Source organism: Elaeis guineensis, chromosome 3 (genome assembly GCF_000442705.2).
Source record: "Elaeis guineensis isolate ETL-2024a chromosome 3, EG11, whole genome shotgun sequence".
NCBI lineage: Eukaryota > Viridiplantae > Streptophyta > Magnoliopsida > Arecales > Arecaceae > Elaeis > Elaeis guineensis.
The window spans coordinates 11,234,685-11,301,978 of NC_025995.2; the positions used below are offsets into that span (position 1 = coordinate 11,234,685).

The following is a 67,294-nucleotide window of genomic DNA, read 5'->3' on the forward strand; positions in this document are numbered from 1 at the left end:
GTATAATACTATTCCATCACTCGAAAAGTTATCCATGTTAATTACTTTTCGGCTCTCCCTAAGGTTGGTCCTATGTTTCTAAAGAAATCAAACAAAAATCAACAAAGAAAAAATAAGGAACCACCTCTTTTTTTTTTTCCCATACAACAAAAACTCATCAAAAGAAACAAAAGAATCATTAATTATCAAAAAAAACAATTCAAAGAAATACTTAATGATAAAAAATAAATTAAAATGATGAAGCAAATCTAAGATATTTGTATAATATAAGCAAACAACCTCACTACACTTGATTTAAGATCAAATTCGATCAAAAAAACTAAAAAAAAAAAAATTTTTTGCAACTATAGACATTAGATCCAACTAAACCAAAGGAAAATTATATAATATATTACAAAGAAATCTTGAGAAGATCTAATCAAAGGAAAAAACTGAATAAAAGAAGTTAAAAAACTATAACAAAAAATCCTCGGTATCCAGTACAATCAAGCATTTTTATCAAATAAAAATATAAAATTTTAGTGAACTGAGTCCTTATTGAGATAGGAAACAAATAACAAATTTATCTTCTTCTGATAAATTTAAGAATTTTCAAACTTCTAATATCCAAGTTAATTATTAATAGTAATTGTTCCTCAACGAAGACATTCCATATGGGTGAAAAAATTTTAAGCACACACTTACACGGTCTGTTATATGCCTTGTCTTTCTGCTGAAGATAGGAATATCCTGATGAAAGTTACGGCAGATGACTTAGAAAACATAACTTTAAAAAATATAACCTTTTTATGTCTAAAAATTGGCATGGATTTAAAATATATATAAAATAAATAGAATAGAATAGTTAAATAAAATAAAATATTTTTTGAATATTATATATTTTTTAATATTTTTAAATATTTATATTTTTATTTAGAACATTTGATATCATTTATGATATTTTTTATATTATATTAAATTTTAATTTATAAAAATATTATTTTAAAAAAAAATAAATACATACCGTGCATTGCATGGGTTCTAAGCTAGTGGTGACAATTAAGACTGACTCAGATTAATTCGGCCAGCTGAACATCAACTTATGACTGCGCACATAATGGGTCACATTGAGCTAAGGGTTTGCACAGAGCTTGGAGCAAACCTTCTATCAAAGACTCAAGGAGATAATTACTTCATGTATTTAGATGAAGGTTATTACTTCCACACGCAGCCGGACAGCAATTTTTGTGTACATCTTGTGCCAAAGGAACCTTAATTGGGACTACGGCAGTTTGCACATTACATGTTGGTCAGACGTACGTGGTTGCTTTTCCATGAATAAATTTGCCAACTATTTTGAAGTATTAAGTGCTTCGTTCTTCCATTTCTATCATACATTATTTGTAATGAAATCAAAGCAGCAGAATCTTTGAATATTTTAGATCCATTGATCACATCTTTTGCAAGGACGAGCAAGTTCATGTCTGCTATAAGCATAGAGGGGCAAAAATTGAAGTATTGGCCTTTTTTTATCATATGAAAGACCCGGAAAGAAGGGTATACGGTGTCCAACCGGGCCGTGCAATTATATGGACATGCCACCGGTATCTAAAATCCAAAAGAGATAAAAATAATAGCTACTTCTACCATTTTGAGCTTCAAGGACTTTCATTGCTGAGGTACTCCCTTCTTAAAGGAGGTAGCTGGAGCTATAGATATATACTACAAACTATAGATTAAAGACAAACTAAGATAAAACAAGATAAAAAAAGATAAAAATAAAGAAAAAATAAACAGACTTTTTTATAGAATTTATTCAACCATTTTTAAATGATCAAAAAACCAGCTGCTTGTACTGTTGACATCTATCTGGCCTGATCTCCATTTCCTTCCAGTATTTTCAATAGCTAGAGCCAAAATAACTCCCACTTTGCACATTGCGATAAATGCTCCTGTTTGTACACTAGGACACAACTCCTCCATTGGCCCAAAGGTTCTAATTGGTACACTTTTGATTCTTTACCTATAATATATGCATGTAGGTCTTCACAGTAACAGCTGGTACTTGAATTTAACAATGCTTCGAATTTCTATAATATTATAAAATGAATATTGCCATGCATGCTTAGTTGTATGCTTAAAATGAGCACTATAGCCGTCAGGAAAATGACTTGGCTTCAGCTGCTAAACTTGAGTTGGAAGAAGGGATGTAGTGGTCTTCGGAGAGCTAATTGGACCCTTGAAAAGCATGCAAATCAGATTTTGGTTCTCGAGTGATTTCATAAATCGGATCTTACAAAACCACCAAAGATGAAAAAAATCCTCACATCGGAAAGAGGACTTAGACCCTCTGATGCCTAAGGCAGTCTCTCACGGAAGCAAACAAAAGAGGTTTGAACCTTCAAAATGAATTTAGCGAAAGACGGAGTCGAGTATGAGAAAGAAAAGAGTGCGGATAGAAAGGTGGAGCATAGAAATCTGGCAAACCCCGAGCGGTACATGGGGTGTTTTGATGGATTCCAAGATATACTCAGAGTTTGATGGGAGAGATGAATACAGTTCATGTGGAGTCCGTCTCCGAGAGATGGCATGCAAAGAAAATATTTATGCACCTGGAGTGTCCCAGAAAATTTGAAATTTATAGATGAAAGCAAATATCTATCACCTAAAGGATGCACACCATTTTTCCACCTAAGAGCTACAAAGACTCATCTAGGTTGTCCGAGGATAACGGCTTGCACATCCTGAGTTTGTTGTAGTTATATAGTGAAGGAGCGGTGATGGCAATTTATCACTTAGAGGATAGAAGACTCCAAAATACCTTTGGTGTGGTTATGGAAGTCCACATGGTAGTGGCTTATTGGCTATTCTAGCACCTCTCAACAAGGACAAGCAAGAGGCCATTACTAGGGTGCCAGTGCCATGGTGGATGGAGTACTCTAGATGTATCAGTTGTCCCCCATTCTTGAGGTTGAGACATCCTCTGGCTCAGATGAAGGGAGTAGATGGTGTTTTCCAAGCCCACTATGACGTTGGCAACCAATGCTTCCGATGAGACTTTCTTGTTCTCTGAGGCCGACGAGGGTTGGATCTTTTGGATGATGCTGTGTCAGATCGAGCCTCGAGTGTCCCGTCAGATGAAGTAAGGAGTTTCGATATCTCATGTCATCTAGGAAGTTGATTGGACACGTGCATTTGTGATGGACATGTGCTCGTTCCTTCTTTCAAGAGAGAGATCGTTATAGCATATGGATTATTTGGTGCAGCAATTATTTCTGCGATATCGATACATGCGATGCTTTGGCGTCTAGTGGAGCACTGACACAGACGCCGATCAAGCCATCCATCCAAATCACTGTCTCTGGACGTGCCATAAGAGGCACAGAGGGGGCAGATGCTACCTACTTAATCCTTGCTTGCAGAGTTGGGAGTAGAAGAAAGAAAGGAACCGTAGCTATTATCTTCTTCTCGTTCTTAGGTCATTAGTGGGTTGGCCTCTCCTTCCAACTTTCTTTCTGTTCCTATTTGTTTCCATGGCTTCTTCCCCAGAAAGACCAAAAGAATAGGGATCCGTAAACTTAGAATCACTTGTTCACATTTCTGAGGGTTCTGTCATAGAGGCAATCGGGGTTCCTTAGGCTCTAGATACAGTTGGATCTGTTCTGAAGGGTGAGGATCTTGAGCAAATCCAAAAGAAACACGGGATTCTAGAGGGGGCATAACTCTTGAAGTGTCCAATCTTTCTGATAGGATTACTTTGCTCAAGAAGGTAGAATAGCTTTGTACGAAGAGGCCTTCAGGACTGGCCTCAGGCTTTCGATTCCTGAAGTCCTCACAAACTGCTAAGGTGGTATCAATTTTATCCTGCTCAACTCCTCCCCAATGCTTGGTAGACGATAATTGAGTTCTTTTACGTTCTTCTGCACCAAGCATACTGCTTCAAATGAAGTTATTTTGGATACTTTTTCAAGTGAAGATGCACCCTTAGAGCAACAACTGATGGTACACCTCTCCTTGGAAGGGTGTGATCAACTTTCCTTTTGGATCCTCTTCCATTCATGAATAGAAGGGCCAATTTTTCTTTACATCTTCTTCGACTCCGTGGGGGTTTCCAACTACGTGGAGGTCACCAACAAAGTCAACATTGCTTGAGCTTTCAGAGCTATCTGAGAAGGAGATGGTGAAGAGTTTGAAATAGCTTAAGGTGCCACTATATACTAAGCTCCTTCGTGAGGATCTCCTCAAGAGACTATATTCTGATGGGCTAACCCCTGAACGTAAGTGTCAATATCTTGGGTCCTTCGATTGTAGGGTTGATCATGCTAATCTTCATATTGGTGCAGGTGTAACATTTTCTTCTAAGGAGTTGTCTGGCCTCCCACAAAGAAGAAAGAAGAGAAAAAGAAGAAGATTGTCCTGTCCCCTTCTCCTGAAGCCATTGCAGTCGAGATTTCCATTGCCGAGGTTGGGATTCTCGTGGCTGAGACTGTTGAGCCTGAATTAGTGGAGACCATGGATCAATTGAGAGAGAAGCAGTCAAAGAAAGAAAGTGACTCAATCCCTATCGTCCTTTTCGTAAGTGTAGGAGAAAATGCTTCAACTCTTCCAGATATTTCTCCATCCTCGATCGATGATTCTGTTCTATCAGCCAAGACTTATGCAAAGCTATTGAGGGGACTAATGTCCCCAGCCGAAGTGGCAAGACTTTGGGCATGATCTTTTGGGGAGCATCTTCAAGACATTGCTAAGATAAGGTTTTAGTGCATCCCTTCTCTCAATGTATCTACCTCTTAATTTACTATTGGTCTTCCAGGGGACCTTTTTGATGTTGGACTTACTTCAATGGGTCTAGTGTCTAGATGAGGAGGTTCATCAGCTTCACTGTCACTTTCAAGTAGTTGAGACGGAGCGAGATAAGGCTGAAAATGAGCTTTCCATAGAGAAATTTCGAGCCGATGCTGTGGAGACAACCCTAAGGGAGAACAAGGTTTCTCGATAGGAAGTCGAGAGGAATCTCCAAATAATGATGGCTCCACTTCAAGAAAGTAAAGTTGAAGCTGCTCGAGCATGGGACCAAATGGGACAGGCTGAGAAAGCTACTACTCAAGCTAAGGAAGAGGCGATCTAGGTAAGGGCAGCTTAATCTCGATTGGCGAATGAGGCTGTAACCATCAAGCATCACCTCACTAAGGCTGTGGCCAAGGGTGTAAAGGTCTTCAGGCAAAATGAAGCTTTTCGCAAGGAGCTCCTAGTGCTGTATCAGAAAGCTTTCTTTGCTGGTTTCGACCAGCTCAAGAAGAAGATTGAAGTGTAATTTTCGAAGCTTAATCTGAGTCTTGTATCGACTTATTTCTCAAGCAATAGTTCTTCTGATGCTGAGAAGGATGAAAATGTGAGAGGCAATGCTAAGTTGTGTCCTCTATGATTTTTTTTTCTTTTTATTATAGCTTTCAATAGAGTCCATTGTAATCTTAGGACAAACCTTTGAAACTAAAATACTTTTTTGATTCTTCTTTGTGGATGTATCCTTACTCTCATGATTCTCCTATCTTGCACAGAAATAAAGTGTACTATGGAGGAACTACTGGCTGGTATGCTGAAGGTAAAGAAAAGAAAGATTAAACATGCTAAGATGAAACGAGGAATGGAAGGACAAAGTCTAATTGCTCCTACTTCCTCAAGCAATATTTGTTCGATTGAGCCTTCTTTATGTGCCACAGATGGCGGTAGAGATGGGCATCCAACCTGTTAGGGCTAAAGGATCATCAAATGAGAGGATTGCTGCCAATGTTGTTCTAAGCCAAGATGTAGGTTGTCAGGATTTGATTGCTCCCAATGTTCCTGGCGGAAGCACTCCAATTGGATCTTCTCTAGGCATGATCGATGATTCTTTTCTGATTGAGGCAAGGGCTGATGCTCAACTTGCCGAAGTAGTGGGAAGACTATCTGATGTAAAGCCACTTTCGAGTGTATCGGGGATGCAACTTGTTGATGTTGGAGCTCAAGCTAAGGCAATCGGGTCCTTTACCGAGCCAAGGTCGGGCATGCTTGATGTCGAGGCCACTCCTTTGAATGCAGCGAAGGCTGCAATTCAGGGCGTTGTAACCAAGTCTTCACCTATCACTGGAGATAAGGGTCATGGTGGGCACGATGTCTTGAGCTACTGTTGAAATATCAGGCGGCCGACCTATCTAGCCGACTCCCATTACTGTTGTGTATCTGATCGAGGTCAAGAAAGAAGTATGTCGCAGTGGTCAGAACTATAGAAACAACCATGAGTCTACTCCAGCAGGTGGAGAGGGAATCATTCTCTTTGCCTCCGATTGTACCTTCTTCTTAGGTTCTCTCTCCTCCAACTTCTTGGCAGATAGGCGAAGAGGAGGAAGTAGTGAACTTTAGGTACCATCGATCTTAAGAGATAATCGAGAATTTGATACCTTCCCAAGATGAGGGGTATCTTGTTGGCATGATGGATGAAGAGATACTTTTGAGTGCGTATCATAGCATCATGATGGTAAGATTTTTCATATTGCTTGGTGCCTACTTTTGTACCTTTGGACTAACTGATCAACCAACTTTTCAGACAGGCTTAGGGGTCTGAGCTCTAGCAGCTTGACTGACGATTATGCTTGCTCGAGTGAGAGCAATCAAGAGGAGGGCATCGGAGGCCTAGCGTCAAAAAGAGATCATCGTACATGACTGAGCCCGAGCAGAGATGGATCACAGCCCCACCAAAGAAGCCCACGAGCACCTCCAGCGACAGCTTAATAGTTCCATTATTAGGAATGAGAACTTAAAGAGGATTCTAGAGATTGCTCAATGAAAAATTGAGAAGTTGAAGAAGGATGGTCCTTAGTCACTGGAGGTGCCTCGTCCTATCTCTCTTGAACAAGGGGTTCAAATTGATGCACGTGTGGAGTCTACAGGAGCTCCTCATCCAGCTTCTAGCGAATGAAGGAGCCAGACTAATGTAGGTGAGGAGTTACCAAAAGCTTTATTAGATGAGATCATCGAGACGTCTTTAGCTACTTTCATCCAGAGCTTCCAAGACTGCAAAGCACGCTTATAGTGGATGGTTTTGAAGCTGGACCTAAGATGCCTTTGCCCCGATGACAATGGCGAGAGGCTAAGATATCTTTTTCAGATGAAGACTAGTTTTTCTTTCTTCTTTTTCAAATATTAGAGCATATACTGGACACCCACATACCCCAGTCATTCATCGTTAGAGAGGCAACTAAGGTTTGAGAGCGGAGGATAATCTAAGATGTGTTTGCTTATCTTTTCTCAATATAATACCTTTTACAAAATGTAATTTTTTTTTGTCACTATCCCTCTTTGGAGTATCCAGATTTCTAACTTGATCATCTCACAATGGTGGACGGACAGCTATTTAGTGCCTACCTCATGTGGGTTTGGGAGTTGCACTGGAGCATTTCACCTTATTGGCCATGTCTGGCATCATGCTCTGCAATAATTTCAACTTTTCGATGGATTCAGAGCTGATATTATGTTACAAATCTTGAAGCATTTATTACTTTGTCAACTAATAGGTCTTTCCTCCTAAAAGACTATGTAGTCATTTAATGCTGTAGTCCCCGAAATGGCAGTTTGTTGAAAGGGATGCCAAGAGCATCTTTTTTTCTAAAGGGTGCAGTCCCTCAGAGTCGTCGAATGCGTGCCGCTTGATTCTTGGATTGGAAGTCGAATGATCACTGTTCTTCCTAGACTTTCTATAAATAGGGGAGAAAAGTCTAAGCTTGCTAGCTAAAATGACTTCCATCCTAAGTAAAGATCTTGAAAGGAAGGTTATTGGTGCGGTTTCCGTAGGTGAGATGGTGCTCAGTGGTGCTTATTGTGGTATAGTGGGGTTCTCTCTTACTCTTCGACGGTCTATGGAGTCTCTTCGATTGGGCATAAGAGACGTTGATGGACGTCGCTATTCCGGTTGTGAGATCACAATCGAGGTAGACTATTAAGGTTCTAACTATTCTAACATCGAGCTACTAACATTCTAATCATTCTAATATAGGATGGGAATGATTAACAACAAAGCAACTTATGTTAGCCATCAGTTGTGGTAAGAGGCTCACGGTGGGTCAAAAGGCCGTCTCCACCCTGGGTTCTTCTGTAAGACTATGAGCCTTTCAGTCGAGACTGCACACCTTTCGGGCTATCTTCTTCGAGCTTTCCATAAAAGAAGGTTCTGGAGATGGATATATCTAGTCACATCTCGTTCCATCCCCAATATCCTTAGGTTTGCTCGAGAGGAATATCTCTTCAAAGTTAAGGGGGTTCGATCTCCCAACATCCTTGTACTTCAAGTCCATGCATTCTGTACTTGAGTCTTTGAGTCTGAGTCTTATAATTTTGAGCTTCAAAGAAATAAAAGAAATCTTACTCCGACTTCTTTTGCTTTATTGTGGATGAATGGTTCTGAAGCATTGTGATTCGAGGGGTTGTTTCCCTCTGACTTCTACTCTTTTGCTTTAGTAGGTTTCTTCCAGAGACTCAACCTCCTTAGATCAATAAGAAGAAGATTTGTCAGAGGCTCAATCATCTTTGACTTCAAACTTTGAGAGACATTTGTATTGTAGTCTTCAAGGCTCGAATGAGATAGGTATGATGGCCCAGCCTGGGGTGTCTACTCCCCAGGACTTTCTCAAGATTTTTCGGCCGACGTAGGCTTACTCTTTTCTAAGGCTTGGAGCCTTCTATTTTTGAGAGTGAGATAGCCGAGACTTTCGGACGTGGTGACCCGGTCTGGAAAGGTTTGATTCAACTCAGGGCTTTTAAGAGGCATTGTGGCCTAACCCTTGGCATGAAGCTCTTTCAGGGCTTTTCTCGAGTTCTTCAGCTAGCATGGGCTTACTATTACTTGAGGCTCAAAGCCTTTTGCTTTTGAGGATGAGACAACCGAGGCTTTTGGGTGTGAGATCCGATCTGAGGAGGTTTAGCTTAACTGAAGGCTTCAACAGGTGTGGTGGCCTAGCCCTTGGTATGAAGCTCTCTTAGAATTTTTCTCGAGTTCTTCAACCAACATGGGCCTACTATTACTTGAGGCTCGATGCCTTCTACTTTTTGAAGGCAAGGTAACGAATGCTTTCAAGCATGGTGACTTGACCTAGGGAAGTTTGGCTCAACCCATGGCTTTTGAGAGGCGTGGTGGCCTAGCCTGACTTGAGACCTTATTGCCCCAATCTACTTCACTCAACAATGTTTCTTCAATCATAAAAAAAAAAATTGAAGTTTTATTGTAGAGTTAGACTTTACAAGATGCTCCGTACTGATAGTAAGGTTGGAGGTTGGCAGAGTTTTAAGATCAAAGATGTTCCATCCAACTGCTCCAGACAATAGGCTCCAATGCATATTGCCTCAGTGATGCAATATATATAGTCCTTCCCAGTTGGATGAGAGCATTCGTTGTTCTATGGGCTGGCTAACCTCAGTCTTCCTAAATACCAGATCTCTAGGTTGGAAGTGCTTTCTCCCCTCTAGCATTGTAGTAGCGGGCGGCACACTGTCGATATGCCACCATCCAGACTTATGCCTTCCTCCAAGAGATTCAGGTTCGCTCGTAAATCTTTCGAGTTCTTCTACGCATCAAAGGTCTCCACCCGATATGTGGGTAGGCCTATCTCTATAGGGATGACTGTCTTGATTTCAAAAGTGAGGTTGAATGGTATTTCGCTTGTTGGAAGCTGATGCATGGTGTGGTAGGGCCAAAGAATGTTGTGTAGTTCGTCCACCCAGAGTTTCTTAGCTTTGTCCAACTAGATCTTTAAACCTTGTAGGATGGTCTGGTTTGTTACTTCAGCTTCTCCATTAGTTTGGAGGTGTCTGAGGAGGTGAAGCAGTGGTTGATGTGGAGCTCTTAACAGAACTCATAGAAAAAAGCATTGTCAAACCATCGATCGTTGTCAGCTATGATGACCCGAGATGGACCGAAGCAATAGATGATGTTCTTTCAAGTAAAGTTGTGAATATTTTTATTGATGATTCGAGCGAGTGGTTAAGCTTCAGCCCACTTGCTAAAATAGTCGTTCACCACTATAAAGAATTTTCTTTGTCTGATGGCCTATGAAAATAGATCGAGATTGTCTATGTCCCACTAAGTGAATAGCCAAGGAGAGATGATTGAAAAAAAGGGGGCCGCTAGTAAGTGCTGAATACTCGAGTAGCATTGGCACCGATCGCAGTACTTCACGAACTCGATAGTATCTTTATGGATGCTCAACTAGTAGTACCCTTATCATAAACCTTGTAAGCTAAGGCCCTACCCCCCATATGGTTGCCACAAACATCTTCATGGACCGCTCTCAAGGTATATTCTGCCTCGAAAAATTGGATGCGATAAGGGAGGGGCGTGGAGTAAGACCATCTGTAGAGTTTTTCCTCAAGCACCATGTATCGTGCTGATTTGACTTGTATCCATCGAGCTTTAGCTCGATCTCCTAGCAGCGATCCTTCTTGCAGGTACTAGATCAGTGGATATATCTAGCTGGGTTCATAGTCTACCTACATCACTTGGGTCGGCTCATCCTCGATGCTAGGTCTCTAGAGGGTCTCCAGATAGATAGGCTTTCGGATGTCGGTGCACTCTGATGTCGCCAGCTTGGACAACAGATTTGTCTAGGCATTTTTCATCCTGGGCATCTGCAAAATCTCAAATTTGATAGAGGGAATGATATCTCATACCTTCTATAGGTATTTTTCTATGGTAGGCACTTTAGCCTCGTACTCTCTACGAACTTGACCAACCATCAGCTGGGAGTCACTGAGTGCTTGGAGATACGAGACTCCGAGCTCCCAAACGAGCCTCAACTCGACCAAGAGAGCTTTCTACTCTGCTTCATTATTCAAGATTTTGAAGTTGAAGTAAAGAGCTTGCTCCACTATTAAGGATCAACCTGGCTTTGCCTCCAGCGTTTGACGATTCGTAGACATGCAGCATCCATGGGACTGCAAGCACTAAGGTAGAAGGTTCTAGTGGGGACTTGATTTCTTTGAGAAGTGTACACTCCACAAGCAAATCGACCAGAACTTGGACCTTAATGCATGGATGGGAGTGAAAGTGAATGTTGAACTCTCCAAGCTTTATGGCCCACTTGGTCAATCTCCCCAAGGCATCAAGCTTCTATAGGACTTACCTCATAGGCTGATCGATTGGTACGGTGATGGAGTGTACCTAAAAGTAGGGTAGGAGTCTTCACACTGAGATAACCAAGGCATATGTGATCTTCTTTACCTTGGGATATCTGGTCTTGGCATCTGCCAGTACTTTGCTTATGTAATAGATAGGCTTTTGCACTCCCTCTTCCTTCCAATCAAGGACCGAGCTGATGGCCGTGGAGGAAATGATAGGATATAAATACAGCATCTCTCTTTCAATAGATCTGATTAAGAGTAGGGTCAAGATGAGGTACTACTGAAACTGATCGAAGGTGGACTAGCATTCCGACGTCCATTGAAAGTTCTTGATTTGCTTTAAGGTCTTGAAGAATAGAAGACACTTCTTTGCTGATCTGGCCATAAATCTGGTTAGTGTAGCTACCTACCTGCAAGACACTACACTTCTTTTCGAGTTTTCAGAGGTGACATTTTCATGATGGTCCAGATTTTCTCCAGATTCACCTCGATCTCATGGTGGGTAATTATGAAATCGAGGAACTTGCCTGAGGCTGCCCCAAAGACGCATTTGCTTGGATTGAGCCTCATATAGTACCTATGGAAGAGTGGCAGATGTGGTTGGTATAGCCTTCTTGTTCCTCATACTCGATCGATAGAAAAAAGAAAACTCAAGACCTCAACTATGGGTCGGACCCATCCTTTAGCACCAATAGATTGCCACCAGGAAGATAATTACTTGACTTAAGCTGTTGAGCTGGAGTCAGAAGAAAGGATGTAGTGGTCTCCAGAGAGCCGGTCGGGCCTTCAAGAAGCATGCAAATTAGATTTCGGTCCTCGAACGATCCCATTAAATTGGACCCTGCAAAACCACAAAAAAATAGAAAAAGTCGTCGCACTGGGGTGTGGGGTTTCCGATGGTGGATCATTCGATGCCTAAATTAGTCTCCCACAGAAGCAAACAGAAAAGATCTAAGCTTTCAAGATAACTTTATAGAAGGACGGAGTCGAGTATGAGATGGAAAGGAGTACGGATGGAAAGGTGAGGTATAGAAGTCCGACGGATCTCGGACGGTCCACAGGTGTTTCGAAGGGTTCTGAGATATGCTCGAAGTTTTATGGAGAAACGAATTTAGTTCGTGTGGAGTCCATCTTTAAGATATGGCATGCAAAGCAAGTATTCTCCAATCTGGAGGGTCTCAAGGAATTTAGAATTTATAAACCAATGTGGGTACCTGTCACCTTGAGGACATGCACCATTTTTCCCTTACGAGCTATGTAGGCACATCTAGGTTATCAGGGGATAACAACTTGCACGTCCTGAATTTGTTGTAGTTGTGTAGTGGAGGAGCAGAGCTGGTAATTTGTCACCTAGTGGATGGAAGACTTTGAAATTTTTTCAGCTTGACCGTGGGAATCTATATGGCAATGGTTTGTTGGCTGTTGTAGCATATCTCAACAGGAACATGCGAGGGGCTATCATTGGGGTGCCAGCACCATGATGGATGGAGTACTCTGAATGTATCAAGCACCCAACTTCGTTATTCATGAGTATTAATTAGAGTATCTTTCACATGGAAAATGAATATTAAGATCCAGTTTGATGCTTAGTTTAGGTATACAACTGCTAGCGTACAGGAAGGACATTACAATAACAAATTTCAAATCAAACCACTATTGATATGTCAAAAATTATTTATTGATACAAAGAATTTTGGCAATCTTCACCATTAAGTCCATGCTATTGGAGTTGGAATTAATAAGTTAAAAGTTAGATTTAATTTTATCTAAACGTCATGTAACTAATTATTGATGGTCACGCAAAGCGTGTTAACTCTAAGAGCATGCATGTAGATAGAAAACGACTGAGGCATGAATTTCCACATGCCAACAATTTTTGCATGCATGAAGTACTGCAGGGATTGTATGCGAGGTCCATGCAAAAGGATGATAGACTTTTTTCGCAACATCACCCATCGGATCTCCTCACAGATCTCAAAGCACTCCAAATATGTCCATTCATCTCTCTGTGCAGATCTCAAAGTAATGATCATGTAATCCACTGGTGGATTCACATAGAGGAAGATGAATCATTCTTTCATTTTTTTTGTTTGCATATAAAAAAACAAAAATTCTGGTAATCCAGTTGTTTGGATTGCTAAAAGTTTGGGGAATTGAAGGATAAATGAATTGCCTTTCCCAGTTCATGAAGAAAAGACACATTTTTTCAAAGCTTCTGACGTGAGCTAAGCCTATAGAAAAGTACATGCAAAGAGGAAAACAAGTCATCCGGTCCCTCTTTCTAAAAAGACTATGCTCAGCTCTAGTAGATATCAAGAATGGTTTCCATCAAGGACTCGAGTTCCAGTGGCATATATCAAGAATGGTTTCCATCAAGGACTCAAGTTCCAGTGGCATGTCGCATGGGACATCAATATATAGGATATCATCCTAACTGTTGGAACAGGTCCATCTTGTCATTGTCCCAATATTCCAATTAGCATGGTTTGAGATATCCTCTATCCTATATATCGGGTGGAGCGGATGGCAGCACATCCTGCACGAAAAAATTGAGATAGCTCCTCCTCATGAAATTTGAAATCTTGGTTCCCATTAGCCATGGATGTTGCCAAATTTTATATATAGGTGACTCAAACCATTAAATGGTTGCATTTAAGAAGCACCATGCAATACAGGTCTCTCAACGTGCACCAACGAAGACTTATGACTAGTGATAGTTAATCAATCAGGTACGTTGAGTAGTTATGCCAAACATTCCAGCAAGTTTCATTTAGCATACGTGGCGTGTGGTTCTAATAACGTAGAGGGCATCAATAGTCTCACATCATTATGAGTTAAGAAGAATCGTGCTTATAAGAAAAATTTTTTTTTCATGTAAGGCACCTTTTAAAATGCAAAATCATGAGTTTATGGACAAATGACAATACCTCATATGACGGACCGATTTTTGTCCGCAACAATGACATTCAAATAGGGTCGAGATCCACCTCAGTTCTTTGAGGTTAAGGTCTGCCTCGACTGACTGTGGGACTCCTCAACTGTACATATCGGAGTCCCCCTTGACTGAGGGCTTTGTTGTGGTTCTAATAATATGGAGGGCATCAATAGTCAACATCGGTTGTGATCAAGAGGGACTCATGCTTATAAGGAGAAAAAAATTTTCCCACGTGAGGTATCTTTTAAAGGATAAAATTGTGAGGCTTATAGACCAGAGCGGATAATACCTCACGTGACGATCGATTTTTGTCCGCAAACATAGTAAAAATTCAAGTGATCAATAAAATAAATCCAACCTATATCTGACTTGGCATCTGCCGAACCAACACATGAAGTTAGCCCATGGATTAATAATGAATTAAAACTTGATCTATAATTATCTCAAATATAGATATCTTACACTTGTATTTTATCTTATTCGACCCATGGACTTCCAAATATCCAAATTATCTTGCCCCACAAAAATTAGATCCAAAGTAGGTTTCAGTCAAGTCCCTCGAATTATGACCCAACCTGAAAGAGAAGAACCATGGGTCAAATTTGGGCAATCTTAGACTCGATTTGATCAACTTCCAACGCTAATCACCAGAAGACCACCTCTCCTTTTTCTTGGATCTAATTTAAAAGGATCAATTATTAAAATAATAATAATACAAAAATTAGGTCCAAAGGTTTCGATCCATTCCCCGTCGTCATTTGAGGTTTATTTTTCTTGGATTTTGCTGAAAGACAATGAGATGCCAACATACATAGTTGCCACATCCTCAGCTCCCCTTGCTTGACGTAGAACCCATCGTCCCGATGGAGAAAGTAACATCAAATCCCATCGTTCAAAATCATCAAATGGTGCATGTTCTTCGACTTGTTTAACCTCTCCAATTATATCGCTTTAGAACGGGACAAGGATGGAATCTTAGAACAGTGTTTAACACATACTAATGATGTTCCATCCCATTTATTTCATAACCATTCATATTATTCCCAAACTCCCAAACTGGAAATGCTCTCTGAACCTCTTTTGTTATCTCTCTCTCTCACTCCCCCACTCTTCTCTATATATATATTAAAACCATACACAAAATTGCAGTTGAAGTAACCTCTCTCTCTCTCTCTCTCTCTCTCTCTCTCTCTCTCATATCTCATATGGCGTGCAGTCTTCTCCTTCCCTATGGAGGCCCTAAAGCTATTCCAAAAATCCACCAGAGACCAGCCCACAAGCTGAAACCACCACCTTTGTTCGTCGCAGTGATGGCCGAGCCTAAGAAGGCGGTCGGCCGAACAACACCGGCGATGGACAAGACGGTGTACAAAGACAATTGGTTCCACCGTCTCGCCATCCACCACCTATCAGAGAGCCTCCAAGCAACAGCAGGTTTGTCATGGATTTTTTGGTTTAATTATTTTGGTGGTCGATGTTACGACTCTCTCAATCTTAAGGATCCTGTCAACAAAACCAAGTTGGCAATATATATATCTCTAAGTGAACATAAACTGAATTATATCTATTCTTATACTTTATATATGCATTTTATATAGTTTTTGGGGCCCTTTCGTTACATTAAGGTTATGACTATGTTACAACGTAAGACAATAATATCACTGTTATTACACTAGTTTTTAAAAGTGATGTAAATTTGTTCTTCAAATGATTTTAAGTCATTATTTTCCTGGGGAGAATAAGGAAACAATGTTCAGTTATTTTAGAGAAAATATTTCTTCTGGTTTTACATTCACTGTTATAAGAACAGTTAATATATATTGGCCAAAATGCATACCAAAATTATAGCAGCTTTAAGTTTCACTAGGAATAATTTTTTATTTTTTATTTTTTTTTTTGGGAAATCATCCGGTTTAAAGTTAACAAAGCTTCATAAAAACTTCATCGATAATAAAAAGTAATATGATAATAGTAGTAGTAGTTTCTCATGTAAATTCATATTATTTGCTTAGAGTGTCTACTAATTAATATTTATGGCTCCCCAGGGATGAGGAACAAGAAAGAAGGGTATGAAAGCATAGTGGAGGCTGCGGGGATGGTTAGGAGGAGGTATGATGCCAAGGGACAGCAGGAATTGGTGATCCAAGCACTCAACATGGCCTTTCCAGGATTCATACTAAAAATGGCAAGTCCTGTCTTTTGCTTGGTCAAGGACCTAATAATGAAGTTGATACTATAACTCTATTTATATCACACACACACACAAGCCAAAAAAGGAAAAAGAAAAAAAAAAGAAAAGAAAAACACAAAAAAGGTTGGAAAATCATGTATTGCACATATCCCCACACAAATCCTATGATCTGTGCTATATATATATATATATTGTTAGTACAGGGGTTCCAAAGAACTAAAGGAAAATACATCCCCAAAAGAAAACCGCAGGCCCAAAACGAATTACAACCCTTTACAAGGTATATAAAAGAAACACCCACAAAATAGAAAGCAAAATATAAAATCCTGAAAGCCTAATGATCTGTGCTATATATTGAATCCAACCTTTTCCCAACCATGTGGCCCTCCATTAGATTAATTTTCATGCCATATCCACTCTCAAGTCTAATGACTTTTTTTTTTTTTGAAGAAATTATGACTTGTTTTTATTGATTTTGAGTATGATATTTGTTACGGTCATGGATCAAGGGTCGAATAGTTCGGATGGTTAGTTCATACCTCCGTACCCGCATATGTGAAGTATTATCCATTTGACCTTTGGCATTATCGCATGGGTCTGACTCACAATTGATGTGGGACTAATCTCTCACAACAATACCAATAACAAAAGATTTTGAGACCTGCATTGAGAGAATAAGGCAAATCTTGTTAGTAGATCCTTGCGAAATATTTGTTGGTAGATCCTCATGAAAGTTGTGACTATGTGCTTGCGTCTCAAAATTTGCCATGCATCAACATCAATAGACCCATTCTCCATGGTTGAATATACTCCAATTTTCAGAAGAATTAGGTGGTGCAGACATTCACCAAATTGTGCAAATTGGTGGGTCCCCATCAATCCATGATGGTCTCAATTTAAATGTATGTTCCAGCATGTGGGGCATATTCACCACTATGGATGGTTGGTGATGGATGTTTGGACCTTCAAGTGTGGTTCCAATTTTAAAAACTGATGGCAGTAAGATGTAGGTGGTAGTTGTTGTGTCTTGGACCCATGGTTTAGGGCTGCTGCCTGCTGAAAACTTCACAATGACGGCTAGGCACACTATCTACAGTTGGTTCCTTGGTGAAATAAAATGATTCAACTGCACCTTATGCTTGATCTATGCCTATATACATTGAACATATGGAGCAGCGCCAAACAAACTCTTTAATTGGTTTATATGTAGCATATGCTTTTTGAAAATTTCTATTAATATGGATGAGATGGAAGGAAGCAGGTAGGTTTCACCCATTCACCCTTTACTCAAGTCATCAACGTGGAAAATATTGATGGGGGATGCATGCGTTCGCACAGCATAAGCGAGGTTTAGATGCAAGATGGAAGATACATCAAGTTCTCATTTTCCACATTTGTACTTTTTATGGGAGGAAAAGAAGGGATCAAAGGTGTGCATGGGTTAGGCCGAGTTAGTTTGGAGATATATTTGAAACCAAACCGATTTAAATTGGTTTTTAAAGCTGGAATCGAAATTCAACTGACCATATATAAAAATTAATCAGAAAAAATTGTCTCAATTTGATTATGTTTTAGGAGTTGATATTCAATGCATTGAGCTAAAAAGGATAGGATAAGTCTGAAAGTAAAAACTCCATTTTATATATAAAAAATATTAAAAATTAAAAAATAAAATAAATATGTGTTTGCATACATACATGGGTCAGTTCGATTTGAATTAGTTTGTTTAAAATATTCAAATCAAAATTGAACCAAATTTTTCAATTTAAGCCTTTCTCAAACCGAAGAGATCAATTTGGATTTACGGTTCAGCCATTTTTTTGCATACCCCTACAAGGCATCAATTAATAACTAGCATATACTCTTTGAATTGAGGGTAACTATAAAGAAACTAAGCTTGAATGAGTTAAGCAAAATCTAATGTGAGCTAGCTATAAATTGAGGCTAACTATGATTGTTCCTGAAGAAATATGGAAACATCAAGATCTTTTTACATTATATGCTTTACGATAATTATTTTAACTAAAATTTAATTTAAAATTAAAATAAATTAATTTATATAAATTATATAATTTTATAAAAATAAATGTAAATTATATTTTGTTCATAAAATAATAATTGAAAAACATGCTATATATATATATATATATATATATATATTATTATATATATATATATATAGACACATATTTCAAGTTTAAATGAATATGGCTCAAGCAAGTCAACGCTAGCTCTAACTAAGCCTACTTGCTGATTGATTGAGCTACACTTGAGTTGAGTTTTAAGCCAGACACAAGCTGGCACGCAAAATCTTGCTCATTTAAAAACCCTAATTACATATACTTATATGCATACATAAGTATATATATAGAGACAGAGAGAGCAAGGTCGCCGGGGGGGGGGGGTGTTGTGGGGTGGGCCATTTTTATTTTGAAAGACCCTTTAATGATTTTCATTAAAAAGTATTTGGAGCTGAATTCAAACCATTAATCATAGTCAATGATATATAAAATGTTTAGAAACCAAAAATTATTTATTTTGGAGTTCTCCTACCTATGCATTTGGCCAACAAAAAAATTATTAATGTAGCTAGTGAGTAAAAATACAATAAGACCATTTGATCTGCAAATTCAAACCATTTATCTTGATCTAAATATTTTAAAATATATATAAATTAAGTGTCAGCTAACATGGATATTTTTGAGTTATAGATCAAATTAAAACATGATATCATACTATCTAAATTGTCAATTTTATTTTCCTTTAATGCATGAGTGACATATCTCAAAAATTATCAATTTTGGTTCTAGCAATTTTATATATTATGGATCATGATGAAAGGTGTTGATTTTATTTTGAGAGACCCTTCATTGATTTTTATTGGAAAAATTTGGAGTTAAATGATCTCAAATCATTTCTACCTGATTCTCCATGTGCCGCGCACGCGTGTATATGTGTGTGTGTGTGTGTTATATTATCAGTCATTTGTCTTGACTTATTTATTTCTCCACATTGACTCATTCCTAGTAGCTTAAATCTTTTGGAAGTCCAAGTGGTTAGTTAACAGTTAGCACACTAACTTTTGTTTTAGTATCAGATTACATATATTATTTTATAAGTTAATATTAGAACCATACAAGTTAAAATAGATTGCAATATATAGCAAATATATAGCAAGTTAAAATATATTGCGAAGGGGAAAGAGAGAGAGAGAGATCACCTCCAAATGGCTGGGTAAGCATAAAATGAAAAAATATAATCAACATATTAGATAGAACATAAATACAAACATGCATGCATGCATATGCACCATATACATGCATTTATATTAAAAGGGAGAGAGATTAAAGTGGAGAAAAATGAAAAGCTCCTTATCCTTGCCTGTTCGATCATAATCTTTTATGTTTTGCGATCACACAAATGTCCCTAATTCTTAACCTATCCAAAGCTAATTCTAATACCACCTTTACAAAGGACTTCACATTAGAAACTTTCTTATTTCTTTCCTTTCAAATTGACTAGCAAACAACTATGGCTACTTGATCCCAGGCTTCTACATGGAACTGGAAAATTTTCCTTTTTGTACTACAACCAAAAGGATGATACTTTTACAAGTTTGCCCTTTATTCCAAGTAAAATTCTCAAGGCCTACTAAATGCTTTTGTCAAAAGTAAAATTGAAAAATTGATATTAATTAGAATACTCAGCCTAGCATGGCAGTTTAATCAAAATAAGTACCTCTAAATCTATTTTTGGTTTTACAAAGTTGTCTGGTTGGAACTAACTCTTGTTCCAAAAACCGTTCACTTAACAAACATAATCCTACACTTTGTGAGTCAAATATTACCTTGTTGAAAACATTATATGATTTATAAATGATCTATTATTGATGTGTGTTTTAGTAGTCAAGTATAAAATTGCTAAAATATCAAAATATCTTCATCATAATGTTTGCTGTTTTATATTGTTTCATGGCAATAAAATTTATCTTCTAATGTATATAATCTACTACAGATAATATATCTCTCATTTTTTTAATCACTTCCATTTTATTTAAGTTCTTCAAGGATAATCAGCGATAATTTCTATAATATTGAGTATAGCCAATAAAGAGTGTGCTCATGTTATATACATAATTGTAAGCAATGTAGTTATGTTAGAATGCCTTATTATTATTAAAATGTTGAAGTTTATTGTGACATAAATTTGGTAATTTGATATGGAATAGTAACATTTCCTTCCATATTGTTAGTAAATATAAATATTAAGTTACCGATTTTTTTTACTTAGAATTTAATATAAAGAGACGAGTGAGACTCCCTTTTTAAAGAGCTAAAATGGACTGTATAATCAAAAAACTTTGATCAATCATTTACAACTATATATCTCAAAATGCAAAATTAATTTTCAATATTGAGAATAAATTTTTAAATTAAGCTTTTTAATCTACCATAAAATAGAATTTTTTTAACCAATTGATGCTATATTGTTTTTGAGAATGATAAATGTACACTTAGAAATAAACTTCAATTACTCATACAAGGTTTCCAAGTTTTCATTAGTCTCCATCCTTGAAACATGATGATTAAAATCCTTGTGTAAAGAAACAAAAAAATACTTATATAGTATTCTACCAGTTAATGATATAATACTGAAAACTTCATATTCTTTTGTATTTCAGATAAAGTTTCTATTACCGCAATCGAAGTTTTCAAGGGAATACTTTGCTAACTTCACTACAATATTTTTCTCTGGCTAGTCGGATATTGTGAGGTACATCAACTCGGTGTTCTTTATATTTTCATATATTGAATTTATGATACTATTATTTAAGAACCAAAGGTTAATGCATTCTCAATTTATTCTTAAAATGGCATTAATGTATAGGCAAATAGTTAGTTAAACTTAGCAATATAATATCATTTGTTCTTAAAATGGCATTAATGTATAGGCAAATATTTAGTTAAACTTAGCAATATAATATTTCTGATAATTTATTGATAGTAATATAGCTAGTTCTGTTATTACTTTTGTGCAAGATTTAGATTATGCCATGAAAGGCCATGGTATAAAATGTCCTAAATTCAGTTATTGTCAAGGATTTCAACCAGCAAAAATCAAAATTATATTTTTCTTTTAGAAGTTATGAGAAAGATATAATAAAAATTACCGAAAGATGAACTGAGATCTAACCATTAAAAGATATCTATGACAATATATAAGGTACATAACTTATGAAATTTTAATAGCATAAATAACATGGTTGATATCAATGAATTTAGCTTCAAACTGTGCCCAATTTTGGACCAATAAGGAAGATTCTAAGATTATGCTTATCTAGAAAGACAAAAATTACCATGATGAAAAAAGAAAAGAAGAAGAAGAAATACATAACTTCACTTAAAAATTGTTGCATGCCTTACCTCTTTGATTTTTGGAGACACCAAAAAATTTTTTTTTTCAGTATCATTAAATTTTTTATTTTTTGGGGAGCAGTATCATTAAATTTGTGTCTCAATATAAACATATAACTGGCCAGAGTTGCACTTAATCGAATGATAACATATTAATATGTTCCTTAGAGGAAATTACAGTTAAACATAGTACACAAACAAATTCTAAACGCACTACACATAGCTTTTCCTGTATTTAGTTTTACCCAAATAATCCTTAATATTTATAGATAATTAGAGAAAAAAGGAACTCATGAGATCAGCATCAATATTTTATGACAATATGGTAAAGATATTCAAGTACATAATTATATATAAGAATAATCCAATTAGATTAACAGAACATTGCAAATATGATGCCAACATTTGCATGCGCTTATATAACTTATATACACGCTTGCACATACATAATATCTTTGATTGTAATATCCAAAACCTGAAATTTCAGAGAGAGAGAGAGAGAGAGAGAGAGATTTACTTTTATTCTATTTATATTTTAAATGGACAAAATTACATGCATATATAAATACACATTTACATGTTTTGATATTTATAGCAGTTGCTTAGATGCTGAAATGAATGGTGATGTCTTGATATAAGGTCAGGGAATCAGAAGTCCAAGGAAAAATGGAGAAGAACGTAGTCTGCATCCCTAAATGCAGGTACTCTTTAATTCCTTTCTATTACTCACAATGTGGAAAGGAATATCATATCATTTATTATTGAGATAAACCTCGTAATCTAGAGGTCTCTATAAAAATAAATACCAAAAATTCTAGGGAAACTATTCGTAACGTAACAATAGTTCGTGTCTCTACCAGCTTTACCAAACAAAACAGCATCTAGATTAGCTTTCCATAGAATATTAGAAAGATAACGACTCAAGAAATGTGCCAATAATCTAACATTTCATAATATGTCTTTTGTTCTTCAGAGTATATTGTTTATCTTTGTAGATATCTCACTATAAAAGGATTTTTGACTCCACATACGTCGTTCTTAAAAAGAATTTAATCTTAACCCATCTCTAACTGCAACTAGTTTAGCAGCGATCATTGGCACCCTATATTGTTTTAAAAAAGACTTGTAAATGATGAGCTACAAATCAGGATGTAGCCCTCTCCTAAATACCTCTAACCCTCCTAGAATCTAGGCAGAATTTGAATCTAAATCTCTAGTCAAATCATCAGATACAGCCATGGAAAGACCTTACCAGCTTAGTAAGCAGACATCTCCACTAACGCTTTAGTTGAATTCATGTAAACTTCTTATCTCTCCTTTAACAGTAAAGATTTTTGTTTATCTTTCCTTTTCACATAAGCTTTCAAGTCGGATACTCTTTACTTTGAGCTGGAACCAGAGAAGTCTAGTCCTCCATTAGTTTTGCAAATTTCAAACTTCACCCCTAATTGAATTGTTTTCAGATCCTGAAATATTTGTGGCAATGGTTATAGGAATTAAGCTCATTTGCTTCACCAATGTTTCTAACCAAAATTGACAACCGCAAATACTTGTTGTGAAGGAAGTAGGCTTCAAGGCTAGGTGGAAATGTAGGTGGAAAAATCCATTGCATAGATTGTCAAAACGTTGAAGGAGACCTAGTAATCTGTTCAACATTTAAACACCAGCTGTTGGAATGAACAGCTGACATGGGTCTTATAACCCTCTGGATCCAAACTAAATGCCCAACCTGATTCACCAAAGAATTTCATTGAATTAGTGTAGATCAGACCAATCAAACCAAGGTAAACTCGATTTGATCTGCTTTGGTTCCTAAATCATGACTCTCGGCCAAAATTGATTGGTGCTGATCATGATTTAATCAAATTTGACCAAAACAAAGATCTATCCTGTAAAAACAAGCAAACCATCTATGAGCAGCTCATGTTTGGCTCTATATGTAGCTCTATGCACGCTCAATTAGTAAACAAGCCAAAGTGGGACTGTGAACCTATAAACCGAACACAAAATTAATGAGCTGCCCTAATGCCTGTGGACCCTCACCTGTTTGGAGGAGACGGGAATGGCAGATTCAAACACACTAAGAGGCCCTCAGGCATTCAGAGATAACAGAAACTATTTACTCTTGCATGTCCTACTTCCACTTCTGTTTTTGTAGGTTTTTGGAGAGCACCAATTGTGTAGGGATGTGCACAAACCTATGCAAGATTCCAACTCAAAGGTTCATCAAAGATTCACTTGGGATGCCCATCAACATGGTTCCAAGTAAGCTTCTGCTCCTGTCACATTAAATTGCCCCCTGATGCTTAAAATGTTCGACATCCATACACCAATTAAGCACTATAGTTGAGAAATCAAATCGATCAAGTCAGAGTGCACTAATCATGTGGTTCCAAGCAAAAATTGCTGCAATGTGAACCAATGGTGCAGCAATGGATGCGGTGGACCAGAACCCACACCAATCATGCCTCACCTGAGCCCACTGGGTCCAATATGGTACCCAGTTTTAGCACCAGTTGGCTGCCCTATTAGATCCAGTCCAATTAATGTTGACCCAATCTGAACAGACCCACCTGATTTCAAACCCGAATACGTCATGAACACCATGGGCCGGAAAAAAAAAAGAAGTCTGGTTGGCTGTGGATGATTCTTGATGTGATGACTTTTGAGAAATGATTCCACATTTGATCATTACATATGACTACTTGAAACTTGCACAAAGAAAGAAATATATAAAGCGACATCAGACAACAAATATCCCCACCAACATTGACCCAAAGAAGACAAGCTGACTACAATCACATAAAGCACTACTAACACAACCAACCAGTGAAATTTAGATCCATACAAAAAATAATCAATAGCAAACACACTGTTCAGGTGGAAAAATAGCCTTATGAACGATGAAGATGGTATGCCAATGGGAAAAGAACAGGTACCAAGGACTGATGTGATCAATTCCCCGAAAAAACATCTACCACAAGGAAGAAAAGAACCACTGAACAAAGAAACAGAACAAAAACATTAGAAAAAAAAATCAAGAGAAGAATTTCAACCATCTCCAATGACAACCTACAACCAGAATGCTCTTCAGTGCTTTGTGATCTTTAATTGTGAGCCAGTCAATTTCCCAAGGCAGCAAGTTGGAAGAAGACAAATTGCAGTGCTTGAAATGACATCTTGAGAAATTTGACCATAACTAGGATTGCATTTCTACAATACATCAGAAAAAGCTAGGCTAACTGGAAAGCATATGCAGCATAATTCATAAATTTGATGAGGCAATTGCTAGGTGAGGGGACCACCAAACAACCACTTGGGGAACAGTAAAGAATGAATTGAGAGCCACACAGGGACTGAAGATACTTCACATCAACTTTTTCATTGACATGCCAAAGCAATGAAAGGTTTTCCTGCCACCAGTCCAAACAAAAAATGTAGGGAATTCACACCAGAAACCATTTTGTTCCACTGATTTCCATTCATTAAATGCTTGACCCTACATTTTTTTTATTAATTCACTTCAATGTGTGTTCCTTGGACAAGACAATATCCCCAAATGTCATCTTCCAATTCTGTCAGATCTCACTCATTACAAGCACTTTCAGGGTATATACCAGATCTGAATGCCATGCATGTATCCAAGCTTATCTATAGATAATAAAGAGCAACTATCTTGTATATAATCAAACTTGCAATACTTAAGATCCAATTCATTGAAATATCAAACAGTAAATGTCATTATTTAACTGTATAATACATACCATACAGGTAAATGCAATTCAATTTAGATAAAAGCATGCCAAATTTTACTAGCTGCAAGCAGTATAAAATTACTTTCATGTTGAGTGAAGAGAGTTACCGTGAATTTGCATTTAGCATAAAGCTTCCATTGCTATTTCATTATCTATATGCATTTTCTCTATTTGCAAGTCATTAACTAAAAGAGAAATTAGTGCAACTAGAGATATGGCATCACTAAATCTTCAAGGAAAATTACAGTTTCCCCTGAATAAAGTCAAATGAACTCTGAGCTATTTTCTAAACAATTATGTAAAATCTCTCAAATGCACATCCACAAGTAATTATCTTTCAAAGATTCTCAACAAATCATATAACTTATGACCCAGAGTTACAATTAAAATTGACCTCCTCCAAACATCTTAATCCATATTTTTTTTTCTAACTTTGATATAAAAATATTACCACTTGTCCAAGTTGCAGAACCACTAAATAGCCCATAAATATATTGAAACAGCAAAACCAATTGATGGATATTTTGAGGCTTAAAGATCACAAATAGTGAATATTTTCAACAGTACTGTTTATATCGCTTATAAATGCTGGCTCCATTTATGTCATTAGCTAAAGATGATTATTAGAATAGCCCACAAATAATGCAGAGTACGTCAAATAAATTATGAGGCTATGCTTGGTAAATTTCAGATTTTGAAGATATGAGCTGTGAGATGATCTTCGGCCAGCACCCTCCAGCAGATGATCCAACATTGAGCAACCTTGCCTCCGGACATCATGTAAAGCCCACTAATTCTAGCATGCATACAAGTATAACAGATTCAATCTTTCATTTCTAGGTGTTTTATGCTTTCCTTGTACTTTGCAGGCATAGCAAAGCAAACACATGGTGTGAACTGCTCCAGTTGACGACAAAGGCTGAAGGGTACAAGCAAGAAAAGTTCCAATCATTTTAAAGGCCAATACAATTGATTTTAATTAATTGTTTTAACTGGCAAATATCCCTGCCAATAATAGTCGTGATGTATAATATTGACTTCTTATTGTCAGCAGAGGGGCTATGAGCATCACTCACAGATTAACTACCTCTGCCACCCAAAGTGAAGTTCCTAAGACTACTAAAACAGTTTTGTGAAGCAGAGGTTGGAATGAAGTTCTTTTGTTGCATTTCAATGCATCCATACACCTCCATAAGCATGATCACAATCTGTGCAGGATAGGAAGAATTATAAGATTCAGAGTGATATCTAAATACAATAAAGAAATCATCTTATAAATCCTGGCCAAATATTCTTTGTGTTACTGCTATCATCCAATTATATACTCCAACGACATGCTATGATGTCAGACACTGTGTAGGTCATTCGACATTGGCCCTGATGGTCCCAATTGTCTAGAGAGGCATAATGAGATCCTCTAAAACAGAGACAGTATGTCAAAAATTGATGATTTTAAATTAAAGACACAGAAATCTTGTCTCCATAATTAGGTAACAGATATGACTCTAGCAGCCGGTGCTGGGAGATTTAAAAGTGGGATGTAAACATGGTCATGTAGCAGAATAATGCTACTTCTAGCATTCTGAGATGACTGATATGCTCCACTTAATCTTCAACAGATTCTATACTTCAATATCAGGATTCAAGTGGAATAGAGGGTCACCTACTCTCCCTCATGTAGTTCCAACGGCTGGCTCCAGTCCCAGGAAAGCTTCAAGCGAACCAGCTAGATACAAGTTTAGTTCTTTCTTCTCAGAGAATCTGCACTTCTTATTAGTAGAGAAGTCAAACCTCAATACTACTTCGATGTCTTAGAATTTTTGAGGTTCTAGGTTATAGCTTGTAGGCTAGAATATCCTAGAGATACGAGAATGAAAGGCTCAGAAGTTGATGTCCTTCATCGAAACTTGTCCTAAACTTGATACAAATCTTAATAACTTGAGGAGGCAGTGTGTCAGCTCTCATGCTTCACGGATGACGAGGGTTGTAAGAACATTCATTGAGCATAGAATTAACATTACCTGAAAACATCCCAAATAATGCAAATTAGTGAACCCAATGCTTATTCCTTTCCTCCTACCAAACCATGATGAAAGATTGCTGACCACAAATACCACTTTACAGGCCTCTCAAGAGCACCAAGAGTGAAGAATAAATTCTGATAACTACGTTCTTGAAAAACAAATAATGATCTTGTTTATGGATGAGTAGTTTTGGTTTGTTATAAAGCTAATCATCCCATAGCTGCAATCTTCGAGGAAATGATAAGAGAATTTTGAACTCGAGGTGAAAAAATTGCATTTTCCATGTTGATGCACACACCTCCCCTAGTGCTCTAAAGGGATAATGTTGGTGAAAGATTTGCTCAACCCAAATTCAAATGCACTGTATAAATTTCCGTTCAATATTTAAGGTCATTTAAAACCATTATATAAATTGGTTAAGTCTGTGAGTTAAGATTTAACAATAAGGTCAAGTTTGGTTCCACATACACTTAGAATCTAACATAACTTTGGTGTTTAGTTTAAGTTGAAGATTAAATATCAAAAGTGTCAATATTATGTCTTCATTTCTTTTTCTTTTTTCCATAGAAGGAGGTGCAAAAAATTTCATTGCTCACTACATAAACTGTTAGAATGACAAATCCTCATTCAACATCTTTTTCTTATGCCATAGTAAAAGTTGAATTACCAAATTTCTAAATGTTTAGCATTATATGTATGATATTGAACTACAACTTACAGTTTAAGATGGTGCAAACTGCAAAATTTTAATAAAGCAACAATGCACTGTAAAAGTACATTGCAATTCATAAACCATGCATCCATTCATATGTAAGTTGGTGAGACTCTGGTAACTTTTGGCTAGGTTCAATAAACCACAAGGTCCATTTACAAACTACCGTCAAGTTAGGCTGAAGTAGGGCCAAGTTATGGGTAATTCAGAGTCTCAGACCAAGTACTAAATAGAAAATTGATCTGGATCTCAACAGGTCCAACCCAAAAAAAAAACAAAAGTTTGGACTCGGTTGCCTTATTACATATGGGTCTATGCCCGATTTAAAAGAACCTGATCCATTTTGCAGATATGCTCTCACTTTTCTGTAGAAAGTTTAATTACTATATCGTGCATAAAATGTGTATCATGGTGCACTATCCCTTTGAACTGTACACAAGGCCCATATCAGTACCTACCCATATTATTTGCCACATCTAGCACATTGTAGTGCTATACTACAACCCAATATGTGTCAAATCATTATTGAACCGCACATAAATATGTTATAGTATATACTTCAAGTCAATTTTATGATTTAGGAGGCTCTTAATTTTCCTCTACTGGCACTCAATCTCTTGTGAGCTTCTTTTCTTACTTATTACTTGCACAATGAATATATATTTTAGTATTTCTTATAATGATCAGGGAAAAATAGGTGGTACTGTACCAAAAAATAGTAGAGTTTCCTTTGGCTGCCAATGCCACCCGTCCTAACTGAAGATGCAGTGGATGCCTTGAAATACCTGCTATATTAAATATTACTGGCATGCATCTTACGGTTCAACGAGCAGCATCACAGCCAGTGGAAAGTCACTAACCTAGCCTCACTAATGGAGACAAGCGCATCCAAAAATCAAGTTGTGGTGCTCAAAAATGTCTATTTCTCACTATGAGGCAACAAAAATAACTTGACAGAAGAAGATTTCATATTGTAGTTTAGTGTGCTTATTATGTATGTTACAGCAGTCTTCCACATCTTTTTGTTTGTGCATGCACAATGTCAGTATGGTAATATAATACGCATACTATGTTTGCCATTGACAGCAGAAGCATGAGAATGTTCATCTAATCTACCGAAAATTCAAAAAGCAGATAGAACAACAAAATGAGGAAGACCAAAGAAAGAGAGGTTCTTGGGCATAGATAAGCTATCCTAGGGATTATGATATCTGTACATTAGTAGCACAGCATCCAGTCCATATTCATCTAATAATTTAGCCTGAAAAAATTCACCCTGATGCAAAGAAAAGGAAAGCATATGAAAACGGGCAGATTTGCAAGGCAGCCTTCTTTTGTTGCATGGAGTTCAACTTGTTTTATATATAAGTCGATGCATATGCATTACACTGTCATGGTACATAGAGTTGACAATGAAAGATGAAAAGAAAATCTTTCCTTTTTATTTCTTCTTTTGAAAAATATGGGGTGCTTGCCACCATCTCAAGTCAATCCAAGATCTCTCCAACCTTACTGAAGAGGGGTACCAACTGGCCAAGATAAATTCAGTTAGTCAAATGCAAAAAACTCACAAGCAGAAACTACATTTTACTTCAATGGCTTAAGTCTGGCTTTGCTTACATTCATCTACTACTGCTTTATTAAAGACACTTGATTAGGTTCTAACCCCAGAACTTAACAATGTCCTGCTTCAGACAAGCCCATACATGAAAGGTTATTAACAGAGCACAATAGCTGGTGAAATGATATTAGACTGAGTTACAGTTATATGTTAAAAATGCAAAATTTTTAACATGGAAAAAGTTAAACCACACTTCATCCCAAGTGGGGCAATCAGGTAAGGAAAAAGCAACCATACATAAAAATAGATTCCAATGCACAAGCAAACTAAAACAACCCACATAAATTACTGAACATCAGTTTTTCTCCATCACTATACTGCATTCAGAAAATCGAACTAGAAAGTTTATATTTGCATTAAAAGAAAACAGACATGCAAAAGAAAACATGTAAATCTATAATATGTATGTATGTATATGTAGAAATAACCATTTGTTCAGTGACCCCCTCAATCAAATGCCTCCACTCTCCATATCAGTGAACAAGGGGTTAGCTTCAAGTTGTTCCACAAATTTCTCAAGGATATTTTTCACCACCTCTTGGAATGAATCTCTTGTCAAATCTCCAGTAACATCATTGATCGCTGAGAAAATTTGTTCATAAAAAAGAAGAACTGCTTCATTAGATTCAGATGGAGGCAGGCCCAACTTAGGTCCTTTTGCCTCAAAAAACCCTTGCAATGTTTCCTTGTTTCCTTCACTAGTGTAATCAATCCAATCCTGGAACAAACCCTCGATCTCGTTGTCAAATAGATCCTTATCAGCCAGAACCTGCAAGTTTTGTTTTCAAAAGAGTAGCAATTATCACATAACGGAATATGTAAGCACATTCATAAACCGAAAATGAAACTTCAAAGACAGAGCTATAAAGAAAACAAAATATTCATCCACCAAACTCAGCAAAAAATCTAAATCTTGAAGTTGATAGCATGGCACATATGGTTGTTAATTCTTCATGTCACCTTTTTGTTCTCATTGACCGCAAGAAAGGTAAGAGATTGCACCAGAGCTAACAGACAAGAAGGATGGTTTTAGATTTCTGGAGATGAAGAGATTAAATAAGAGAACAAGGGAGGCTCAAGCTAATGGAAATGGAAAGGAAGAAAACATGAACTGCACATAATGGTGAAGAATAAAGCCCTGAACAGATGGTATCTCAGCTGAATTCACAAAGCTGGTTCTATATATAGGATGATATGCTGGTATGGTCATGGTCAAGTAGCACGGTCCTGATGGTATTGTTCCGTGTATCATGAAATCGAACAACAGAACTCATATACCACAAATTAAAGATCCTATATGCTGTAAGATAGAAATGTTACTGATGCAGAAAGCAGGCCATGAATCAGAAAACAATGTGTACATCATACACTACACGTTTAACCTTTAAATTCTCAAGATGAATTTACTTTATACAACATTGCTCAGATGAATAAAAGCCATGAATCAGTAAACATGTGTACATCATACACTACACCTCTAATCATCATAATTCTCAAATCAGATGAATTTACTCGACACAAAATTGGTCAGATGTTTCATCTGTATTGTACAACATGGGCATCTTTCACTTCCAGGAAAAAAAGCCTAGTGTTGTAACTTCTAATAACATGTAAAAGAAGAGGTGAACAACTGAGAAGACTTAAATTGATTAAGGATATAGCACTGCAAATAAATTGATGGAAAATTTAATTCATAAAGGTCACACTGAACAGATTCTTTATCTTGATTATGATTATGTTGATGCTATTGGGGAGGTTTGACTAGTAACATTAAATTATAGGCAATAACTGAAAGACTTAAAAAGTCCGAAAGGGAAAAAATATTAATGAAGCAGCATGAAGGTCAAAAATCAGAAAACCTGGCCATCATCAAACATTACAGATGTTACCATTGTGGTCATTATATTTAACAGGCCTATTCCACAAATATTTTTGGTTATCCATTACACCAAGATAGGATAAAATGTGCATGTATGATTTCCAGAAATGGAAGCTTTGTGTTGGATCTTCTCAGAAAGAATGAGGATAGATTACTTGAACTGACAAGAACTTTGTAAGAAAAACATATAGGTACTCTTACATATCAAAAGATATATTTCTGATAACAAAAACAGTTGAATGTAGCAAAATTAAAAATTGATCAACTGTAGCTATAACTACTCGCACAACTAAAGGAAATATGTGAATAGAATAGTCTATTGAATAAGAAAGTGAAAAATACAACATCAAGCACAATTGTTTCCCAAATTGTTGTATAGTATATAAATACACTGAAGACTTCTATTGCATATTATAAAAAAGAAAATTTAAGGTGCCATTTGCCATTGGCCCATTACTTTTTTTTTCAGAAATAAAAAATGAAATTTTATTTCTATTTCCTTTTTAAATTTTTAAAAATATAAACATATTTGGTATAAATTATTATTATAAACAGAAACATAGAAATGATCATGGTGATGGTACCAGCAATGGAGGCAGTTGAGCCATTGGTGGTGTTAATGGCTAGGACGGTAGATGTATGGCAGAGGTGGTGGTGGTGGTGGCGGCATTGGCACCAGTGATGTGGCAAAAGCGACAATGATGGCAGCAATCATATAGTGGAGGTAGTGGCTGCAACGATACCGACTATGTGATGGAGGCAGCAATGGTGGTGGCAAGGGTACCGACTACATGATGGAGGCAGCAATGATGGCAGTGTTGGTGTGGCGACAACGACAGTAATGGTGGCAAAGGTGCCGAGGCAATGATAACAATGGTAGTGTGGTGAAGGTGACGATGGTGGTGAGTGCGATTGTTGCCATAACAACAATGATAGAGAGTCCATGGTTTGCCGAACCAGATCGAACCATCCATTTGGCCATACCGAGCCGAACTGGCACAGAAACGGTCCAGTTCGTCCCTAATTTTCGAATCAAGGGCTGAATCGGCCTAAATGAGCTGAACCACTCGGTTCGGTACCCTTTGGGCCGCACCGACCGGTTCAGCCTGATTCTTTTTTTCTGTTGTGTTATAGTATTTTTTTGCTTTTTACTGTTCCTACAATATCAAGGGGGGGCGGTGGGTTTTAAAAGAAGCTGTAAACTGAAGAGAAGTCAAAGACTTCTCTTCATCGGTTCTTCCTTGTAGAAACATCAATTTCTTTTTCATCTGTAGTGCAAATAACAAGTAAAATGAGGAGAACTCATTCCCTATTTCAAAGTCAGAGCTTCAGCAAAAGATATGAGATAAGTTACAATCCAACACGCATATCATATCTTATGAGATGAGCGCAGAGGATTACAGTGTTGTATGATTAAAGGGATGGGCTGATGTTCCACCAAATTATGTAAATGATCCAGATATTTATGAACAACATCGACGCTCGATGAGATTCTAAATCTTAGTATGTATTGATTATATAATTTTTATATTTTTTTAATTGATTTGAGTATTTTATGATCCAATAATATCTAGTTCTTTAATATTATTTTTCTCTAACATAATATTATGTTAGATTCAAATCCACATCATGCGCTTAATCGTAGGTGTATCAGAGTGATATAAACGTCAAATAAGATCAAAATACAACAATTTGAACTTAAAATCATTCAAAAAATAATAAAATTTAATTAGATATCTTAGAAGTCAAAAAAACAAAAAAAAAGAAAAAAAAGGGGCATGCCTTGCATACTGACACTCAGTACAATACCGAATACCGGCCAACAAACTGTACCGATTCAGCCTTCTTTGGTAGAGACGATGATTGTGGTGTTGTGAAGGTGATGGCAATGGTGGAGATTGTGTTGGTGATGGTGGTGAAACGATGAGTTTCTTATTTTTAAAAATATTGAAAGTAAACATTTTTTAATTTCATTTTTTTCCTAGAATTAATAAAAGTGACTTTTGAAAATAGAAAATAAAAACTATAGCACCAAACATATTTTTTCTCACTTTTTGTGATTTTATTTAAAAAAAAAAAGAAAACAAAAAAAGTGATGCCAAACAAGCCTTAAGCTTTCTACTTCTGAAGCTGAACATGTAGTTGTTAGAAACAAAAATTGAGCATGCTTTTTAAAATGATATATGCAGTGAAAGTGTAAACACGAAAATGTGGATGAAACCATAGAACACATGGCTACAAATTTTATGCCCAATACTCCTTTAATGATTGTAAGGCAGAGGGCTTCTCTAACCAGCATAACAAGATGAAAAGTCATATAAAACTAATAACTCCAAGAGCCATACATAATATCAAGGTTTGGCAACAAATATCCTTTATCACTATAACTTAATGAAACCTAATAAGCTCAAGGTGTAGAGCTTCTAAGTTTAATCTTTAAAATTAGTTTTCAATAAATATGAAGCAAAGGAAGGTCTGGGATATCTAAGTCAAAATTTTCAATTGATGAGCAAAAGCGATTTTTTTTTTGTTCAATATATAGCAGAAATCTCTGCAGAAGTTATCCAGATAATTGAATGAATATCAAAAATGAGTATAAGAATGAAAATAAAAAGTAGAGTTGTAGTACCTTTTTTAACTTTGAACCATTAAAAACCTTAATATTTTGGATAAAAGTTACATTCTTTTTAGCCAAAGCATCAGCAAGATCTTGTAGAATGGCTTGAAGTAATTGTGCAAATTGAGCCTGGCCCAGTTGTTCTCCCCCCTCAGCTCCATGTTTCTTTAAAATGTTCTTAAGAAGATCACTGGATTCTGTTTACATCACAAGTACAAATGTAGTAGAAGTCAACAACCCATTGAATAGTATAAGAATAACAAATTGCCAGCAAATGGTTGAATATAATCAGAATAATAGCACTATGGAAACTTATGAAGTATAAGATGTTGATTTAAATGCCAGACTCAGAGGATCAAAAAATGCAATTGATTTTTGTACAATGGGTGTCTGACCTTCTTTAAAATTTCTCTAGCACTCCTTGTGCCCACCTCTTTAAAATCCATAAAACACTTTGTAGTGCTGCAATGATTCTATACTGACTGCTAGAATTTCTGATGGAATATAGTTGCATCATGTATATACTTCTACGGCACAACTAATATCTTGTATATCATCTATGAGTAATGTTTGTGAAAGCTATTGATAGTTAGAAAGTATGTATTGTGTACTCATTTGTCAAGCATTGCATTATCAATTTAACTTTTTCTTCTGAAAAGGTTTATAAGAAAAAAGCTAAGCATGAGGATATCTTCTAATTAAAAAACTAGAACCAAGCCCCCGTGAATAGGCAGAGAACATCCACACCATTACACCAATCAGGAAACAACATAATTACCACAATCACCACAAATTCTTTAGTTTCAAACTGGCAAGGTAAAGGATGTTGCTGCTCAGGTCTCGGGATCAGGGCATCAATAATAAAATTGGACTCCTACATATTCCATCTCTTAGCTTGTGGTTGAATCAGTGAAAACTGCAGTGCCATGTGGTTTTGAGTGGCCAGTGGGAATAGTAGTTTCCTATACCAGGTAAGAGGTTAATATTAGTTCTTGTGTTAGGTAGTTTGAGTTGGTTATGTTTTTACTCTCAAAACCTTGCATTCTAACACAGCACAAAAAAAGAGTCGTAACAGAATTGCATCATCAATTAGTATAATGGTAGAATAAAGATTGCAACATCATTGTATTTCGGAACATTTATTTAGATAATCTTTATAGTAGACTTCAGAGTCCTGTTTTGAGTAGGACCTGTACACGAAAGCCCTATTTTAGGAGAATTGCATCATCAATTAGTATAATGGTAGAATAAAGATTGCAACATCATTGTATTTCGGAACATTTATTTAGATAATCTTTATAGTAGACTTCAGAGTCCTGTTTTGAGTAGGACCTGTACACGAAAGCCCTATTTTAGGTATATGATGGGTTAATTCACAGAGTTGTATTGTTTGACTTTTTTGTTGTTTTACATGTCTTCCCATATAGGGATATGACAGTTTCCAAATTTTGTATTTAGAAAAGACTTTAGATATAGGTTATTTAGTTTACAAAAATCCTAGTTTACTTGTAAAAAAACCATGAAGAATATATAGAAGGTTTATTAGGGTTGAATAGAAAGTCACTCTATGGAATTTGTTTTGGAGGAAGAAAGGGATTTCTTTAGACCAGGTTCGACCCTTATCCCTTATCTCTCTTTCCCCCTCCTCACTCTTCTTGATCTCTCTTCTCTGATCTTCAACTTTTACTAAATTATCCATCTTTGATCTTATAAACCTCACTCTTGTTTTCTCCACAAAGGTAGAATCTATGACCTGAATTTCTATCATACCAGTACTCCGTAAGTTTTGTTTAGTAACTTGTTGTTTTGGATCTACTCCTCATCTAAAGATTTTAGCATTCTTGAATTTTACATTGCCAAAAGACATAGCTTAAACTCTTGTCTAATCATTTTTTCTTATGTCCACCTCCTTCATAGACCATCCCCTAATGGTCTTTTGTTAAACTTAGTATCAAAGTTAAGTGGTCCTGCATTTTGTTTTCCTTTCTTTAATCTTGTTTAGGCTCTCTTTGTTTCTCTCTCTTTTCATTACATTGTCAAATAAGAGGTACAAGATCAAATTTCTTAATCAACATATTCAATTCAAGAAAAATGTTTGCAATGAGATGCATGATGACAATTACATCTTCAAAAAATAATCTGGCACCAAAGCTACATTGTAAACATATGCCATATCCCTAAGCACGCATACAACAATACATTCACATAGATGACGATTCATCATGGCCATGAAAATGTTGCAACAAAGGACTTATCCATGGAAAATCTTAGAAGCAACAATCCTTCACATCAAGAGATGACAATTGAAAACACCATGTTTGGAGAATCCAACTGAAAATAATGAAGCCTCTGAAAATCTATTTTCAAACTGACTAATGAATGAATGAATCTCGAAATTTCAATGGTCATTGTTGTATTGCAGCACTTTGAAGATCCATAAATTGTTGATTTTGCAATTTCATTAGTGCACAACTCCCAAACAGGCGATCAAATGGTACTGAACAATCAGTTAAAGTTGTGATAACAAGAAGGTCACAGGTTGGTGTCCATGATCAATTCCTAAAGATTCAATGGTCAAGTGCGAGAAAATAGATTATCAAGATCTTTGGGACAAGATCCATGCAGCACAAGTAAATAATTGCAAATAAAGATTAATAGGCCCTAATTTTTATTTTATTTTCAGAAATTTTATTTAGGTAATTCTTGGAGTAACTGATTCAGGCTGAAACTACACCCCTTGCGGTCGCAAGACCCCCGGAGGACCTCTGGACCAGCCTTAGACCAAATAAGAGGTCATAGTTAAATCACAAGTGTTCAGTGAACTCGATATTTTATAAAATGATTACATGTTGTAGTGTTAGGTACAATCTAGCGGACACTAGTCTGAAAGATGAATTCATCCCGATAAGCATAAATTGAATTTGAGCTCAAGCTCAGGCTGGAAGTGGGCTCGGGCCAGCCCGAGGCCCATCGGGTCGAGCCGGCTTCGGATCGGGCTTCGGGCTTGGCCTAAAACCATCCAGGCCGGGCTCAGGCCAATAAAATAGGGCTCATTTTAATTTTGGGAGGTCCGGCCCGAGCTCGGACCCGAAATTGAGCCTGATTAGAGGCCCAATTCCAACCCGAGCTGCGTTTGGTTCAACCCGGTTAAGAGCCAGAGTCCTTTTCCCAGGGGGAGATGAAAAACCGTCAGCAACCCTCCCGCCTCTTCAGACTTCCGCTCTTCCCTCTTCCTCTTCTCTTCTGTCTTCAGTTCTTCCCGTCGAAGTCGTTCGTCGCTGTCGTCAGTCGAAGTCGTCTTCCGTCGAAGTAGATGTTCCGCCCCTGGTCCGTGTTCTGTCCACCGACCGCATCATCGTCTTCCCCCATCGTCACAGATCTTCCGTCTTCCCCATTTGGCGTGTTCTGTCCCTGATCCGTGACATCAGTCCTCCATCTTCCCTCATCGTCATCGTCGTCTTCCTGTCTTTGGCCATCACCATTCGTCATTTTGGGTAAGGATCCTCCGAATCCCTCCGAATCCTGTTCCCTATTTTCTTTTCCTCTCTAGGATTTTAAAGTTTATTGCCACAGAGCGGAGGCTTCAACACTGTGCTACCATGGCCGTCCTGCCGTGCTGGGAGTTGGGCTTCAACACCAGCTGGAGTCAACCCAAGGTCAGACCTCCATCCTTTTAATCCCATTAAACCCTTAAACCAATCCTCTTCGGCTCTTCCTCTTCTCTTCATTCTTCTGTCTCCTGACTTTCTCAGTTTCTCCATCGAAGTCTCGAAATCGAAGAGGCTGAAAAGCCCTAGCTTGGCCCTCCCTGGTCTGTCTTCCGTCCACCGACCGACGACCGCCATCACCATCTCCTAGGTTCACCGTGCTGGGCAGCTGGGAGCCTGGGCTTCAACACCTTGCCGGAGCCAAGGTTAGATCTCCATCCATCATGCCTCCAGCCTCCCCTATTTTGATCTTTTTCGATGTCATTATGTCATATTGATCATAGTTAATCCCCTGTTTTAGCATACTGATCATGCTAAAAGCCTCCCCTGTTTTGGTCGCACTATGCATGATTGTTTTGTTGTAATTGATCATTTATTCATTTTAGGCTTTTAGCTAATCGCCTGTTTTAGCATACTGATCATTTAAGCACTATGCATGATTGTTTTGCATAATGGTCAATTTTAGATTTTAGCATATTGGTCATATGCAGAGCACTGCACTATGCATGATTATTTGCACCTGTGATCCGAAACCACCAGCAAACAATCGGTTCCTTTGAAGAAATTTCTGGGACAAAGTTGCATGATGTTTGGCATATGTCAATTTTTTTATGTTTTGTCATATTCATTTTCGAACAATTAAGATATTGATCATTGTATCCTTCAAAAAATTTTAATTTTTTAAATAACTTATGTTCATATTTCGACAGATTGTTTTATTTGTCTCATTCTAAAATGGATGAAAATGAGACTATTCAAAATATAAGGGATGGAGATGATAAAAATGAAGATACTGTTGAAGCCATTGAAAATGACAAAGGTTCTAAAAAAGATCATGGGTATGGAATTATTTTATCGAGAAAAAAAAATTTGATTGACCAATAGCTATATGCAAATATTGCAAAAAGGTATTAAGTAGTAATACTAAAGGAGGAACAAGTCATCTAAAATGACATCTTGAAAATGTTTGCAAGAAATATCAAAAGAATCCGGTAAATCAAATGTTTATAGTAGCAAATTCAAAAGATCCGGTGAAGTCTTTTAAATTCAATCAAGAAGAGAGTAGAAAATTGGTTGCAAAATTTATAATATGCCGAACTTTCATTTCGTACCATTGAGCATCCTATTTTTTCTGATTTTATGAGATCTCTTCAACCGTTGTTTAATGTTATTAGTCGTAAGACAGTAAGAAATGATTGTATGGCTTTGTACCAAGCAGAAAAGAAAAAATTGTATGATGTATTTAAAAAATTAAATTCTCGGATTAGTTTTACTACTGATATTTGGACATCAAATCAGAAAATCGATTATCTTTCCCTCACTGTACATTATATTGATTCTGAATTTCTTCTGCACAAGAGGATAATTAGTTTCAAAAAACTAGCATACCCTCATACAAGTTTTGCAATTGAAGATACTATTGGAAAGTGCCTTGTTGAATGGGAATTGGATTCTAAAATATGTGCTTTTACTTTAGATAATTGTTCCACAAATGATGCTATAAGTAGAAGGATTCAAGATCATTTTTGTCATGGAATGTTATTTGATGGAGAGTATAGTCAATATTAGATGCTGTGCACACATATTAAACATTATGGTTCAAGATGAAATGAAAATAATTCACGAAGCCATTGAATGCATAAGGGAGCTTATTAGATATGTGTCTGCATCTCCATCTCGAATGTAAGGATTTAATGAAATTGCACAACATATGAGACTTCTTTTAAAAAAGAGCTCACTTTGGATGTTGCTACAAGATGGAATTCTACTTATGAAATGTTGACTGATGTAATTGCTTATAAAGATGTTTTTAATAGATATACAACCGAACATTCATGTATATGCCCCACCAATGATAAATGGAAACAAGATAATGTAATTGTTAAATTCTTAGAAGGCTTTCTAGATGCCACTAAAGTATTTTCTGGTTATAAGTATCCCACATCTAATTTCTATGTAAAAGAAGTTGGGAGAATTAGGGCCTTATTGATGCATGGGAGTATTGATACTAATGATACACTAAAGCAATTAACAAATAAGATGCAAAAGAAGTTCAACAAATTTGGTCTCAGTGCAATATTTTATTGGTCATTGCTTCTATTTTGGATCCTAGATCAAAGTTGATATTTATAGAGTTTTGTTATCAAATGGCATTTGATGTGGAAGAGAGCAAAAAGAAGATTGATGAGATTCGTGCTTATCTTTATAAATTTTATAATGAGTATGCAGATGCAACAAAGTGCAGCCTTCTGTAAGTTCAAATCTGATTTTGATGGACAAAGTCATATAACTTCAGTTTCTTCCTTTAACTTGAGCAAAATAAAATTTGGTATGGATTTTATTCCGTTTAAAAATCAAAGTTCTTCGAAAAGGCCAAAGAATCAGAGCTAGATAGTTATTTAGATGATGATGTACTTCTTATATGAGGGACAAGCAGTTTGATATCTTAGCATGGTGAAAGAGCAACGCAACAGTCTATCCTATACTATCGAGAATGGCTAGAGATATTCTTGCTATTTCAGTGTCTACTGTTTCATCAGAATCGGCATTCAGCATTGGTGGTAGAGTTGTAGACTAGTATCGGAGTTCATTCAGTCCATCTACAGTCGAGGCTTTAGTTTGTACCCAAGATTGGCTTCATGAAGAATATGATGAAGGTATATAAATAATTTAAATTTATGTTATATTTTTTATTTACTCATAGTATTTATATTTTGAAGATTTATGATTGATATATGTGTTAACAGTTACAAGTAGCTCAAATTTTTTGAAGTTGAATGCGAATGATGGCACCCCAAAGCGAGCCGAGCAGTAAAGTTGGGATGTAGATGTAATAATATGTAATCATCTATATAGTATTTCTTTAATCCATATAAAATTATAAATTTATTTATTTAACAATTTCTTGCTGCATTAATCAGAAAATTTCTTTTGAAGGCTCAAAGGAAAAAGGTATCATACTATGGGACCTCCTTGTCTTTGCCGGATACGAGGTGAGAAGTATACTTTCGTGATAGTGTTCCATTTCTTTTGGTTTCATGACCTTATCTACTAAGGCATGATGTTTGGGAGGTATGTGATTTTTCTTTTTCTTCTTTCTTTCTTTGTTTTTTTCTTGAAGTTATACTCTGGCTGATGAAGAGCATGTACTGATCTATTGTTAATGTTCCCATGCAAATTTTCTATCTGGGCAGCATGCTTACCACCTTGACTATGAGGTTAGCTTCCGTCAATAGCATACATTCATATGACGGTCAAACTAGTACAATATATGTTGCAATATGTTCCCTAAATTGTCTGTGACATTTTGAGGAATCGGAGAGCTGATTACGTGTCCATTTTTATTGAGAAGCTTGTTTCATGGGACATTGTTAGCTCAAGGCTTGACATAGCAATGTATCGCTGAAGATGTTATGTCCACATGAGGACTGGAGTTGCGAAGCTGTCATGTTGCTGAAGAAAGTCTTTTTTGCTCAAATGTATTAATGTGATATGCTTCATCTGTTCACCAGGTAAACTTCATGGTTTAGCAAATTATGTCGTGAACTGAGTTTTGAGAGATTGGTGATTGGACATATTCCACCTTAAAACTTTTTATGTGATCTTTTCTTTAAATTACTGCAATAATTGTCTACATTATGTATGTTAAAATCAAACACCTCAGTCACTTCAGATAGTCTTTCACTAACTATGAGACTGGTTTCAAAATCGCATAGATATGAATGATGGTAGTGATAGAAAACTGACTTCCCTTTTTTGAACGGCTTTTGTGCCATAGAATCTGAATCAATGTCATAACTCTTAAAAATGCGCTGGCACCAGTACACATGGAATTTGTTTACTTTGTGTACCTTGTGATATGGCCGGTGCTGAACGAATGTGTAGATCATTCTTGTTTTGCAGTGTAATTATTCAGCTCTCTACCTCGAAAAGCATGCAATATCATAGTTCACTAGGCTTGCTGAATTATAGACTCTGATCCAGCTACCTAGCTGTCAAGGTTTATGCTGGTGTGGAAGCAAAATATTCCAGTAAGGTTATTATTGTTTAAATGTTATAGTTTGTTCCTGAAAGTTACTTGATCAGGGGTTGCTGATGGATGCTGATGTTTTATTGTGGTGATAACCTAAAGGCATGCTGTCATATGCTATGCTGCCATTCTTATGACTTCTATCATTAATGTAAGCATCTAGATTGTAGTCAGACTATGGATGCGGTAACATGCTTCAAGATATGAAGCAAATGCCAAGATTATGATGGTAGTTGACAAGAGAACTACACTGTAGATTTTCAGGATTGGAAGCCATGGGCAAAACTACATTAACTTTTTGCTGAATTATCGAAGGCCAGCACATCAACCATTTGTATTTTGCCTCACACTGATCGAAGGCCAGCACATCAACCATCCAAACTGCCATTTAAACAGGCCAAATTCGGGCTTGGACGCGGGCCTGATTCGGGCTTGAACAATGGGCTCATTCGGGCCTGGATGCGGACCGGCCCAATCGGGTTCGGGCCGGATCCGGGCTTGGGCTCGGGCCGGTTCGGGCCATATATTTTTAAAAAAATTCGTGCCTAAGCCCGGCCCAAAGCCCAACAAAAAAATTTGGGCTAGGCTCGGGTAGGGGTGTGACCCAGCCCAGCCCGGCCCGATTCCAGCCCTAGCTCAAGCCACTTATCCAACATTGAATAAGCTTTCCAACACCACTTGAATCACCTCATCAGAGCTTTCATGAGGAAGTTATGGCCAAAACTTGAAGTAGTGTCAGTGCAGTCTAGGACCATGAATCTGACAGTAAGGGTAAAACCATCCACTATTTGGATGGTAGTTAGTATGCCATCTGACTTTTTTTTGATGACAGTAAACCCTCAATCAGAACCAACCTGAGTCCCAAAAGCCTCAAAGTCATCACAATTCTAGTCCAGATCTAAGTGGAAGGTATCTGATGGCAGTTAGTATGTCATAGGTAAAATCAGACAACAACAAATCTATCATGACATCTATGTTGCTTCTATAACCAACTTATGGCAAAGTTACTTATTCTAGTAATCTTAGGATTTCAATGTAAAGGGTCCCAAAGCCTATAAATGCCCCTTATATACCTAATGTTTGCACATCAATGCAGTTTGTCTTCTTTTGAGTGCACATTGAGTCGTGCTTGCTCCCAAATATTTTTGTTGCATGGTAGATTCCGTGCAAGGAAGGGTGGATTCCAAGGATTGGTGGCAAGGCCAATTGGTGGAGTCCTTGGTCACAGCATGCTACAACGGTGTTAGTTGGTCGAGTCCTTGGCAGCAAAGCAGGACTCTTCATAGCAAGCAGTAAGCTACTAGTTGTCCATTGGTAGATTAGTTTCTTAGCTTCCTTAACCTTTAGTTTTCAACATTATTTTGCTTTCTTACTTCAAGGATTAGTTTAATTTCTGCTTCATAGTTTAAGATTACTGCTTAGATAGTTTAGCCTTCCACTGGATCATTTTGAAGCTAGCTCTAGGCCCCTAGCCTGTCGATAGTTTTTGTTGTCGACTTTTAAGTGCAATTTGTATGTGAAGATCTTGCCTTAGCTATACGTTTGGTTGGCTAAGTCAAAGTTGTTATGGTTTGATTTTTTGTTGTTTTACAAGTATTTCTAAATAGCATCATATGGATTCCAAATTTTGAGTTTAGAGAAGATTTTACAGGTTTACTTGGTCTTTAAGAATCCTAGTTTACCTGTAGAAGAAATGAAGAATCTATGAAGGGCTTACTTGGGGTGGATCAAAAATCATTGTTTGCAATTTTGTTTAGAAGAAAGAAGATTTCTTCGGGCCAGGTTGGAACTTTCTTTTCTCTCTCTTTCTCCCTCTCTCCTTTCTCCTTCTACTTTGTTCAATTTCTACTAACATTAAATGTCTGTGCTCTTCCATACCTCAATTTTGCTCCTGTTTTTTCCGGAAAGATAAAATCATGTCTGATTTTCTATTATAGACGACAAACCACCACCAGTAAAGAGTTTCTACAGAAACTTGCTCCTGGAACCTATACCTCTTAAAGACCAAAAATGGAAACTTTTCAACCTCGAATTTTACAATCACCATGAAAAAACAACTTTGCTTTCCTGTTCTCTGTAAAAGGACAGCATATAGATTTTTGGCCTACCCTTGTCTCATCCCTTAAGTCTCCAAGGCCTCTTTACTTCTTTTTTTCTTTTCACGTTTTGAATTGAAGTCCACAAAGGATGTGCCGACTTCAATTCAGAATTCGAAAATAAAAAAAGGTTTGAAACCACTCTCCCCTTTTCCAAAATGAAGAGTGGGAGAGAGAGGGGAAGAGGGAGGAGTGAGAAGGGGGAGAGAGAGGGGAGAGGGGAGAGGGGAGAGAGAAAGAGGGAGGGAGAGAGGAAGAAGGAGAAAGAGAGGGCTTGAAAGACCTCATCATCAGGGGTGGGGGGCTCAAAACACTAACCCTAACCCTGTGTGAGAAGGAGGGAGAGCAAGAGGGAGAAGGGACGATATGTAGGTTTGATGCCTCTCACCATCAAGGTCCAAGTGTGGGAGAAGGCAAAGGTCTTGAGCATGGGGAAGAGATGAGGATGCAAGCACTAGATGGAGGCAAGGAATCGATTGAAACAGTGAGGTTTCTTTTTTAGGAGGTGGGTTATATTGAACCGAATGTATGGTTCGAACAACGCCAACAACCGACCGGTCCAGTTCAGCATAGTTCAGCCTTCCTTGCATGTTAGGCCTACAAGTAGCCACAGTATCAACAGCCACTACCAGTCAAATTAGACATCATTATCTACCAGGGATCGGAACAATATCCAGGTTGATATCAGACCTAACATCCAAATTGTGAAGAAGACATGGATGTATACAAGGGCCATAGGGACTTGATTTGAGATTGAATTTTTGAAATCAGGCATTCTTGCATTGATCCTTTAAGTAAGATTCTTCGAAAGGCTAGACTTTAATATATCATAGAAGGGCTTGGTTGCCTTCGATACAAGGTGGAAATAAGATTCTAAAATATGCAAATAATGTCTTGATATTCTCTAAAGCTTGTAAAAAAAAGGTCAAAAATCACAAGTTGATTTTATATTACTTCAAGCTCTTTATAAGTTGGCGATTAACAATCAGATGTCATTGATTGTCTTGGCATCTAATCAAAGCACTTCCACTTATGCTTCCTCATTAAATTGCAAAGAAAAGGAGCAGCCATTAACTTATCGGTGATTACTACTCAAAGTTAGTAAACCTCCTAAATCTGCTCAGGCCACCCTTATATCCAAAGTTAAGAAAAGGTTAGCATCATGGAGGTTTAAATTTCTCTCCTAAGGTGGCCGACTAACATTGGTAAATGCTGCTCTCTCTTTGTTGCCCCAATACTATGTGCACAAACTGCCAGCTTGGGTCATACAAAGGATAGACGAGTACAGCATGCCATTTTTTGGAAAGGATCCACCTATATCTTGCTTAGTTTGTTTAGTCAATTGGAGAGCAGTTTGCAAAAGCAATGAAGAAGGTGGTCTAGGAGTTAGGAATTTGTTACTCATGAAAACTACATTACTAACCAAGCGAGGCCAGAAGTACTTGAATTATGCTAAAGGACTTTGGTGAGTTCAAATTCAACCGGACTATCACCAAAAAATTAGATTGGTATTGCTTTGCAAAGCAATGAAATAATCCCCCAGGTTTGGAAGAATATTTTTTTCTGATACAGCATAGGGTACAACCAACAAGTACTATGACCAGCTAGACCATATTAAGAGTTGTAGGAGCCAGCAGATTCGCGGGCAAAGACTTCAACAAGCAAATATTTGATTTATTCCATTAGGAATAAATATTTTTGCTGCTTTTTCTTATAAATTTTCCATGAAGGACAATACTGAAATTTAGCTAGGTTTCTATATTTGTGGTAGAATAATTCTAGTATGTTTTCTTATTGTCAAGTTCTATTTTTAGTATACTTCCGCATTGCGTTCTTTCCTGAATTAGGGTTAGGAGATCATATCCTATATATGTGCATCTAATATGTTATGTGGTAGCCTTTTGAGATATTAATAAAATTCTTTCAAGAGAATTTCCTTCACAAGTAAAGGTTTCTTCAATCCAGTTTACTTCTGCTTGTGTGTTGATCTTTGAAGTGCAACCTCGGCGACCAAATTGCCTCTTCTTCCTTTCCCACTACATCATTTCCAGTCTGAATTAAGGTTAAGAGATCATGTCCTACATATTTGCATCTAAAACGTTTGTGTTACCCTTTTGAGATATTAATAAAATTCTTTTTGAGAGAATTTCCTTCGCAAGTGAAGGTTTCTTCAATCTAGTTTACTTCTACTTGCATGTTGATCTTTGAAGTATAACCTCGCAACCAAATCGCCTCTTCTTCCTTTCCCGCTGCATCATTTCTACTCTTCCCCCACTTTGGAATAGGATAGCATCCAAGCTGGGAAATGGTAGCAATATTCTTTTCTAAGAAGACCCCTGGCTGAAAGAGAGCCTTTCTGGGATCTCTATTTCCATCTTTATGTCAACTATAGGAAGAATTGAAGAAGGTTTTTGATGCTTCGCTATTGGAATTGACCAAGTTGAAATCATCAAATTAACATATCCTCTTCCTTAAGCCGCATTTTAAACTCCATTTCTGCTTCAATGTACAATTTCTTAAATTTAGGTGGACTAAAATGTCCCTTCCCAGCACTCTATGGAGTATGCCAGTATCTCTCAAGGCAAAATCTCTTGTGGCTGTGTATACCTAGTACTTGAAATTATCAAGCATACTAGGGCATTTAACTTCAACAAATTTTAGAGTTTGTAAAGTCAAAAAACAAACAAAAAGACAAATCTCTACATTGTGAATTTTTGTTAGAATTTGATTCTTTCATTAGTGGGCTTATAATGGTGGAAAATATAGATCTACCATGCTTTTCTTTCTATTTTTTATTCATCTATTTTACAACTGGCTCATTTTTGTATTTTTGACATAAATTCATTTTTTTAATATTTTTTTAAAAATCCAGTAAAGATCTTGTGGTTCATGATCTGATCCATGATTCAACTGATCTGAATCCCTCTAGATTTTCGACTTGACCCCAATCCTTGCAAGATTATATCTAATACTTAAAACATTTTGAATAACTAATATATGATGTCCATTTCAATAGAATAGGCATTCAATATATTGGCTTATGATGCTAGAACTAGTCTTCTATATCTCGATATTAATTCTTCTACTTTACAGTGAACTCATCTTTTCAATTTTAATTTCTTTTTAATTTCAAAATTTCAAGAAAACGAAAAAAAATCTTATGATTCAGAACTCAATCCACCATAACATGCTTCCTGATTTTGTTATGTAAGTGTAGATCAGTTTCAACTTCCAAGTAAGATAGGAGATTAACATTCTAGCTATCTGTATGACCTGGACCCAGATTTCGACCAGGCACTGTATATTCAGAAAACTGATTTTAATTTTGGTCAACCTGAAAGACTGAACCAACTCCACTTTAATCAGATTTTAACCAAAGCAATAAACATGCCTAAGGCATACACAAGATTTCAAATTGGTTTGGTTTTATTTGAGTCAACCCAAGTTTGGCCTGGTTTTGACCTGTTTTAAAGCACTACAGAAATTGTCCAAATTTAAATAACTAAACCTGACCCTGTTTAGACCCAGTCTTAAAGCCCTGTAAACTAGATCATTCAAATTTACAGACTGGACCAATCTGGTTTTAAAGCCCTATAGCAAGAATGCAGAATGTCTGTCCTGGTTTTACATTTGGATTCTTTTTTTCCTTTCCAGAACAGGCTTTCAAATAAAGGTTCTATCATCCTAACTCAGCGTATTCCAGATTAAACCATGCAATCAAACAAATTAAACAAATTTTTACCATGCTTAACAAAAGACTCAATGTAACTGAGATAGGTGCATTGGTTGCGGAGGATTCTTATTAGTACACCCAAAAGAAAAAAAGCAAAAGATGATGGGGCTTCCAAGATTCTAAGGCCTGTTTGGACCTGTAAGAATCGGGCTTGTTGGTCCATCTAGCTTGCATTTTCTAAGAGCCTATCTAAACCCAACCTAGATCCTAGCCTTTGGGCTGCAGCAAGAAAAAAAAGACTTATAGCTTGCATTTTATAGAAGTCTTTTTTCCCTTCCCATAGGATTTCGGCTAGGTGGAGTTTGGTTGATACATGGCTATGCTTAAATGGACAGCCCAATCCATGGATCCTTCAAGAACTTTAGCTCAATCCTGTAGGAATAGCCAAACAGGCCCTCAACAAGATTGACGACGATTCATATATGATCATGGCTAAACAACTTGCTTGGATATCTTTTTCAGTGGGTCTGGCCTCTACACCTTGAGAACAACTTCTTTCAATGTAGAGATTAATGCGAGGCTCCAATGATATTACCGCGCTGACATTAAGTCCCAAACAAGTCACATTGATGAATGAAATCCACATCCTGCATCCCATCTCATGGCTGAGATAGAAAAGGTGCCTCTAAAATCATCTAAATTAGAGAAATTTTGCTGCAGTAGAAGCAGTATTTTATATAAGGGTGGGCACTATTTGGTCTTTGACTTGTGGTCTCAGTTGGCTCCATTTTTTACTCATAAACAATGGTTTGGTATGAAAAGGCAAAACAGTTGCAATATGACTGCATCATTGATTAGCATTGGGACAGTCCCTCTACGGGGACTCATCAAACAATGCACTAAACAAGAGAATGGAAGACCTAAAAGCCTATGTTAAAGAGAAATTAGGTCGATGACTCATTTTTGTCTTAATAAGGATGAAAAAAAAAAAAAAGAAATTTGGCAGCTCATATAATAATAAAGCAACAGAAATTTTTGTTTTAAAAGTTATGCTAAGGTAACACAAATTATGGCATAAAAGTAATAGCTGAAAATTCAAGTGGATAACCACATAGTAAATCACAAGTTTTGTTAGCATGGTTTGCTGTACCACATCATACCGCCAATTAAGGAGCATACCATATCATACCGGTATACTGTACTGGTACTATCATACCGTACGAACCGCATATTGACACTATAATAGGATTTTACCGATACGGGATCCGATACCGAAATAGTGAACCTTGTTTGTTAGTAAGCTTCATGTGTGATAATTAATCTAAGAAATATAACTTGTATTAACTTGTATTGAAGCCAGAATGTTCAAATTGCTACAAATTGGAGCTAAGATGGTAAAATTATATGAAATAGAAAAGGGTTTTCTTGCATATATACCTTTATAAATATCTGAAATTGCATGTACACTATCGCAAATTTACTATTTGTGTATATACACTTATAAATTTTTCTTTTCACATGTATACACATAAATATCTGAAATTTTATGTACAGCCTTGCAAATGTAGTATTTGCATGTATAACCTCCTACATTATTTCTTTGTATGTATATACCCTTGTGAATTCACTATTTTATGAATATCCTTATAAATTATTGGCTAAAAAAATAACGCCTGCATTTTGCATGAATTTGTAAATACCCCCTACATGTCCAATTGCTGTAATGTCAATCCTACATTTTTTAGATTATTGCAATATTACCGACCGTCTTCCCAAATAGGGTCAGAGCTTACCAATAGTGCTTGCTTGTCAGTTGACATGGGCGTAGTTCACCAAAAATGCCTACTTAGCAACTGATGTGGAGATAATTAGATAATGATTGGATCTATCATCATCATCAGCCCCATGAACAAACCCACCCTCAAACTCAACCCTAATCCCATCCCCTCCCGCAACCATCCTCCCTAAGACGACCACTCAAACACGCACCAATGACCCCATACATAGCCACCATGGCCGCTATCCTTCCCCCTGCCACTGTTGAGCCCATCCTCCTCTCTTCCTCCCTTTTCCTCTTTTTCCACCCCCCCCCCCCCCTCCTTCCTCCTCTTCTCCCTCCCCCTCTCCCTCTCTTTCTGCACCATAAGGAAGAAGAAGATGACACCGCACAACAAGATGTCGACCTTGGTGCTATCATAGCTCTTGCGGGCAAGGATCTCGAGGGCCATGTAGGCCAAGGTGTTGCAAAAGGTGCAGAAGAGGCCTCTTCTTTCTTTGCTCTAGTAGATTGGGGACTGTGAACAATTTTTCAATTTGAATGTGCTTTGGTTGGTTTGCATTTGGTTGAACCAGCGAATGCAAACCAGCAAGCAGATCACTACCATTTCTTGCATTAGGCAAGTACTTAAGTATGAGACTTCTAATGATTTATCTTGTAGATGAGATAAAGTTAAAGTCCTAAAGCCTTCATCTGTTTGTGCTCAAACTGTCTTAGTTCCTCCAGGATATTTCTCACAAGCCAAAATGGAGATGGAGGATCAACATCATAGATGGGTATCAAATGGTTCCATGGTAATATACCCCTAGTCATGAGGTTTTGCAAGTATTTGTCTGCCCTCAAGAACCAAGGGAACCAATCCTTCATGTATAGCTTCACAAACAAAAGAAAATTGGCACATCATCTCGTCTCTCATGATTAGTGAGTCATAAACAAACAAAAGATAGATTGCTCGCTGGCCCAATTTTGGAAAGGATCACTTGCTTTCTATTACATGAAAATATAACAAGAAGATATCAGACCTACTCTCCAACCAATTTCCCACCTAAATCAATCGAAATAAAGCCAAACTCACTACATCAACTACTCATTAGAGGAAAAGATGGTTTTTTTTAGGGTGGAGGGGGAGTGGTGAGGGTGGGGAGTGAGAGGTTTGCACCACATAGGCATCAACCATTAAGAAGCGCACAAGCTCCAAGCCTTCCTCTCCTCTCTCTTTCGCTCTCTTTCTTTGTTCCAATGGGATTCACAACTACCCATTAAGGAAGAAGATTGTGGGGATGGGAATGAAATGTTTGCGCCACATAGGCATCTGCCATTAAGGAGCTCGTGAGCCCCAAGCCTTCCTCTCCTCCCTCTTTCACTCTCTTTCTTTGTTCCATTGGGATCTATTCTTGGGCTCTAGGGGTTCCAATATATTCCCCTTGATGGTGGCCCCCATAAGAAGATAGCCACTCCAAGTGGGAGGACAGAGGGAGGGGGGTTTCATGAAGAGGGAAAGCTCTGTTTGAGAGCCTTTGTTAACATCTATTTCTTTCTCTAGCAATTGCCTCCCTAATTCTCGTTTCCTGTGGGCTGGGATGTGCGCAAAAGAGGAGGGAACAGAGGAAGAGGGAAAAGAAGAGAAAGAGGGAAAAGGAGAAGAGGATGGAGGGGGGGTTGCCAAAAGGTCTCTGGTGGGGTCTATGTGCCTATGGTAGGGAGAAGGTTTGGGGTAGGGGCGGATTAGGATTTGAGTGTAGGTTTTTAGTGAGAGTGATGGTGATAATAGATCCATCAACACCTATTATGTCCAAATCAGCTAACAAGTAGGCACTTTCCTCCATGTTAGCTAACAATTAGGCACTTTGGGCAAACTATGTCAACATCAACTGACAAGTACTGTCGGCAAGCCCTGATCCTCATTGGAAGAAGGGTAAGCAATAATCCAACAATCTAGAAAATGCAAGGTTATATTATAGCAATTGGATACGTAGGGGGATATTTGGAAATTCATGCAAAATACAGGATGTTATTGTCATCTACCTTTTTTAAGTTAAGGGTATACACTCAAAATATATAAGGATATACATGCAAAAAATAATAATAATAATAATTTATAAAAGTATACACATAAAAAGAAATAATTTATAAAGGTATACATGTAAAAAGAAATAATTTATAAGAGTTTACATGTAAAAAGAAAAAATACACAAGGGTATGCGAGGATATACAAGCATTTTAGATTTTTTGCAAAAAAATAAAATGAATAATTTATAAAGTATACCTGCAAATCATAAATTTGTCAAGGTATTCACATAATTTCAAATATTTATAAGGGTTACATGCCAAAAAAATCCAATAGAAACTTCTAATCCTTCTCTTTGTTTTTAGCCTTTAAGCTTCCAAATCCCCTGAACATACAAAATCAATACAAAAGGAAAAAAACTAGTTGGGAGCATATTTCCAAAAAAATATTATAGTTTGGACTCTAGGATCCCTATCAAATATTGATACGTGACTTGGAGAATTAATAAATTAAGGTTATAAGTATGACATATTCTTTTAAGCAGCACCAAGAGTTGAACTATCAAGTACTAAATTAATTCCTGCCAGCAGATGTCCCAATTTAAAATAAAAAATATCACAATATATAGCAATAAGGTGAACTCTTCATCTGAAAAGAATGGAGAAATGTGTAGAAAAGCAGCATCTTTTCACTAGAGAAGAAGAGATGATCCTATTTGAAACCAAGTGGACTCTCAAATAGTATTATACAGAATCCAGGGTTTTATGAAAACTTATTAAGCTAGAAGTAGCCTGATATTGTTCTTAGTGAAGGAAGAAATCCTCATATTAAAATGATAAGTTGGCAAATGTCTGACTTAGCACATCCCCCATATCAGCAAAGCAAGCATATGAAACAAAAAAATTGACAACTGTTAGTGAAATATCCCATCACAACCAACAGAGCAGCATATTTCAGCCTAGCGATAAGCACATAATTGAGACAGGAAAAATATTATTTCTGTTTCCAAAAAGCCAACTAGAACTTGAGAGAAAAGCACATATGCTACACTAGCCATTAGAAAAATACATATTTAAATTGCACAACTAACCTGGAAAAGGAGGAACTCCCATTTCGACCCCCATGTGAACAAGAGCATTCTGTATCTCATCCTTACTAAGCTTTCCTTTGTCATCAACATCCAGTTCAGTGAAGAGGTTTTCCGCCAACATTGCAAAATCATCTTCATCATCCAGAAAAATTCGAATAGCACTTCCATCCAAAACCAAAACGACAAGAGGATCATCTAAAATTGAAAAGTGAAAGTAGATCATGGTCAAGTGATAATGGAACTCATTTCCAAGTAAATAAAAACAAAAATATAGAGTTTTAGTTCAGCAAATGTGGACTGTAGAATATAACAACTGCCAAATAACAACAAACCATAGGATATACTCAAGAGCAACAAACACAATCTTCAAATTCAGTAACTGAGAAGTCAATTCCTGAAAGGCACATGACATATAACAACAAACCGTTGGATATGCCCTATTAACATGACAAAAACCAATGAAACATTATCATCATTCTCAATGCCAGTTAACATTTAGTCTCTTTTTTCTAGCTATAGATTTATGTAGAAAATGTATAAATTGAGAAGAGGAAAAACTTTTGACAGGTGATACGGATTTGTGCACAGAAGGATTTGATATGCGCAGAAACAAGCTGACAATAATATTTTGTATTTACCTATTGAATATTAGAAACACATATAAACAAGCGTTGAGAACAGATCGTATAATGTATCATGAGGTAAAGTCACTGTCCTTAAAACCTTATCGTTGTACAGAAGACAAATCAGATAAGAGTTGAGCTTGTTCCAATTTACAAACCCATAAGGCCTCATTTGGATGCTGTCAAAGGAAATCTGTGGATTTTGTGTAGGCCAGGTGAGGCAAAGCAGAGAGAGAAGAGTGGAAAAAGAAGCAGCAGTTGACTAAGGAAGCTGCCGAATTCTAAAACCATAATTTTCAGCAGCAATGTAAATCGTCAAATCCCAAAATTTCTGTGATAGTGTGATAAATGGCCTCTCCCCATCTCAATTACTTCTTCCTTTGTTCCTTTCCCCACTTTGTCTCCTTAACCCCTGCTACAGATGCAAGAAGTTATCTACTGATAACTAATTCCCGCATCCAAACAAGGCCTAAGAGCTTCACTAGGGCACAACAAGAATAAAATATAAAACTTGAAAAAAAAAACTCATTAGAGCATACTAAATATATGTGATTTGGAGACTTGACATAAACATGCGCATGCACCACAAATTTCATCAAATTGGATGATCAATATGCACATTTGGACATGCACATGCACATATTGAAAAGAATTATAGCTAAAACTAGGTAAAAGAAAATTAAAGGAAATGTAGGACTTGTTATTGGTTATAGGAACACTCTATAGCAAGGATCGCCGAATCAAAACCAGACCCCATGCCTACTGGCCGGCAATATGGTTCGGTATGCCCCCAAATGGACACAACATAGAGGAGGGAGAAAGAAATAGAGCAAAAGAGAGAGAAAAGGGGGGAAGGGAAGGAGAGGGAGAGTGAGAGAGAGCCTTCAATGGCTACTGGAGGCCGCTGGAGGGCTGCGGTGCCCGCTGGAGGGCCGGGGAGGAGAGGAGAGAGAGAAGGAAAGAGAGAGGGAGGAAGGAGAGGGAGAGGGCCTCTGGAGGCCTGCCGAGGGTGCAAGAGGCTTTTAGGCGTCAAATCGAAACAGGGGCTTGGCCCTTTTTTTGAGTGATATCAGATGAAGTCGGCAATTATGTTGCAAACTTCATTGATTTTCTTTTTTTTATATATATATTTTCGACTGAAGTACATGATCGGATTGGTAACTTCAGCCAAAAATACCACAAAAAAGAAAAAAATCGGTGAAGTCAACAACATAATTGCCAACTTCACGTGATTAATCACAAAAAAAAAGGGCCAAAGCCCTAGTTTCAATCGAAAGAGCAGAGCCCCTTCTCCAACCTTCATCAACTTCAATTGCAATGAAGTAGCCTTGCTGGCCTTCGGGTTCCTCCTCTCGCTCTCCCTTTTCTTTCCTCCCTCCACCCTCCTCCGATTTTCACTATGTAGCGATATCCGCAGCCTCCAGAGGCCCTCTCTCCCTCTCTGTCTTCTTCCTTCCCCCCCCTCTCTCTTCGTTATTTTCTTTTCCGTCTTCTTCTCTCCCCCCCTCTCTCTTCCGTTCTTCCCTTCTCCCTCTCCTCCTCCTCGCCTGGCATCCCATTTTTTATTGTCAGAACTATGTCGGCCGACCACTGGCACAGTTCGTGACAGTTTGGCGAACACTACTCCACAACATACTAACTTATGATGCAAGAACTAGATACATGAGAAAGCTCCCTGGAACAATCAATCCTTAAAAGTTTAAAAACATTTTGCTCTTAACTACATATAAAGTTTCTCAATCGAATACTGCCTCATTTTTGAAACTCTTGAGAACTTTACAAGGTTCTGATGGAAGTAACTTTCCTCATATAATTGGTCATCTCTTTCCTAATTCTTTAAAAGAAAAAGGTAAAGCAATGATTCAAAAGGCTGCTGTCGTATTCGGCCAGTCAAGGGACAGCATAGCACATGTCATGTGCTGGCCCAGCATAGCACATGTGATGTGCTGGCCCAGCATAAGTGGGAACATATGTAGTTAGTATTTTTAACTGCACAAAAATAAATAAAATAAACCAAGTACAATAAGAATAACAATGACATTAGTATTATTTTTTTTGGATGTCAATATTAATAACAATAAAAACTAAAGATTGATGCTTATTACTTAGTACACGAAACTAATAGCAATAGTTATAACATAATCGAAAGCCACATCCAACCTAACCATTCGTTTTATCATGCTCCATTTGCACAAGTCCATATAAGCATGTGGCCTCTTATTTGACCCAACAATGCTAAGTGGGCCACAGGCAGCTGCACAATGCTAAATGAGCCACATATATAGCCACATAGTACAATGCAGAGAACCTTTTGTCAGCCCATTGCAAATACTAGCTGCATATAGGCAATTCCATGCAATCAAGGGATTGCATCCGCATATTCAGCCGCCTATGCAGCCTATTTTGCACCACGTTTTAAGACACTGGGTTAAAGTATTTGAGTGATTTTTCTGAAGGTTCCAAAAAAAAAAAAAAAAATATATATATATATATATATATATATATATATTCAACATTCTAGACAAAAGTGATTTCATGCTAATAAAACACCCAATAAGATTCACAATGGCATAATTTTAACCCAATTCCCCCTCACATGCATGAAAAATGGACAATTAGCAAAGAAAAATCAATTTTCAAGAACTGCAATTAGTTTAATCCATGAAACCTCATGCATTTAGTTCAAGAACAATCTGCAATAAATACATGCCTTTTTAAAGGGATGGTCAACGATAAGAATCAATCTAGAGGAAATAAAAAACACAGTTAACAACCTAAAATTCAAAGGTTCACAAAATATGATACTCAAGTCGCTAACTAATGGCTGAGATTATAACATGGAGATGATCATCTAAAGGAAGACCTAGTGCATGAGGCTCTTGCCATGATCTCCATGTCACGATGAGGCATTACCATTGCACCAACACTCACCCTCTATATAGATGATAATTTAGTGGGAATTAATCCACCAACAAACTAACAAAGAAAGACCTAAATTTAATAAATTATATATCAAATGTGAATCCATTAATAAAATATGCAGCAGAATCGACAATTGCAATCAAACTCAGCTGCATCATATGCTATCAAACCATAAGATTGATGATCAAACATCAGATTATTGCTTGCGCATAAAACTCAAAATCTGCCATCCAGATCTCCATCATAAGATATCTACTTCTAATTATAAAGAAGCCAGTGTAAAATCAATCCTCCAGCCAGCAAAATATAAGTGGATAAACCCCCTTCTCCCTGCTTCAAGACATTATCCAACCAAACTCCTCAAATGGGCTTTGTTAACAAAATCATATAAGGCCATCAGCAAGAATGATAGCAGGAAAGGCCTTTGGACACAAAATTAATTGCAAACCAAAAATGCTTCTACCGTTTGCCTTTTTTTCACTTGTGCTTCATCCTGCATCATGCACATCAACCATAAAGGGGCTTATTTCCCACCTTACTTGGTCACCCAACACACTCTGGCATCAGAACCCATCGACTCAAACAACAAAAGGTCAGTTGTTTCACAATCCAAGCCCAATGTCCCAACAAATTTACACTCCGATAGCCATTAAAACTCACTCAAAAAAAAATCTTTAAACAAAATTATTACAGAAAATCGACCATCATCACGAGTTTCTCCTCCGCTATCTTTAGTCATCCAACACCCTCTCACATCAGAATCCATTGACTCAAACAATAAAAGATCAGTTTAATTCACAATCCAGACCAACTCTCTCCACGAATTTCCACCCCCATAGCGCTAAAGCTCGCGTCAAACAATCTTTAATCAGAACTACCACAAAAAAATCGACCAACATCCAATAAAAATTCCGCAAAGTAACAACTTTGCCCACCAAAAACAATACAAATGCAATCGAAGTCGATCCATATTTTAGTCATTTCAACAAGATAAAAACAAAAATACGACAATGAGAAAGCAAAATGGAAGGATTTTTAGAGGCTAAATCGACCTTTTAGCTCATCGGCAAGGGTGAAGAGGTACTCATTGAGCTTCTTCTTTATGGATTCAGCGTCACCGAACTCCCCCGTGAGGAAGCTGTCATCGCCGCCAGCCATCCGCCGGAGAGCGGCGGATCGCAGGGACTCTGGCAGGGAGAGGCCGAAGAGGCGTGCAGCGGCCTCCGATTCCGCCAGCTCCACGAGGCGGGCCCCGGTAACGGTGGCGCCGGGCAGCGGAAGACGGAGATCGCCGTCTCTAAGCTGGTCTCCGTCGATCACCATTAGACCTCCGTCGGCCATGATCCCGTCTGAGAACCGGAAGAGACAAGACGATCGAAACACCGGGTTCCAAGTCCAACTCTCTTGCATCAAAGTAGACCAACTACTCTTAATTGCCCCTATGACTTAAATAAACTACACAATTGCCATGACCTTTTCTTTTCCTCTATTTTCTCATAGCTTTTAGGCAAAAGAATAAAGCTTAGTCAAATCTGTATCCTTTGTTGCGTAATCTATTGCATGGTATCAATCAAGATCCATGCATGTCATCAGGTCATCTTTCCTTGTTCTACATGCTCCTATTGTGCAAAATGTGCACCAATCACATGCATGTAACTCATGCATAACAACCATACATGCAACAAAGAATCCATGCTCATCACCGATTTAGGCTTGATAAGACAACGATACAAAACACAGTTAATGATAAAGAAAATGCCTTGCATTTTAGAATTCAAATTTTCGTGTCAGCAAAGAAAACCTCCTCTTGAAATTCTCACACTAAATACATGGAAGAAACTTTAGAAATACTAGAGCTATATGGAAATAACTATCAATCTATTTCTTAATAAAAAAAAAATCTTTATTTAGAAGAAGATATTCTTCACATATGGATACTTGACTACTTCATTATAGGACAACTTCTTTGTTTCCTTATGTTCCATGATATCATTACAAATTTGCAACCATAGCTTATAATAGATATATGAATATTATTTATTTTGGTCATGAGCTCATAATTTTGTCTTTCAAAAAATACTCATGTTAAATAGATGGTCCTTTCTATATAAACCAGAGTCTTCTTTGACTCACTATAAATGTGGAACTAATGATACCTCCTCCTAGATTCTGTATCCATATTTGATTTTCAGTTCTCCAAATGTAATATCCCATTGTACCTTAGAGATACAAAGTCATACCATAAAGTTCATCTTCTATTTAATTAGCATTAATTATTGAATCAAATTCCATTCTCCCAAGCAGAAAATATGCAGGTAAATTCAATTTTTGCCCAAAAATGATCAAGACGGTAGCTAGAAAAGCTAATATCTCTGAAGCTTTGAATTGGTTAGAAAATGTCAACCAGTTGGACATCAAAGTATCATTTGCTAGAACATGCGCATTAGCTTTGTAAGGTTTGCATACCAAACATGATACGGTAGTTGCACCGGGTCGCCCCCTCCCATCCCGTTTTCTGTACCAAAAAAAAAAAAAAAACATGATACGGCAGCCAAAAAGCTACATGAAGACGTATGAGACCATTGCAATCCCCATGTTCGTCTATGGCCTTGGCCTCGTCAAGACCAAGGACTCCTGAGCCAACCATTGATAATTTCCTTCACACAAACATGAGGCAAAACGACAAATCCCATTGATGTCAAATCGTCAAGCCTGCCTTTGGGGCCCTCCGCTGCCTAAAGAGACTGTACCAATGTAGGCCAACCCTTAATAACTTGAGATTTAAGATAACCATAATGATTTAACGGGCACCGAAGAAATAGATGATCGGCCATTTCAGCATGTTGTCAGCATAGAAAATCCATTATAAAAAACGAAGATTTTTCACTATTAACAATTTATTACGAACTAGAATTCATTATAAAAATCTTCACTTTAAGGCATATTTAGATATTCCTGCAAGACAAGTCTACTAACAGATTTTTTTATCAAAATAATATATTTTTAAAAAATTAATTATTAAAATAATATTCTTTTAAAATATTTATGAAAGTACTGTCCGTTACAAAGTCATCCCAGGATGACTTTTTATACTGACTCATCAATTATAATACCAGCTAGGGGACGTGTGGCTAATCTAAAGTCACCCTACGGTACGACGATTATGTGAGTCATCCTATGGGTACTATCCGATACAAAGTCGTTCCATGATAGGATGACTTTCTATACTGACTCAACAATATTAATGCCAGCTGGGTGATACGTGACTAATCTAAAGTCGCCTTACGGTACGATGACTATGTGAGTCGCCCTATATAGGATGACTATAAGAGTCGCCCTATGATAGGACGATCTTGAAACTTCCATCCGTCTCAATATCAATAATGAGCTATTGACCACTATCTCTGAGATATCCTAAATTCTTGATTATGCAAGAGTAGGAAAATATAAAAATTGATACTGAATTCTTCCGACTAGCATCCAGTGAGCAAACCATTTGAGAGCTATATCTTTTTAGTTTTGTCTTGGAGCTATGAAATAAAAGATTATACTATTTGTGCTTTTTGGCTGTTATTAGTTAGTGACTTTGAGGCAAAAAAAAATACTTTGAGGCATTATGGCTTGCCAGTTATACTCCATTTAAATAGCATGTCCCCACAGATCCAAAATGGCGCAACAATATGTGCCTGACGTCTGTCTCGAAAAATCCTCAATCTATCCCTGCCTCTAGCCCTCCCATGCGTATGATCAATGTGTTGCTCATTCGGTAATGTGACGTATCTCTAGCTCACTCATCCTCTATGACATAGATGTATTATCTATCAGAAGATCGAAGTCTAAGAAGCTAAGACATAAGGTGTGCTGGGCACATGATGAGGTACTCGGATCATCCATCGATGGCGCAGTGTAAAGTCATCTATCTTCACAAACGACTCACATAGTATCAACAAGATCGTCCATAACATCCGTAAGTACTCAATCCTTGCACCTAACAGTGATCGAATGAAAGCTGCTCCTTACCTAGTGGTATAACGATGTAATCCTCTAAAATTATCAGTATCAAAGAAAAAATAGATATTATCCATAAGTATAACAAGAACAACATAACAAAATAAGATAAAAAATAAAATATACTTACCACCATATCCATCATGCTGTCCAAAGGATGAAACCTCATCTCAGACTGCTCACTCGTCAATAACGAGATGAATCGCCTAGTGATGCTCCTATATCATTTCAGATATGAATCATAATAATCCATCATGAGGAGCATTACTGGACCAACCACAATCAATTCTTTTCACTGCTCCCATGCTTCAATATGCTCCTGGTGCTCTCGAATCTAATCATGGTGATGCCACCCTCGTCAATATAGACTGTGGAGGCCATTTTGAGTGTTGCATGATGGGGGGACGCCTAATGTATTCCACACTATCACATCACGCGCTCTGCATAATAAATCTCTATGATGTCGAAGCAAATAAGAGATGCACATGTCCTATATACATGTTGATCTGATCGACATATCTTAGGTAATGTGACAATATCTCTGATGTGTAAGGCATCTGTACTATCTGATCATCGCACTACTGATCAAACTGATCCCCATAGTATATAACTGTGTGCGGCACTGGATTGCTAGCACCAGTCAGTCAAGTTCTCCACCTATCCAAAACAAAGTTAATATATTATTCCATTAAACGTATAGTCATTTATCATAAGATATCAGTGCTATTGGTGATATACCTGCATCCCAATAGATCAGTCTGGTTGTACTGTATCCCACTAGCATCATCCTTATCCAACGGACCATGTTCTACTACATCATCTTCCGATGCCAGCTGGTGGGCTCCTATCTTAGGGAGCATTCTATTTGGCCATCTAATGTGTAAATGCTCTCATACCCAAAGCTACAGCAATACCAATGGTCAAGCTATCTCACGCGTATCTGGCCTGATAACACTGCAGAGCTCGTGATATAAGAAAGCTAAAATCGTGCTGCTTGATTCATCAACTGTCCACATGCATGGAGATCACGTAGTAGGGGTAAGTACAACAACTGCATGTAGGAACTGAATTTATCAATGAATAGATAGCCACCAATAAGACATAGAATGAATGCTCAAGTATGCTTCTGTATGGTCTCATCATTTGCATCATTCAGTAAGTGATGGAACATATGGCAAAGACAGTGAAATCTCAGTGAAGACCTCGATAATATCATCTCTATTGGTCTAATCTCGAACAACCCTTGCAGAGGTACAATCAAATAATCTACATATATAGTACCGATAATGATAGGTTCATGCACTGTAATCTAAGAAGAACAGTAACATCCTGTAATGTGATCATCGCCTCCCTAATGTGGAGATAGAAAGTGTGAATCTCCTAATGCCATCGCTCTACCAAGACTATGATGAGGCCCCAATCAAGCTATATGTCGCATGCTTTGAATATTTCATAAAAATCAGCCACATGAAGATACTCTGTGATCTTCGCATGAGGCCGCTAGGCGTGCATCACAATCGAGCCTTTATGTCTGCAGCGTAAGGGCCCCATGTCCTTTCTAGAATATATACAGTCACTATGGTTTCGAGTCTAGAAATATAGCATGATAAGATCTGTTAGCTCCGGATGCACATCGGAGTATGAACTAGCCATGTCTGAGGCACAAAATGAAAAGACGAGCTTACGATCAAGAAATATCAAAAATGATAAGAACCACCAAAAATGATAAAAAATATCAAAAATGATAAATTTAACATAAATAGCCAACAATAACAATACGATAATTTCACAAATTTTTTAGACATTTGCACAATATGATTACATAATCAAAATAGTTTAAAAAGAATACAAGTGATACACAAAGGCAGTTTGTATATCATATAAACAAATAAATAAATCAGTACTGTTGGAGGCATCTGCACTGGTTATGCCCCATCTCCTTGCGCAGTTCACATCGTATAATACTTTGGCTCTCCATTGCATCCATATCATTTCAGATCCTCTTTGATTATGGATGCCCTTTTCTATATGATCTTGTGGATAGGTATAGTATGAGTCTAGGTGCAATCCACTCAGGCTAATAACAAGGACTCTCTAGGGGGTAGAAGGTAGGTGCATAGGGCTGCTTATAATGTCCAATAATATAACAATCATTCATGAATTACTTTCAGTCCAAGTTCTCACTGACACATATAGCAAACAAATGGGAGCACAAATAGTATAGTAATTACTACTTCCGACATATGTATGTGCACGCCCTTAAGTTGACTTTTATGTATAATGAGATTCATTGGGGCTATAATATTTGCATCTCAGCCGAATCTCATACAAATCCAGTTGGTTATTGTACTTAACCACACCATGCTTCCTAAACTTCAATTGGCGTCCATTTAACATACATGTAATTTTATCGATGAATATCCTGCCAACCTCCCTCCTTCATGCTGCTATTACACATCTAATGCTAAATCACTTTGACAAATGTTCGAAAAAAAGATGGGCAAGTACAGTAACTGGTAATGAGCGAGCCTCCTTTAACATCTTATTGAAACTTTCAGATAGATTCATATTCATTATTCCATGCCTATGTCCACCCATATCATGTGCTAGCGACCATGTACTCATATCATCAAGTGAATATGTTTTGAGGTATTGGAAGCAATTGGGCCATGTTTTCTCAATATGTTGCATACTTCGATTGAACTTTCAGAGCTAGTTTTGCTTTACAATTTAATAAAAATAAGCCAAAAATATCGCATTATGGAATCGACCATTTAAATTCATCTCAATATGTCTAAGACATAATCTATTATATCTATATGGTGCTGTCCATCCAACAAATTCATCTAAAATAGCAGCTAATATTCTTTTATGCTGGTTTGAGACTATATCGATCCCCATACGGTCACATGCCATGTAATGGTGCAAATATCGTAAAAACCATGACCAACTACTATGACTCTTGTTTTCACAAATGACAAAGGCTAGAGGATAGATACTCTCATTTTCATCCCTCCCCATAACTATCATGAGAGTACCTTTATATTGACCGTACAAATACGTTGTGTCAATACTAATCTATAGGCTGCATAACTAGAAGCTCTAAATGCATGGACCAAATGCTCAAAAAACTCAGTGGAACACCTTTGTGTTTGGTTCTGTGGTAGAAAATTTTGCAAAATCTATCACGATCCCCTCATTAGCATGATAAACTGCAGCTAATCAAGAATCCAATATATTGTAAGACTCCGTCCAATCTCCAAATAGCTCACTAATAATAAGTTATTTAGCCACCCACATATTTCTGTAAGATACCTCGCACTACCATGGATCATGCCTAACAGGTTGATATGGATATAGATGTCTCTATCCTAACTGATCCTTTAATGATATCGGCAATCATACGTGCATCAAGCTATGGATGATCTCGCATCACATGTATATTTAAGCATGTGTGTGGCCCTTTATATATTATAATCTCCCATCAATGTATTTTAGTCCGACAGTATGTCCGAAGATGCCAACTGCAACTCTCTGACTATTTACATACGACGCTCTATTTAATCCTATCTGACTCGACAACTTTGAAATGACGGTGGGTGTGAATGGTGTACTATTTCACAATGCATTGGATCTGTTCTTTTGATCTGAATATCATTTTCTTTCTTAACTCTTTATTCTCATCAAAAAATAGATGTTCTGACAATGCTCCATAAGATATGACATCATCGTCATCAGATGCATCAACCTATCCAAATTCAAAAATAAGAGGTGCCTCATGTGGTAGGACATCATCTTCTGTAATAGACTTTCTACTGTCACGATCATCAGACTTCGCATCATCATCCTCATCTTCATCATCAATAGAATTAGGATTATAGCTAACAGCAACTTCATTTTGAAATAAAGTTGTATCGATTGTGCGGTTTCCAATCCTCCAACCTGAGCATGGCATGCATGCGGCTGATTAAGTGATACAGTATCATTAGATTCATACTCTACATGCTCTATTATATCTATCACATAACTAGAACCGGCCCCCATGTCATCAAAAGCAGCATTACTCTAATATTGATATGCAGCCTCTGCCCCTATCATGTGCTGATGACTATCAGTTACGGATGCTGTTGCTCCACCAACCGTACATGCAGGGATGCCTTCATACTCATATCCAGCTTCATCAGCCATTAAAGATGCATTAAACAGAGATTTTTCTCATGTCTGACTATACAAGTGGAGCAGATACAGGCTGAGACACATATGCTGTTCACCACCACCTGAAACTCCTACCACTGTCAGCTCTATAAAAATTTCAACCACTAGAAAAATCTCCTATGATGGGATGCCCAAGATGGTGTACGTATTCTGATCATTTTCAATAGGTACAGCCAAATACTATCTAGTAGTATAAATCAAAAATCTACATATTTAAAAAACTCTACATTGATTGAGATTCCATCCAATGATAGCATAGCAGACCTATACAAGTTCTTGATATGTTGCATTATGGTCCATCATTATCATCTGTATCCTTCCACCATCATAATATATACCGTTAGCATCATGACTGATCCTTCCATCTCAACAGAAGATAACAGTAACCAATATTGGATCCGATTTTTAAAAAATATTATGAGAAGTAACTGCATGAACATATAAACATATATTTAGTAGGAGAGAGTGCTTAACACCGATATTATAAATAAGATCAAATTCTCTACACATATTGAAGTAGATAAATTAGAAAAGGTCTAGACCAATATGAGAGCATAACTTAGCCTAGTGCAAGTCTCACAACATGGATTTGGTATCATTCATATTATCACGAGAACAGAACCCATAAATTGAAAATTCTTGGAGACAAAGAAGAATCCCATTGATCATAAATCCCCAAACCCTAAAATATATCATACTTCTAGCAAGATTAAGCTCTCAGAACCTCAAGGGACCAACTCACACAAAATCCCACATGCTTGAGAGAAAATGCCAATCAGAACCTAAGAAATCCCACCGATTCCCTCAGGTGCTCTCCTTCCCCACCTATCTCTAAAAAAGAGGATAAAATAAAAATAATAAGAAGTGAAAAGAAAATAATAAACAATCAATCTATGTGGGTAAAAGTCTTACCTTTTATTTTTTTCTATTTTTCCTCTATTTCGTTGATTTTTCCTATCATCTTCTCTGATTTTTTCTCTGTTTTTACCACCCATAGGAGTCTGAATCGAATGAGAGGCTTGCAGCGACGGCTGAATAGGGAAGCTTAGCCAAATAGGAAAGGGTTGTATTTGTCTAAGGTTGCATTAATAAAACAGTAACGGGTGGAAAGGTCATGAGAATGGCACCTTAATGAGTCACCCTATCATAGGGCGATCTATTGAAATGCCCTATCATAGGGTGACTTTAAGCATGCCTCTACCTCCCATCCACATGATAACAAATTTGTTGAGTCAGTACATAAAATGGCCGTATCATAAGATGACTTTTTGTTGGACAGTATTTTAATAAATAGTTTGGAAAGGATATTATTTTGATAATTTATTTTTAAAAAATATTATTTTAGTAAAAAAACCATCTACTAACTCATCCAACTCATATCTTATAAGGCTTTACCTATATCTCAGCCTAAATCTCAATTTGTGGACCTATTGGATTGTATGAAGAAAAAAAGATACATGGAGATCCTTCTTTTTTTGCCACTAGATTTAGGCTGTAAAATATTTAATTGATAGAGCCATACTAAAATAGATGGTCCAATTTATAAATTCAATCGAAAATTCAGTCCAACCCTACTGGATTATCCAAATAGGCCCTTAAGAGGTACTAAATAATTTTGGATACTTCTTAGCTGAACAACAGGTCCTATCCATGGATTAAGCAAAAAGTGAGCTTGGGCACCAGATGATTACCTCTTAAAAAAGAGAGGTGCCACTTTAATATCCCTTTCAAATTAAAAAGATAAAAATTCTCCATCGGCTCCTCAACCTAAACTTCAATGGCTTAGTATGATGATAATAAGCCACTCAAATCAAACGGGCCCAAGGTGCATCAACTATAGTTTCTACCTACTAAAAGCTATGGACCAAGTTCAACACAAAAAAAAGAGCTATCGACTAAGAAATGCGTAGTTAAGTTCTTTCACACTAACAATATCAGGACCTTCTTGAGACTCAGGTCTACAAATGCTCCCCAATGTAAAGTCCCTTATCAATGATCTCTCAATATCCTGATTTGTTTACCTTATCTTTTTCTATTTCTTCCTTGTGGTAATACTTTTTACTTGTTAATCTTGAGAAAATACTAATAAACTAATTGCATATTTGGCATTAGTTGCAATTATAAACTTTTAATTTTTCTTATCAAAAACATAAAAACTAAGGCAAAAATGAAATGCGCTAGCCCAATTTATTTTCAATTTTTAAAAATCCTTTTTCAGTTTTTAGAAGTTGTAAAATTAAAATTTAATAACTAAAATCTAATTTTCAATTTTTTTGAAAATCAAAACCACCTATGAACACTACTAGTATCTATTTTATTAATATTATCATCATCCTTGTTAGCCCCTATCTTCGCCTACCAACCACCACCTGTTACAACCAATTGCTACCACTACTTCCACAATTGATAATGATCCATGATGATTAACTATTATTATTATTTCCACCACCATTGCCAACAAACGTAACATAAATGAATTACCAAAACAAGATACTAATATTATTTTTTAAATATAAATCTGAAAGTGATATCCAACCATATTATTTCTATATTTTCAATTCGAGTAGGCCAAGAATGACATAGATGGAATGGGTATAATATTATCAACAAACAAGAGGTAACTATCTAAAAATATTTCATTTTTGATACTTCCAGTCATAAATTTAAGAAAATCTAGGTTATTTAAGTACTGAAGATTGTAAGGAGAGTACAATCAATAGGAGCAATAATTAAGACTTGCTCGAAAGAATGGAGGATGAGCTAATTTTTCTAAAAACAAAGAGAACTTGTATTTTTGATGATTATAAATGAAGAAATAAAATATGAATATAGTAGGAAGGAGAGGACTCATAAGAAAATTTTGGGCAATACTC

General features: G+C 37.1%; 3 protein-coding genes across 3 annotated transcripts; 2 read left to right on the forward strand and 1 right to left on the reverse strand.

Annotated features, from left to right (window-relative positions):
• Positions 1-15,237: 15,237 nt before the first annotated feature.
• On the forward strand, positions 15,238-16,309 carry LOC105037147 (beta-carotene isomerase D27, chloroplastic-like). Its single transcript, XM_010912843.4, has 2 exons — positions 15,238-15,493; positions 16,105-16,309. The coding sequence occupies exons 1-2, from the start codon at positions 15,265-15,267 to the stop codon at positions 16,296-16,298; spliced, it is 423 nt and encodes a 140-aa protein (XP_010911145.2). The 5' UTR covers positions 15,238-15,264; the 3' UTR covers positions 16,299-16,309.
• Positions 16,310-20,930: 4,621 nt separating this feature from the next.
• On the forward strand, positions 20,931-27,048 carry LOC105042224 (beta-carotene isomerase D27, chloroplastic). Its single transcript, XM_019849220.3, has 5 exons — positions 20,931-21,023; positions 22,304-22,365; positions 23,823-23,929; positions 26,111-26,199; positions 26,289-27,048. Exons 2-5 carry the CDS (start codon positions 22,331-22,333, stop codon positions 26,292-26,294), a joined length of 237 nt encoding a protein of 78 aa, XP_019704779.2. The 5' UTR covers positions 20,931-21,023; positions 22,304-22,330; the 3' UTR covers positions 26,295-27,048.
• Positions 27,049-30,036: 2,988 nt separating this feature from the next.
• LOC105042209 (uncharacterized) lies at positions 30,037-57,592 on the reverse strand. Its single transcript, XM_073253652.1, has 4 exons — positions 57,251-57,592; positions 52,654-52,848; positions 34,285-34,469; positions 30,037-30,545 (listed from the first exon to the last, which is right to left on the reverse strand). The coding sequence occupies exons 1-4, from the start codon at positions 57,537-57,539 to the stop codon at positions 30,228-30,230; spliced, it is 987 nt and encodes a 328-aa protein (XP_073109753.1). The 5' UTR covers positions 57,540-57,592; the 3' UTR covers positions 30,037-30,227.
• Positions 57,593-67,294: the final 9,702 nt, after the last annotated feature.

Bases quoted from the DNA above. Each gene is read 5' to 3' on its own strand.
- LOC105037147 (XM_010912843.4), top strand. From the start codon at position 15,265: ATGGCGTGCAGTCTTCTCCTTCCCTATGGAGGCCCTAAAGCTATTCCA. The intron at 15,494-16,104 runs GTTTGTCATGGA...ATGGCTCCCCAG, and splicing joins GAGCCTCCAAGCAACAGCAG to GGATGAGGAACAAGAAAGAA.
- LOC105042224 (XM_019849220.3), top strand. From the start codon at position 22,331: ATGGAGAAGAACGTAGTCTGCATCCCTAAATGCAG. The intron at 22,366-23,822 runs GTACTCTTTAAT...CTGTTTTTGTAG, and splicing joins GTCTGCATCCCTAAATGCAG to GTTTTTGGAGAGCACCAATT. The intron at 23,930-26,110 runs GTAAGCTTCTGC...GGTAAATTTCAG, and splicing joins GCCCATCAACATGGTTCCAA to ATTTTGAAGATATGAGCTGT.
- LOC105042209 (XM_073253652.1), bottom strand. From the start codon at position 57,539: ATGGCCGACGGAGGTCTAATGGTGATCGACGGAGACCAGCTTAGAGAC. The intron at 34,470-52,653 runs GTTAGTTGTGCA...TGATGTAAACAG, and splicing joins GGGAGTTCCTCCTTTTCCAG to AATCCAGTGATCTTCTTAAG. The intron at 30,546-34,284 runs GTACTACAACTC...CAAAACTTGCAG, and splicing joins ATGGTTCAAAGTTAAAAAAG to GTTCTGGCTGATAAGGATCT.